We start from the raw sequence: 69,975 nt of genomic DNA on the forward strand, positions 1-69,975 counted from the left end.
GGTGCATACTACATAGCACCAGCACCCACGCAAGCCCTTTCTCCAGAATCTAACATAATGTTCAATATATTATCAATCGATTTGATGTTCGGCTTAGGGTTATGTTCTGAGCTAGAATATATTCAATATGCGGATATGCCTAATGTGTTTTTATCAGTATCCCTGTAAAGTTTTATTGTTGTAATCTGTTGTGTGCAAACTACATCAGCAGGTGGACAAAACTACACATTCTCTCATCATTCTGCCCCTTTGCTTTTTCAGATTTCACTGAAGGAGAATATTCATTAATGCCAAATTCAGATTATTTAAGGTCTTCAAGGCAGGTACTGGACTGATTTCCATTCGCAGCCAATTTGTTGAGTTGAAGCTTTTTCCCTTTTCCATAATGAGAAGATGAGTAACAAGAGTAGGTTATTGTCTCAAGAGATTACAAGCCTCTGTATGACTGCAGGGACACCCTGTGGCTAAAACACAGCATTGCCATGTCTTATCTCAGCTCTTTCTGAGAATGTGGCAGATCTCTTTGAACTCAAGCGCTTGAAAACAGTCCTCTGGAACTTATCGCTCTTAACTACTTAATTGATTCAATTACTTGTTTTCAGTCAATTAGCTGTTGTCCTCACTCTTAAAAAGCACAAAGGGTCCACAAAGATTTGTTCGGATTAGAAGGTCCAGCTGAATGCTAGCCACTTGCTGTTTTGTTTTTATTCTTATTTAGCCAATGTTGTGCAGTTGTCCAGCGATTTGTAAATAATAACTGGTGGTTACAGGGCACATGGGCAAAGCATGAAAGGAAGAGGATCCTTTTCACATGATCAGCTGTGTCAGCCTCAGCACATTTGACTATTTTCTCAAGATCCACTGAGGCAGCGCAACTCAGTCGCAGCAAGAGGATGACTGAAATCCCAATGTGCAATTTTTTTTTTCTGATAATGGGCTTCGGTTTGCTTGGTTCTGAATTCAGTCTGCTGATGCATGTACTTCATTTCCAGGCTACCCTGGCCTAGGCACTCCAGCTAGCTAATCAAAGCAAAGACTGTTAAGGCAGGCATGACAGTCTCCAACGGTGAGGTCTGGTGAAGGACCACTAGAGGACAGCATATACCTACATGATGTGAATAACCACGCACTAAACAGTCCCACATTTATCCAATAAGGTGTCCTGTTCCTTCCTTCAGCACACTCTCAGGGGGTGGATGTAGTTTTCAAGAAAGTGGTTTTGAAGGTTTCTTTTCATAGTGGAACGTTTTGATAAATGTGGTTTTGAAGACCATAGTCTTGCAGGGTGTAGGTTTGGGGGAAGCAGGAGGGCGTTTTAAAGGGAGGGAATTTTGAAGAACATGTTTTTTTTTTTTTTTGCAGGATTTAGTACACAACAGGGAGTTTTTTTAAGAGATTGTTTTGCAGTGTGTAGCTCTGAAGCTGGGAGAGCTGAGGATAAACATTCTGAAATAGGCAGCGTAATCTGGAACCAAAGTGGGTGTGTCTGCTTCAGTCTGTAAAGACTGAAACATCACAAAGATACATAAGAATTAGTTAACCATGATTAATGGGCAATTCATGAGGCTGTTAAATAAAAATAATGAATAGACCTAATTAGGATCCTTTAATGACTGAGTGTGTTTTCTTATTTAAATTTGCCAAGTACTGTAAATCGTTGCAAACTCTTAGCAGTTTAATAGCGATTCATGTAGACAATACATACAGAAGCTGTTCATTTTTGTGATTAATAGCAAGTATATGAATTGTGATTTATTTTTATCAGCAACAAGGTCTGTCAGGATGATGGACTGAGGATAAAGGGAAGGGAAGGACCAGAGGAGGAGTCAGGTAGTCTGGCAGGGGAGGCGGCAGAGCAGGGTGGTGCTGCCACTATGCATCTGAGAGACATTAAGCATGAAACACTAGATGCTGTAAACATACAAACTTTTCTGTATGGGAATTAAAGTCTTTATTTAAAAAAATACAATGGTGTGAAGGGTAAAAGTCGTTGAATAAAACAACTCGTACCTATTCTAGTGCTGTAGTGCTGTCACCTATCCCTTTGTGTTGGTACGTGCTTGTATAACAACCTGTCAACACCAGGAGCCAAGCAAGCCACCATCATGAATCAGCGAAAGGAACAGGAGCCGTACTAAAATCACATTCCCTCACATATCCTGACTTCATAGCCCCCAGTACACCCACCTGCTCACAGGATACCCAAGATACATGATTCTATTCATGTTTAAAGGAACCCCCCACCACCACCACCTGCCTGCCCCTCCTCACAGCAAAGGAACAAAGTCCCTCTTGATGCAACATTTTGATTGGTTGATGATGACATCACTTTCCAGAGCTATTGCTGCTGGTCGCATTACATCATTAAGAAAGAAAGCCTTGAGACTTCAGACAGGGGTTATGAGAGGCTCTTGGCAGGGGTGCAGGGGCTGGAGGCTGTGGGCGGGACGACATCTTACATTGGTACGCAGATAGCATTCCTAGAACACAGTTCTGCGGCTGTGATGCTTTCTTATTCACTGATTGATCTGTTTTTTACCATTAGCACAACAAAGTCCACAGATTAGCTCTGCACTTAATCCCCTGTTGAATAGGCAAGCACAGTGGGGATACATGGGTGCTCAAAAATGCTAATCAGACAGTAACTCTGAGCAGGAGAGCCCAACATTACATCTCAGAGTTGTGTGTTTTTTATTTTATTTCTGTTTTATTATTTTTTCAAAGCATGTATCTTGTTGGCAATATTCATGGGTCTTAAAATAATGTACTTCAAAATTTAACTGAAAAACAACAGAGATATCCCTTATCGAGGCAGTATCCTGACTAGCAGCAACAAGTTTCAGCCTAAAATTTAGATGCTGGAGCTTTGCTAAATTTGGAAGGATATTAATACATATAAATATTAAAAGTCATGGGTTATTGAGTTGATTATTGAATCGTCATATTGAAGTGTACGTAGAATAAAAGTCAAAAGTAAATACCAAATTGATTGAAAATGTATTATGTGTTATAAATAGCCCGATGTAAGCTTGTATGGGTGCTGGTGGTTGTGGTATCCACCTGTCTTTTCATCTTCCCAGGCCTAACGTGATGTCTAAAGCCATTCCTCACCTGAGACGCCACATGTTGTGTCCCCTATCCCCACTGGAGGCAATGGGAACGGAACGTACATGGTGGCATTGGAGTGTCGTGGGGAGGTGGGGGGGAGGTGGGGCGGAGCTGAAGCAGAGGTGAGGTCATGTGAACTCCGCAGCCCATAAGACTGAATGGGGTGGGGAGACACAGTGGACAAAAAGAGCCATTCATCCCCTGCTCATTCCCCATACTTCTGCTCTCAAAGCCACTTGTGCGCTGACTCTGCCTGTGTGTGGGTGAGTGTGTGCGTGTGTGTGTGGGGTCCTCATCCAGTACACAAGTCAAGTCAGCGGTATCAGTGGTCTGCAGAGACCGTTCATGCGTTACACAGCAAGCCATGATGTCACTCGCTTGATTCTCCTCTCATTGACCAGTGGCACCTGTATGATATGAGCTGAACTGACATTACCTGGTAGTAGCTCTGAAAGAACCACCTCTTTTCCCCTTTGATTTCTGATGTCTCCTGTCACCTTGTGCTCACTTTGAACACAAGAGATCATCACATCTGCTTTGAGAATATTATACACATGCATGAAACACATAGCGTAATTAACACTAGGAAATCTGACTCAATTTTGACCATTAGGATACACACGAAGGATGCACCCTCCTTGAGGGAGAGACATGAGATGACTGAAGTATCCAAGGCTGCATCCGAATACTCAGTATGCACTAACATCGCTTAAGAATGTACTACCCAACCGTTACTGTCGTACATTTTATAAGTATGCAAGCAAGTAGTAAGGACACAATTCGGACGTACTCAGCCGCCATCTTACCAGTCCTTTGGACTCTGACAAAAATCAGTCTGCTCTACTTAGCTGACTGTCAACCTGAGGTAAAACGAAAAGCTAACGTTACGTAACAAGCCAATTGATTTGTTAGCTTAACCAAGCTGACTACACTACAATTCTTCTTCTTCGGTTATTCGGGCTCCAACTGATTTATGGGATAGCGTAGTGTGGTACGTTTGCATACTTCAAAATTTCAACGGATGTCATCCGGGTACTGTTCAACTACTATTAAATGCCTACTGAGTATTCAGACACTTTTTGTGTACTATATAGTATGGCAATATGAGTATTCGGATGCAGCCCAAGTCTGTGCGCTTCAGATGGAAATCTGTCACCTGCCCTTCCTGTACAGTGCATCTGTCTCCCACCTCCTCTGCAACCCACACACATCGCTGAGATGAGCCTTGAGACACTTGAGATTCAGCCTCCCTGCTTGAGCCATAAATTACCTTCAGACTCCCCTAAGCACTGTCAGAGGGGAGCAAAGACATCCATTCCTCAAGGAGGTTTGAAAAGGGTGGCTGGGTTTGAGAAAAGGGGCCATTCTTTTAGGAATGCAGAATTGTCAGCGCAGTCGTCTTTTTCTCTTATTATTTGTTCCCTTAGCAGGCATCCATATGTCCTTCAGAGTGACTCATACAGCATACATTTATACGGCAGGATATTTACTGAACCAAGCTTGAATGAGTATCTTGCTTATAGGCACAACAGGTTTCCCACCTGGGAATGAAACTGACAACCTCTGGGGGGTTACCCTTACCACTATGCCACACAGCTTCCCACTGCCCTCTGCTCTTTACTGGTTATCACGGATTCTCAAAAGGAGCCTGTCTCTTCGTTTATGGGACAACACTCAATATCTTAATAGTCCAGCTTGCATCAATTTAAACATGTAAAGAATTACCGCCTTTTAATGTTTCCTGTTATTGACACCTGGTCATGTTCATTAGACCCCACTGGGTCAGCCCTGCAAACATTTGGTCAAACAAGATGGTGACAGTGTTGACACAACACGCTGTTCATTTTTTTTTTATAGCTGTACCCATGAGGTATCCACAGCAGATAATCATTATAATGATGATCATTAATAATTCATAACAGACAGATGTCTATTCCTGAGTGCAACATGGTCAGTATCAGAACTGTTATTTTACAAAAAAAGCTGCAACCGCCAAAAAATTACATTGTAGATGCTGAACAAGCAACAGGGACCAACAGACTCCACAATATTGCTTACTGAGACAGATAGCACTTTATTTTCATCTGGAGGCAGAAAAGAAACAGATGCCCTCTAAATTTGATCAAAAATTAAAACAAATATAGAACTAGAAAGAGCCAGATATAGAAGATAGCAGGATTTCTAAATCTATATCTATTCTACATGCAGTGCTAGTCAAAAGCTTGGACACATCTGATTAAGATAATGGGAAACATACATTTAAAGACATTTTGATCTAAAGACTTATGCTTAAACGCTTGAAATTTGTTTCTTAGACAAATATAAACAGTGAAATTGATACCTATGTAATTTCTTTCCAAATACATGTTTCCCATTATCTTAATAAGGTGTGTCCAAACTTTTGACTGGCACTGTACTCCTGTTGATGTTTCTTCATTGTGCCAAAGAATTCAACCTCTACCCAATCATAGGAGCATCCATTCTATCATTAGGACTCTAGCCTCATTTTGACCAGGAGTTGGATTTTTTGATAATAATTATGTTTGCATATTTCTCTTCTAGCAAGCTCATAATTATATGTCACTATACATACACTACACTACTTGTCTTCAATGTGCTTTGTCCTTAACTCTGAATAACAAGCATGAAAATGTGTTTGTCTTGTGTTATTATGAGGAATGCAAGGTGTGCTTTTTCCACATACATATTTTGCAAGCGAGCTAAATATGGAAGCTAGCCAGTTAATTGATCTGCGCTTCTTTCTTTTCAGATGTTCTCTGTGCACACGCCATGACAGATCTGACTCAGACTCCTCCCCTGCTGTGACTAAGTCTTCAAGGACTACTGATTACCGGTAATTTGTATGGCATACGGAAACAGGCCCTGGAAGAGTTTTAAATTGCCAGTTGTACATTACCACCTGAATACTAACACGTACACACACACACACACACACACACACAAAAAAGTCTAAAAAGTGTCATGCTTCCAGAGATATGCTCACAAGCAGATAATTCTTACTGACAGTTGTTTTTTAACATGGTATTGCTACAAAGGTATCAATGCACTTAAAGGCTTGTTTAGTTCACATTTCCAGCAATCAGCACTGCTCAGGGGCAGTAAGTTGTTATATGGGCATGTCACATCAAGAGCACTGAAACTCTTGAAAGGATATTTCTACACTTAATATATTTCTTGTCTGGGATATAAAGGGTCACAAATTTTGTGGTCAGGTGCCAAACACAAATGACTATGCATGAATAACGTACAAGAAAATATATTCATATAATTATGAATAAGACTAACAGTAGCACTTACAATAAAACAAATTATTATATGCGCTCTCTGAGGAGGCCCTCTCTGCATGTCAGGCTGGAGAGAGCCTCACTCGAGAGTTCACCTCAAAGACAATAGGGAGGCCTCTTTCATCTTTTCAGCTCACTTTTATTCTCTCCATTTTTCCCAAGCGGTCACTCTCTGCAGTTCAGCCGGCCGTTGCCCTGACAACTCGGTCAGTCTCCTGGCAACGGACATCCTGCGTACATGCGTACAAAGGGGTCAGTGTGAAGAGGAGGGGATGGCATTAGGTTGTTTTTTTTGGGGGGGGGTGGCATTGGAGGGGTAGCATGTGTCATATTTTTGAACCATGAATGAAACATCAACTAATGATAGGATCTGTCTGTGGGGACAAATATAACGCATCAGTGAAATCTTAATTATTTAACTGGTCATAATTAACCATAATCATCATAATCATAATCATAAATAATTTGGCAAAGGAACATATTATATTCCCCCAAATCAGAAATTCACCCATATGTCTGTAGCTGAGTTCCATCCACCACTCCATGTTAATCAATTAGATCAATCAGAAGTTCATCTCCTATGCAGGAACTGTCTTATGTGGTGGTGAGCCAAACAATATCGCTCAGAAATGATGAATGTACTGGAAATACAGGCAGGCAGATCTACTGCATAATCATGAATGATGCTTCACATCCATGCACTTTTCATTACAAAGCGGTAGGACCTGTAATCAGTTTGCCACTTTGGTTCCTGGCCTTCCCAGACAGCTGGAGAAAGATGATGGAGAAGAGGGATAGTCAGAGAGAGAAAACCAGGACCTGCTTTGCAGGGCTGAACCAGACTGATATTAGAAACCTGAGCACTTGCCATCTGGGAGGCGCCTTTTACAGGAAATGGGCATGGAGCAGTGTCTGCTCCAGAGGGCTATATTGCATTAGGGCAAAGGGAAGGAGAGAGAGGGAGACAGAGAGAGGCAGAGGGAGAGGGAGTAAGGGTGGGTAAGATGATTCACAATAAGAATTTATTGATTTGATAATGCCATGAGGCTAATGCGCAGAAAATTCATTACCAGGACAACCGGGCGCAGGGTAGCTAGCTGGGGCGGCGGAGCGTTCTTCTGCACGGGCTGATCAAATTTGTGAAGCAAAGAAGGAGAGAACAATATGAGCCAGAGACTGTGTGCTGTATGGTACCTTTCAAAATATAACAGCGTGTCAATTTTCCTGTTCTCCTTGAGTGGTCCACCGATTTAGAAAGGTTATGCAGATTCGGTGCAGACAGAATGCTGGTATGGTAGAAATGGATAGTGCCAGCCTGCAGTGTAACCATCTTTATGACTTAGGGAGTGTCTTTGGTCTGGGATCACAGCATGGCTCAGCTATCGGTGACGGTAGATATGACAGTAGTCACGATAGAGCTGTGATACAGTATGACTACAAGAGTAATTTTTCAACCAAATTAATAATAGATTAGTGTATTTCTCAGCTTGGATAGTTGTGTTTCGAATCAGAGCGTTCACCCAACTGTAGCATACACTCCTCAGCTGCAGCAGTAGATACATGATAAAAAATAAGGTCCTTGTGCTGAGGGCTATCTGTTTCTTAACATCAAATGTTCGCAGCTGATTGGCCTGGTTTGTCTTTCTAGGCCCTGACCTCCACTGTTGCCTTTTGTTCTTGTTCTCTGTAAAAGACACAGCAGCACACAATGGAAAACAAGAGGTTTTACTGAGGGCTTCTGGGCAGCATCCTCTGGTGCTATGGCTGGTTCATTTCAGTATGCTTAACTTTACTATTCAATATAAATGCAGCCTTTTGCACTTCCTCATTCATTCTCTAAAGCTAAACCAGGTGCATGGAGCTGCAGGACTGCAGTGTCATGCACGATCACTTTGGTGCATATCTGATTCTGTATTCATCACTCTCCTCCAGCACTGTGAGTTCAGTGGGTTCACAGCTCGGTTCGGCGCCAAGCCGCACGACTGTCGGATTTCCGGAATGATAGATCATTTGTCCTGTCACAGACCTCACAGAATCTGACCGAGCCTTTCAAAATATCAGTACCAGATCCCATGGGTTGCAAAAACTAAATAGAAAAATTTTGCAGGCCACTATTATGCCTGAAAGAAATGTACAATACAGACAATTGATTTGATTTGCTTACCACTTAACTTTAGAGATTGCTGGGGAATGCTTCTTATTCCATAGGTATTCCTTCAAATGATACATTTTCCATAAATCACTTTATAAAAAGAATTCACCTATGTCCAAAAGTTTTTTAAATTAATGGCACCGAAAATATTATCAGCACAGATTAACTATTACTTGGAAGAAAGTTTGGGGTCAATAACCTAGTAAACAATCACTTAAGTAAACTAGTGTTATGCAGGGAAGAGCAATTTGGAACAGCAGCTGGCCAACTCACTCTCATCTGCTTGAGTTTCATCAAGGACAAAAGGGAGAGAGAAGAGGAAGGAAATGGAATAGAAACAGGGGGCAGAGGGTGAAAGAGGGAGAGGCAATCTCGGGGTTTGGTTCTGTGGACAGAGAGAGAGAGAGAGAGAGAGAGAGAGATCTTGGGCGACGATGCATTGATCTGGGAGGTGGCTTGGACTGTTTCCCAGAGCCGGGGAGCAGAGGGAGGGGGAGGGGTGTGGAGGTGGGTGGGGAAAGGCGGTGTGGTCTGGACTTTTGGCTGAACAGTGATTAATGGGGCAGGAGGCTGGGCATCTCTGGGTAGGCAGCAGGGGAGGAGATGGGACGTCCTGCCCCCGCATATAAAAGCGCAGTGCGACTCTGCCGGCCGTCCTGTTGCTTTATTTCCTGCACCCAGCTCCAAGACCCTTGTGAACCCCAGGAGGAGAGAGACCAAGAAAGAGAGCAGAAGGCATAAGACGAGCAGCCATGAGCCACTCCACAGTCCGCACCTCTACTTCTTACCGCCGCACCTTTGGGGGTGCCACCCCCATGACCTCCTTCTCCCCCATCTCATCCCGGCTGTCCCTTTCAGGGGGGCGCTACCTGAGCTCGGCATCCCCCGTGTCCGTGTCCCGCTCAGTGGGCTACCGGGTCCGCTCCAGCACGCCCGCCCCGCGCCTCTCCTACGACAAGGTGGACTTCTCCCTGGCTGAGGCCGTCAACCAAGAGTTCCTGACCACCCGGAGCAACGAGAAGGCGGAGCTGCAGGAGCTGAACGACCGCTTCGCCAACTTCATCGAGAAGGTGCGCTACCTGGAGCAGCAGAACGCCACGCTGCAGGCCGAGCTGGCCCGCTACAGGGGCCAGCAGCAGGAGCCCAGCCGGGCTGGCGAGCTCTTCCAGAAGGAGCTTCGCGAGCTGCGCAACCAGCTGGAGGTCCTGGGCAAGGAGAGGGACCAGTTCCAGGTGGAGAGGGACAACCTGGCCGAGGACCTCGCCCTCCTCAACCAGAGGTCAGTGCCAGGAGGGCGTGGTGCTTGGAGGGAGGGCTTGGAAGGGGGGGGGGGGGGGGGGGGGGGGGGTGGGGGGGTGGGGTGGGGACATGTGAGAGATCAGGAAGATATTTTTTCAGGAGGGTAGTGTACTGACACCCACAACGCAAATCTGCAAAGCAGCTGATTTTTGTTGGACCCTATTTGTTTGCTTGTGTATGTTTTTGACAAAGGTGCTAAAATGGTAGGTGGAAAGGGTATGTGTGCAGAGAGCTGTGTGGTTTTCCTCTGCTGTGTCAGGGCTGGCTTTCCCCAGAGTAGGGATGCAGAAGGCTATACACAGCTGCAAACACGTCTCACAATGGTGATGGCAGGGGCGGTGCCGGCAGACCTGCAGCATTCTCCCGATTACAGCTCTGTGAAGTACAGCATCTCATGTGGAAGGAAAGGGTCCCATTTAGAACAGGCAAAAACCACACACAAAGGGCATGCTTAATGTAATGATTCATGATTGATAACCACTCTAAAAACATAAAAATAGAATTTCTGTATGGAATATTTTCAATTAAATTTGAGTTAAATTGATTTGGAATCAGATATTGAAGATGGCATGTGTAGGGGAAACTATATTCATTCATGTGCAGGTAAAAACATTTTTTGTTGTTGACTGTTCCCGATTGCAGGCATCTGTTGTTCTTTCACGCATACCTTAGAAACCACGCTTCAGAAGTGACTGTCTGTGAGGCATACTATCCTCTGTGAGAATTTCACCGCACATTTACTGATAATAAGAGCATAAGTATAAATAAAAAAGTTCTTTATAAGTTATACATCAGTTTCATAACCACACAGAGTTCTGTGTAAGCGTATGCTCAAATGCTACGCCTAGGATTGTAACTGATTGAGATAGTAATAATCAATATAACACCATTAGCAGACAATTCTAAGGATGTAGCTTGATATTTGGGTTATTGTTGTGGGAAAAGGGGAGCCACCACCAGCAGAAAAAGAGGGGCGTCATTCCTGCACTCCTTTTTTGAAGCCTGGAAGCAGGGATGAATGGGGGAGGAGAGGGGTGGAGTCCGGTTGGGGTGGGGGGGGGGGGGGGTTGGGGTGCGTGCTGAAAATGAAATGATGGGAAAATCAATGCGGCAGCATCGGAGACTGTCACTGGGTCCAGTCGCCTGAACCAGAGTGCCAAGAATGCCATTAGGAGAGGGGCCCCCATGCCGAGGCATGAATTAAAGATGAGCACCCTCTGCCTCTGCCTGTCTGGCTATTGTGAGGGACTGCGTCCCAGGCAAGGCTGTGGTCACCCCCTTTCTGGCCCCCTGCACCCACGTTTCCACTGGCTCCACAGATAGTGAATGCACATCCAAGTCTCAGTCGTTAGCGTCGTAACAATTGAGGGACTGAAACTTGGAAATGCACATCTCCATCATCTAAACAAGGGAAGCCACCTCCTTGTGATGTCAAGTCAGAGAGTGATGACAGAATAAGGCTGTGGGTTATTGAATGTAGCTGATGAAATTAAAGCAGCCCATGATGAAGCTGACTTTAATGATGGGAGCTAGGATGGGACAAGCCTATTGAGTTACTGCAGAACTTCATCACACACATGATCCTTTAATTCCTGCCTTTCCTTATGCATGGACGGCCTTTCAGGATAGCTCTTGTATCCATTGTATTTGCATTTAATGATTTTCCAGCGCCAGTTTATCTATATGTTAAAAAACCTCCCCCAGCTTTTAGCTTTTACTCCCAAGGGAGTCAGGGGAGAATCCTTTAAGAACCTTAAATCAATAAGCAGATGACATTTAACAGATGATTTTTTTGTTGTTGTTCTTGAGAACATGACTATCCAACCCAGTGATGCTCAGCTCAGACTGACCATATTAGCAGTGTTTTCAAAAAATCCAAATTTTATGGAATTTGGGGTAAATGTGGCCATCCCCCAAAATGCTTTGGAGAGACGTCAGGGCAGCATTGTATTGAGTGTAGAGAAGAGCAGGGAGGGGGCAGGGAGTATTGTGACTGAAGACAATCAGCAACAGCACTGAACATGTGCAAGACTCACGTGCGGGGGGGGGGGGGGTCTGGGGGGGTTGGCAAGTTTTGTTCACATCTGGTGTGGAACAACAGAACTGCCTGTGACCCCTGTTGACCTCTGCTCCTGAGTCTGTTAAAAGCTAGAAGACAGACTGGTCTGTTGGGTTTTCACCAGCTGCTGTTCCAAAGGGTTTGCTACCTAATGAATGTAGAAGCATTTATACAGAATAAAACAAAATCAGACCTCAGGTGCACTTATTTCTATGCAAAAAATCCACAGCAACTGAAGTTTACACCAGCTTTGGATCAATGCATCATCCAGGTGTGTCAGTGTTCGAGCAATTACATTACATACTGTTTAAAGTGAGTTGTAAGACAATTTTTGTGTTGTTGCTACCTAAAACAAATGTGAATGTACTATCTGAGTGTCAAACTTCTTACATGTTCATCTCCTTCTGCAGGCTGGAGGATGAGGCTCAGAAAAGAGCAGATGCTGAAAATAACCTTGTTCTCTTCCGCAAGGTAAACACCGTCATCATGACAGAGCCTTCTGTAAAAGCCACAGAAAGGCCAGGAGAGAGCATTGGGCCTGAATTACTGTACTTAAGTTTCAAAATATGAAAAAAGACACTTTTCTTTAAAAGCCTTTTACCTGTGAGGTGGGTCTATGATGACAAAGTTCAGGGAAAGTGTTTGATTGGATTTACAAAGTGTTTGCAAGTCACATAAGGGCCAATGACATGTCATGTTCTTGTTAGGTTCAGCTAAACATACGGTAGGCCACTGTCCTCGAGTGAACAAGATGTGTCTGGTTTTTGCCCCATCTGAGCTCTTAACTACATGATTACATGGGCTAAAGTAAGGCAGGATGCCACAAGGTGTTCAGCTTTTCTCAGAATGCACAAAGTCACCTGCATTAACTTAGCATAATGATTGATTAAATTATGCAATTAAGAGCTTGGATGGAACATTACATCATCATTTAGCAGACATTTTTATCCAGAGCAACTTACATAGGTTACAGCTTTTACATGACATCCATTTATACAACTGGGTATTTACTTAGGCAATTGTGGATGAAGTACCTTGTTCAATGCTGCAGCAGCAGCACCTTAGCAGAGAATTGGACCAGCAACCTTTCACTTACAAGCCCTGCTCCTTGCAACAATGCTACACTACCACCCCTGAAGCTTAACCCTGAACTTAACCCTGAAACACCTCCAGCACTCCAGGAATAAAGCTGACTACCCCTGAGCTAAATACTTTTATTGATGCCTTTTCCAGTTCTGATTGGCATTTTCCAGAAAACACCAAATTCATTTCAAGCTCCATAATATCACATGTTCACTGATAACTATGAGGTACATGATCATTTTTTTCAGGGAACAACTAAAGGTTCCCTTTAAATAGTCATTTCTTTCATTTCTGTCCCATTCCCCCAACATTGGGGTGGCGGCCTCGGTTATGAGAGCACAAATATGCTGTATCCTCCAGGATGTGGATGATGCCACCCTGTCCCGCCTGGAGCTGGAGCGCAAGATCGAGTCTTTGATGGACGAGATTGAGTTCCTGAAAAAGGTGCACGATGAGGTGAGCGCTGCTGGCCTGCCCATGGTGTCTGCATCATCTACAGCTCCAAAACCTTCCAATCGGAACCCAGGACAGCATGCCTACTGCAGAATTTATCCAATCAGCTAATCAAAAGCATGTCCCTCACCAATGAACATTCTCTGCCCTCTGCCACACCCTGCTTCAGGAAATTCAAGAGGTCCAGGTGAGCGTGCAGACCCAGCAGCTGCAGGTGGAGATGGAGAGCCCTAAGCCTGACCTGACCGCTGCCCTGCGGGACATCCGTGCCCAGTACGAGACCATCGCCTCCAAGAACATGCAGGAGGCCGAGGAGTGGTACAAGGCCAAGGTGAGGAGTACGTCAGAATGTATGCAATCACACCTACACATCCATGCACGCATACATGTGCACACAAAGAGATACACACACAAACAGGCAGTAACAGCCTCCGTGAAAGTAAGCTATGAAGTCAATAAATTCATAGTTGGACTACGCCAAATAAGTGTGCTATGTTTGCCTCATATTAAAGGTGATGTTTGGCATACTTGGTATAATGCAATGTGGTATTTAGGTAGCTTTCCATTTAAGTCAACTTTGAGATGGAATGATTGTTCAGTGGGACAGGCACACAAATATGTGTGTGATGTGGAAGTGTGATGAGAAAGACAAAACATTTTTGTAATATTCAATATCATGATGACCTACATGTGTGATTGTCCAATTTCTGATGCATGTCTCTGTGTGTGCGTGTGTGTGCATGTGTGTGTGTGTGTGTGTGGGTGTGTGTGGGTGCGTGTTTGTGTATCTACTCTTCTGCAGTTTACCGACCTGACAGACTCCGCCAATCGCAACACGGAGGCGCTGCGACAGGCCAAACAGGACGCCAACGAGTCCAGGAGGCAAATCCAATCCCTCACCTGTGAGATCGAAGCTCTGAAGAGTACGGTAGGTTCCCATCACAGGAGGCAGGGGCATCAATACGGAGAGAGGGTCATATACAACTGCACTCCTTTTCATAACATATATACATGCATATTTTAAATATACTGCATAAATATTGACAGAATAAATATGAATTTATTTTTTTCTCCACCTGTCAGTACTATCAAACAGAGATTTTTGCATTTCCTTTCCCTCTCTTGGCACAACACCAAACTCCTCTCCCTGATAATGGACGCTGCCCTCTTGTGGTTGGCAGAATGAAGCCTTGCTCAGGCAGATGAGGGACATGGAGGACCAGTTTGCAGCCGAGGCGGCTGGATACCAGGACACGGTGGCCAGCCTGGAGCAGGAGATCCGCCACCTGAAGGAGGAGATGTCCCGCCACCTGCGTGAGTACCAGGACCTGCTCAATGTCAAGATGGCCCTGGACATTGAGATCGCCACCTACAGGAAACTGCTGGAGGGCGAGGAGAGCAGGTGAGCAAGGGGCTGGAGGAGACATGATTGATTATCCTTCATCCTCATCTTTACAATGATGCTGCCACAGACCTTCCCTGTATGTCCTGGGGATGAGGAATAAGAAGAGTAGCACTCCCTTACCTCCCTGTTAGTTACTGTCATGTGGTCATAGATGCTCCTGTCTCACATAAACGATTAATACACACACATAAAATACATTGCAGCTTGTTTTGACAGGAATAGACACACACTGATATGCACAGCTCTGATCTGTGTCCTGCCATTAACTGCATGCTAGGGCAGGGGTCGACAGTTCAGGTCTCAAAGAAGTTTTTTTTTAATTTCATCTCAGCTCTTTATCACTTAAATGGATCAATTTTTACACTACACTAACATAGCTGACAGTTGCTACAATTGCTACAGTTGCCAGCATTCATTTAGTGTACAAATTGATCCAATAATGAGATTAAAAGTCTGGATGGGACAAAAGCCAGAAGCCCTCCAGGACCAGGGATGCCCACCCCTGTGCTACAGTATGTGCTTCATGTGTTCAGATGTTCATGCATCTCATGCTGGTTTAAAACCATTTCAGTAGCCACATGCAAGCATGCTCTGGGGGCCTAGTAGCATGTTCTGACCTGGATCTTCTCTCTTTATCTGTCTGCCTCTCTCTGTCTCAGGATCGCTGTACCCATTCACAACTTTTCTTCAATGAGTATCCGAACTGCTGCCGGTGAGTCCAAGAATGCCGCAAACTCGATTTTGCTTACATACCCTCTGAGACATCAAATAGTCTCGGCAACTACACATTTGCAGACACTTGGGTCATCCCTATAATCACTAGCAGCATGTTAATACAGCATAATTTCCATCCCATTGCTTACTGAGGTCTCTGTCTCTTTAACATGGTTACCATCTCCCTCTCCTCTCCCAGACGTGGACCATACCCCTGATACACACAGTAAAAGGACGGTACTGATAAAGACTATAGAGACTCGTGATGGGGAGGTGAGTCACTTAAAAGACACCACAGGTAACAACCATAGAGGTCATTGTCATGGAGAGGTGTGTGATTTAAAGGAGGGGACCACAGATATTCAATGATGAACATACATTCAAATCATGCACTCTTTCTGTCCTATGTATAAGAGGTTCCCCTTGGCAACAGGAGATTCCTGTGCTTTTGCCATTTTTAAGATGTAGATATTCTGTTTTAGACCTCATCCTTTTCCAGAGTGCACATCATGAGCTAATTAGATTTATTTAGTTCTATCTAGGCTTCAATTGCAGAGGATCTGGTCAGTATATGGAAAATTTGTCATGGTACTGATAAAAACCACAGACACTGAACCATACACATTAAGAAGTGAAAGAATTAATGAATGGTACAGATAAAAACCACAGAGGAAAAAAACAGACCCATGACTGCTCTGTAACAAAGAAATTTATGTGTATGATACATGAGGATCTCTCAACAAGCAAATGTTGTAATTCATGCCATGGATTATTAAGGTTTCACGTCTGTCCGCTCTAATTACCATTGCTATACAGGTTCAGATATTTGAGATATTTGACTCATAGGAAGCAGCATTTTATGTCATCGCCTGATTAACACTAGCTCTCGCTGTTCCAAACCAGGTGGTGAAGGAGTCCAGGAAGGACAAAGAATTTGACAGAGACATTTAGAGGTGCAGCCTGATGCTTGTTCCAGTCCCAAGGGGGAAGAGCACGAAAGGGGAAAACAGAGAAAAGGAGAATCCCTGAGCCATAAACCGCACCCTCCATATCTGCCCCCACCTTGCCACTACATAGCCACTGTTCATCCTAGAACCGAATCCATAACAGGGACAGAGCTTCAGTATGATAAACCAAGGTAAACACTCCCTCATGTCAAGGCATACAGTGTGTCTGCTCACCGTGTGTCAGTCTGGGCTATGCATAAGCCCCCCAAGACCGACAGGCTGGGAGACAGATGCCCTTTTAATAATGGCACATGTAAGGTTCCTGGATCAGCTCTGCTCTGAGCTCAGAGGCTGTTGTCCCTTTATGCATTTCTGGTTCAGCGCTTCATACACAGTAACTGCAAGCCTCAGACCTCCAGCAGTCCACTTGTATTCACTTTAGTAGCTAATGCAAGCATTTATTCTTCATTCACATCTTCACAGCTTTCCGCAGCCCTGTCTCAGTTCTCATGTTGACATTGTGGAGAAGAGGAGAAGGGATGGCAATATGTTGCCCCTTTGCCCTGGTGCCTCCAGTCTTACACATTAGCTCAGCTCCTGCAGCAAAGAGGTCTGCACTCCTTCATTGTGCATTGGGGAAACCATGCCCATTCCAGCAATGTTGTAATGTGAGTGAAAAAAGCCTGCCAATACCACTGCGCACCCCATTGTCCTTGCAAAGCACTGAAATGTTTACAGGATAATATGTTGTTTCTTTGAAGCTGGAAGTAATAATAAAGCTAACTGGAACACAGCCTGGTAGTATGTCGTGGCTCATTCCTCAATGAGTGTCTTTGGGATGCAGTGCCCTCTGGTGGAAAAAAGGGTCCTCCATGGTTTTAAATTGGAAACATTAGCTATATTGTTCACGTAAATGATTGTTTTTCAGGAGCCTTGACTGGTCAATATTGCTTAGAGAAATGCAGACATGCAGTTATGTCATGGCTATCTGAGACCATTCATATTTTGTATTCGATCATAACTTGGAGATAGCTTTATGTCCATGTGTAGTTTAATCATGTAATTTTTTCGAATAGGATTTAAAAAGAAGTCAATATTAAATTGCAGGACGTTATCTTTGGTTTTGATACTTTGAATCTTGTGCCTCTGGTTTTTAAGATAACCATCACTGTGGTATATGCATCACATAATTGTTGTATGGTGAATATGTTTACTTATGTTTTTTTGACCTCTGTGAACACAGTCCTGTTCAAGGGTTGTAGTGGTGCATGCGCATTGATCTTTAATGAGAGATTTGGCCCAGTAAAGTGAATGCCAGGAAGGCTACCATTGCATCCGCCCCGTTAATATACAATAATTACTAAATTCTAAATTCTTTTTCTTTATGTGATCAGTCACCCTGTTAAAATCACCTCGTTAGGGTTCTGGTTTTACTGAAGACTGCTTTCCTGAAAACTCAGTTGTAAAGCACGTCATTGGGAGCTGGATTTTTTCCCACAGACACAATGTTATGAGTGAGTTATATTCCTGAAAATCAGCTAAAAATTAAAATTGAAAAGGCTAGATAAATATGAGGAAAAAATATTTAAAAGAAACTAGTAATACATAAATATTTGAATATTTAAATATAGTTACACAGGGCGTACAGTACAAATAGTCATTATTGTAGCATACACTGCGTAACAGTTTAGCGCTGACGACGTAAAGATCCGCAAGTGGGACCAGCACACACTCAAGGAACAGTAAATAAATACAGTGCTCTCAGTCAAAACAAACTACAATGAGACAGCACAACAAACTTAAAGAGAAGAATGCGCTGGCTTTCTGACTTATTTAACTTCATCAGGACTTTGTTTACTTCTCAGCCCCCCTCTCTCGTTGTAAATGTGGATTTTGCGTGAAATAATAGAGCCATTTTTGACAAATTTTGGAAACGTGGATCATTGTGAAACAAGGACTGTGTGTGACAAAATGCTGTACTTTAACAAGGTGCCCATTCCCTTTACTACCACTAGGGAATTCAATGAGCTGCATCCGAATACTCAGTATGCACTAACGTCGGTTGAGAACGTACTACCCGACTGTTACTGTAGTACGTTCTATGGGTATGCGAGCAAGTAGTAAGGACACAATTCGGACCAGTGACGTGTGGTGAGGTCAATGGCTGGGGAGGCCCTGGATAGTATCAGAGCCAGATTTATATGAACCCGATAGAGGTAGCTTAAATTCACCATTCAATTGGCAGATTGCACAATGAATGGTTAGGCAACCGTATGTTTCATATAAGTGGTCTTCAAAACGATTCTTTTTAGTGATTCGGTTCCTTTCGTTCAGTTCAATAAAATGATTTGAATCTTTGACTCACTGATTCCATCATTTCCATATCCGGGCGGCCTACACGAATCTGTAAATAGTTTTATTGTATTTTAAAAATTACTCTACATTGTTCCAAACATCATGTCCATTATTAGCCTGCTCTGGCAAAATAGCACGTGTGCAACCAAATGTCAATAAAATTAATCATAATTAAATCGTAGTAGCTATTCATTACTTGAAACTGCACCATGCTATTCAAACAATCATGCAGCCACAAAGTATTCTTCGTCTTTAGGAAGGTAATAGAAACCAACATTTTAACACGTATAATAGCCTAAGTGCATGTCATTTGCTAAAACTAAAAAAAAAGCACTGAGGAAAAAAGAGCCACGCTTATACCCGAAGCGAAATACTTTTACAAGTTTTAAACTAACCAAGCCCAAACATTTTAATATACTTGTAGGCCTAGTCAGTGATGTCGTATTTTTATTTGTTGTTAATGTAGACATAGTATGCTACAAATGTGATGCATAGGCTTTCTGTTTTGTTTTGTAGCCTACTATGTTGATTTGTCAGTATTTATTAATGAGGACTTTATACATATTAAAAGTAAATGTGATGTCAACATTAAATAAATCGTAGCCTACATAAAATTGCAGTTGTGATAAACGAGAACTGCGATACATAGTGCTCACCTAAAATATGCTACTGCTAAAAATGCAAATATAAAATAATATTCCAGGTAGATGAGCAAAATAATATTTAATAATATTTTTAATTCGTATAAAAATGTCACAAAAGCGCTCTGATTCCTTTTGCATTGTCACAGTCAATGGCGGATGTAGCCCAAGCCTGAGAACTAGCAATTCTGGCAACACGTAGTCACCAGGTCTTCATAGTCAGTGACTCTTTTGAGGGGAACGGAACCGGTGTACTGGGAACTTGTCAGCATAGTCAGTGAATCTTTGGAGTCCGAAGGAACTGTTGTACTGAGAACATGTCAACAGTTCATCAGGTCAGTAGGGGGAGTTTAGAGTCTTCGTGGTTACTGGATCCTTTGAGTCCGAAGGAACTGTTGTACTGAGGAACTTGTCAGGTCGCCCAGATGGCAAACAAATATCTTTCCATCCAGAACCGTCACATGGGCTGTGCGAAGTATGCGACCGCATAGGGCCTCATGCCTCTATGGGCCTCGCACCTGGCCTGCAATCCTGCAGTTTTTTTTAAATATATAATTTTATGATTATGATTGTTCTTGACCCAACATGCTTCTAAAATGAAATTCCTGTGTGTCAACTGCTACACTTCAAACACTTTGTTTCCTCAAAAAGATTGAAGGAACCTTCCCCAACTGTGAGGTTGCTCTCAGGATCCTGTTGACTATCCAAGTAACAGTGGCATTGGGCGAGCGAAGCTTTTCAAAGTTGAAATTAATTAAAAACTATTTGCACACCTCCATGTCACATCCATACAATGCCACGTTACTCAAGAACCGAGGAACACCTAACCACTTTCTAATATATGCACTAGCCATGAGGATTCCCCCCCCTGCTGTATGCCAAGCCATTGGTATTATCTGCTTCTCCAACACTATCCTAAAGAGTCTCTCTACTGTTCTTTCTACATGTTTAACTGTCTCTAGTGTTGAACACAGATAAACTCTATTGACAACTCAGGAAGTGAGCCTCCTTGCTCCTTCAATGAGGTTTCCAAAACACATTGGAAGCAGATGAACATGCATAAGAGAACTGTATAAGAAAAAAGAAATGACTACAATTAGACTTAAAACTAATCTAATCAGGTAAGTATGAATGAACTTTAAATTTTGTTCCTTCTCTTAACATCAATATGCTAAGTAAATAGCCTACTGATAGCAAATCACACAGTAGCTAGCATATTCCTCGTAGAAAACAATACGAATCAGCAACATCCTAACGATAATAATAACGATAATCCTAACAGTAAAAAACACCACTCTAGTAACAATCAATTACATCAAAATAGAATGTTAAACATACGAACAAAAATTAACTGGCAACCATTGCTTTCTGAGGGCTACAGCAGGAGAATTAATTGCGATGAAAGAGTGGCAATTCACTACCAATTCACTACCATTTCACCTTCGTTTGCCACTTAAAAAAAAGAGATAATTCTAGTGCACACGTTTCTATATGTTATCACCTAGCGGTCGGCTGTGGTATTACATTTTCTACATACGATTAAACAACAAATGCAACATGCAAGGCAGAACAGCCTCCACAAAAATCTAAGGTGCACTTTTACATACCTGGTAGGGGACATTGTTCGGTTCTGGGGCTGAAGAAGCCTTTGCACACTTTACTAATGCTTCCACTTCCCTCCACTTTGGTGGCCTACTGTCTGTCTTGTGCTCTAGCTCTCCTAGAGTTGGTATATCTTTCCTGTATCTGAGTATGTGTTTCTCAGATTTTCCTCCAACTCTTCCTTTGATGCTTTAAGCTGTCCACTCCTTTCCTGGCTAAACATTCTTTTAACAAATCTAAACGGGTCTCTATAAAATGTTACCCTAGGTCACTCCTTCCTCTTTCTCTTCCTCCCAAGGTGTTCTGACCTCCTTAATATTACTAATGCACTTCCAAGCTCTTCCTGCAACATACTAATTCTTCCTCCACTGCTTTCTCAACTGTCTTCTCTCCTTCACTAATTTTATTTATTTCATTTAGATTTCATTGGCTGTTGAACCTGCACCTTCTTTCTCTCCATAACACCAAATCTGTCTGCACCATATTGATAAATGATATCATCCGTCTTCTCTAACTTGGTCTCCACTGTCCCTTTCAACCTCTCTAACACCCCACATCTATATGGGCGGGGCTAATTGCCCAAACTAGATCATGAGATCATGAGAACAAGCACACTATCAGTATCACCAACGGTTGAACAAAACAGTCCTACTCAGAGACGTTTGGTGACATTGAAAAGTTATTTTCAATACAGTATGGGACAAGCAGCAAAAGGTATTTGTCTTAGCATGATACAGATCCCTCACACAAAGCAGCTGTTCGGGCTCTTTGTTATACGTCAACGTTGCCGGGAGCTGTGGCCACTGTAGCTGCTGCCGCTTCATCCATCCAAGACCGCGTGTGCAATCATATCATAGAGTCTGCATTTATATCGGACCATGACCTGTCTTTCAGGATAGCGCCAGCGCTAGCTGACCTGTGCAAAACATCACAGGACAGAACTGCACTCTCCAAACTGTGTCAAATACACAGGCCAGCTACCTATCCACTCACGACATTACTTGTCACATTAGGCCATGTTTAGCGCACAAGTGGTAAAAACAGATGCTTTCACAAAACGTCGATGAGTCCACAAACCCCAACATGGGGTTTGTGGACATATTTTCGACATATTCTTCCGATTCTATTATGATGACTTGGACAAAGTTGTAACACAGCATCTTGCTACTTGACCAACTTTTACTGAAGTTGCACTTTTCATTTTTAATAGCATTTAAGGAAAAGGGAAGCATTTTTAATAAGAGCACAGTAATACAAAATTGTATAAATGTATTTATTTATTTATTTTACAATTTTGAATTAAAGCTGTTGTGGTAACGCTAAATGTACGTGCGTCTCATTTTGCTCCCACCCCCCCACCCCCCCCCCAAAAAAAACATTTCAGGCATTTTTAGAAAAAATTGTTTGCTTTAAGCCCTGTTATAAGCAACAGGCCGTAGTTATGTACACATGTAAGGCACATCTGTGTCTCCCTGAGAGACAGTAACTTGAATAAAGCCACACTCCAGTGATGCCTGATCTGTACTGACATCGGAAATGACATTGGACTGTCATGACACATAGAGGTTGTACACATATAAATATGGTACAGAATAAGAGATTGTAATGCTGTGTAATAGAGTAACTAACTGGAATTGATTGACTAGATATAAAGGTATTGCAAACAGCATAATGTTTTCGCATGGAAACTAAAGTTACTGACAAATGTTATACATGAAGTCTTGCTTTTTTAAGATTTTTTTGTTTTTAACCCATTTTCCTTATGTTAAGCTCATATGCTGGTATATTTAATGCTCCAGGCCTACTGATATGATATGTTTCTTTCTTCATTTTACTTTGTATTATTTTTACTTTGTATTAGCCTACCTCCATAATAAAGTGCAGATCCCTGCAAACAGTTACTCCTTAAAGGTGACTAATCAATTTTCACCACATTACTTTCTCTCTGAATAACACTGTCTTACCTGTGAAGAGTTAAGCAATGCTGACCAGCAGCCACGCCACAGTATATTTGACATGAACCATTTTCTCTGTTTCTCTTCTTTAATCTGGGCCTGGGTTTCTCTGCACAGTGTCTCACAATGTGTGACTGAGGTTTAATTCAGCAGTGACACTAAGGTGTCTCTGTGTTTATCATATATGTTTCTCATTTATGAAGTCAATTTTCCTTTTCCTGCATCAGTCTGAAGTCCGGAACTGTGAAGGGTGGTTTAGTGGTATGGAGCACAAATAAATAATTCAGTGTAGACAAATAGCATGCATGTTCTATATCTTATGCTTTAGTTGAATAATGTGGTGACTGAATAGATTGATGCTCTTTTATATGTTTACTGTGTGACAGTGTCTAATGATACAAACATATTTTCCCCTAATGATCAGGAGGGAAGTAGCCAAACATTTCTAATTGAAATAAATGTAATGAATATGACCAAGAACTAGTACAAAATGCTATGACATGAACAGTACCAATTCAGAGTGAGATACATTAAATATATGTGGCGGGGGTCACGTTCACTTTAAATCTCCGGTAGTCTCACGGTGGTCATGTGACATGACGCGACACCGGTAGTTCGCAGCACACGGCTCTCTTTTGTTTTAAATTTCATTCAGGCGGTAAACGCCGAATGAATAGCATCTGCACAAGTTCGCTGTGCTGGCGGTGAGAAAAACGGATAACTGAGACCGGGTTGTGGGCCCGTTGAGTTTTAAGACCTAGCGATTTGAAATTTCACTTGAGGAAACTTGGAGCGGAGGACATCACTTTAGAGCAACGTTTGTTTGAAACTGAAGTTTACAGAGGTTACCAACGATTCCCGTGTGCCTGCCTGATCAGGAAACGAAGGCAAACTACAAACATTAAGAATGTTTATGTAGCCACTGTTTTCCCTATCATTATTTTGTAGTCAGTGCTCAACTTAGGAGGCTACACAGGCCTACTACTAACTTTTACTGTGCCTGCTAGCTGGGCCTGTAGCCTCAAGGAAATCTCATTGTGAAACCACCTCCAATCTTTCATTTTGTTGGTTTTGTTTTCTTATTTTCTTTTCTTTTCTTTGGTTGTAGCTGTGGCTGGGAACTTTTCCATGGGGAAGTAGATTGGGTTTCTGTACCTTCTTGGTGTGCGGTGCTGTGTAAAGCCTAGATTAATTAAGTAGCCTATGGCTCCTGCTTGGTGTGTAGCGAACCAGCCTTCATGATTAGGCTCCTGTTTGGTGTGTAGTGAACAGCCTTGGGCTTTGGCTCCTTCTTGGTGTGTAGTGAACAGCCTTTGTGATTTGGCTCCTACTTAGTGTGTAGTGAATTCCCATCAAGGTTGCCTTATTGTAGGGTGTACTTCTGGTGCAGCCCTTAGTCTCTCCACCGGGTTAGTATAGCCACAGCTGACCTGTTTATGACTTTTATTTACGTTTATTATTTTTTTTTGTATACTTCATTACAGTTTTGATTCATAAGCTCTGCATTTTTTAATGATAAAAATAAATAAATATTACATGAATGTACACCCCTTAACCTGAAATATCAGACATTAAAGTGATTTATTTTTTTTATACACAAGCCTCCTCCCTTTCTTTATTCAATTAAATTGAATGTTTACACCTGCTATACTCTTAGTGACCTTGTGGGGGTTACATATACAATATTTAAATGAATTTAAAGACAAGGCAGTATTTGTATGGGTTTCAAAGGAACTTGTTTGAATGTGTGACAAAGAAGAGTCTGGTTTTACATGGGGTGCCAGAGAAATGCATTAGCATATACATACTGAATATTGAAGCTGTTCTGATTAAACCACAGAATCTCCTCTCAGAGAACACATCAGATGATCCCAAAATGGAAGGACACAGTAGACGAATCTGCATTGAAACAGATCAATCAGAAGCACAGGCCAGAACACCATGAAATGCTGCACCATCACACCATTTATCACTACATATAAAGCAATATCTGCTACATATACTAAATCTGATTGGTCAATACCACCTGTATTGTGTATGCACAGGCTTTAAAAGGACAACTGCTGAAAAGCTTGACCAAGGGCAATTTTTGAATGTACAAAATGTTGTACTGAATCAGGCTGACAGCTGATCCAAAGGAGCCACTCAAATACTTCATGCAAGTATAAAAAGCATGCTGCTTTTGTCATAGAAACCTAATGCAGTGCAGGAAGAGGATTGTGGTTGCCATATTTGGCACTGATTAAGCCTGCAGATTAAGGTGAGAACTTATGTACTTGACCAATGTCCATGTTAAGACATCTGACTCTGTATTCCTCACTTCTCTACCCTAGACCTATTCCCTCCTTCTACCCTTTTCTGCCCACCCCTCCATATTTCTCATAGTGACTAACAAGATGTTAGCCACAGAAGCTACCTAGCTCAACAGGTTACTTTTCATCTCTCACACAATGCTCCCTGTAATAGCATATTGCTGGCTTTGATGGGGATTATTGCATATGAATTCAATTCAGCACCAGCTTTGAAAACATTGATTTACTTGTCTGTTTCGGGAATAATCATGATCATCACAACGAACAAATAAGACTGCATCTGAATGCATATCTAAATACTAGCCTGAGACAAAAGAATGCATTTGCTCATCCTGTGAGTTTAGAGTCCAGATCTACTCATATGTGACCACAGGACAGCATTCAGGTTGAAGTGAAATGGTGTCGATTTGATATTAAAAAGAGCAAGGTGAGAAGCCTGCAGAGATAGCTGGGAGGAGGGGATGGTCAGGGTGGAGACATATGAACACTGTGTGAAAACTCAGATACACAGTGTCACAGTGAGTCTCACCCCCAATAGGCAGTTCACACCCACAGGCTTCCTCATTCCCACACAAGCACAGACATTTCTATATCATTTTGCTGATAATGTTTTATCAGACTCCAACATGCGTGGTCCTGGAATACATATTCAGATAAAACAGTTTGAAGTTGGTGAGTGAGACAGGCTCAGGCGTCTGACTGTGACACTTCAGAGGACAGACAACCACAGGATGTGGAGAAAAAGAATCTGACTGAGAAGGGGGACGTGAAGCCTTCTCATGGCTAAGCCACCATATTATCTAGTAGGAACATCTCTTTCTCTCCTCCAAAAAAGATTCCTGGAAAGATACAAGTTATATGAGCACACATGTCCATGTTTCAGTGTTTCAGTTACATGTTTCTGAACTGCAGCTGTGGTGAGTTGTAATGTTTTGACATTGAATATCTTACCCACAGACCATTCATTAATTTTAAATTAATCCAACTAAGACTAAAGGAGTGCTGAATATATTGGACAGCATGTCAAGAAACAATTCACATAACCCGTTTCGAGTTTGTTGAGTCTTGCCTTACAGCTAATCAGAAATGAAATGTAATATAATTCAGGTTTCAGTTTATTGCTTGCACCTCTCTTAGTAGGCTGCTGCCTGAAGTGGTCTTGTGGTTCCAATGTTGTTGGTTGTGTTCCTCTAAGAAGCAGTGGTCATAGCTAGCCTGACATTTCAAACTCTCCACTGGGTTGTCGAAGTGATGAACAAAACAAAGAACAGCCATTTAGTGGTTCTTACGCTGCCATTTATTATTGACTGAAGTCCGCACACAGTATATAGTACTCACAGTAAATTAGCTTTTTTACACAAGGGTCTTGGACTTAAATAAAGAATTGTATGAGCATGTACACTGAGCTAACTAAACACAACAGCTAGCTAAATTACAGGATCAAGCAGGAACCCTACTGGCATTGTACAGCAAGAGGATAAGACCAAGCGTGAACTAGAGTGCCACCTCACTTATTACAGAAAGCAAAGAAATACGTCTTTATGCAATCATGTGCATTCATCATATGCAAACATCACTGCCAAAACCAGACATGTATGTTCAATCATTTCTAAGTGTATTTAATCTTGTGTTCAGTTCGCAGTTTTGATGGTGGCATAAGTGCAATGTTCAGCAGTGTCTCTGTCCTTCTCTCTTGGCCTGGCAGTGGAGTGGGTGACCACAGCATAGGTCACAGTGTCTGTATTCTGCTCCTACACACAAATCATTCTGATAAGTACAGTTACCACACATATTGCAAAAAGGATATCATTGAAATGGAAAATGACTGTACTCACTGTGTGCTGATTAGTCATGTTGTGATTCTCAGCGTGACCCTTGCCTAGAGTCAAAAACAATAATGAGGTTTCGGTGCTTTTAATACTTAGTTTACAGGGAAGTTCTGATTGGATAATTAGGCATAAGTAAAAGGGCATTGAATAAACTACTGAGTAACCAATTGCCTCAGTAAGCATCCAGCTGTAGAAATGGATAACATTGTCAAAAAAACTATAACCAAGTTAAGTTACTGTGGATAAGAGCATCTGCTAAATGCCAATAATGTAAAGTAAACTGAATAAATAACTGAACTAAGCTGGAAGTTTTATTGGGTACATTAGTGCACATAGTGTTGTGGACATTGCACGCAGCTCTGCAGAATGAAGTAAAGCCACTTCAGATGGGCTATTTAACTCACCCTGGTGAATCACCCATCCACAACTCATTCGTGTTTTTACTGAAATGAAACCTTTACTTCTAACAGGGACCCAGCAGTGGAGCTGAAACTGGCAGTGTGTAGTATACTGGTTTCATGCTTCTCAGTGAGTCTGCAGTTTCTGAGCTGTCTAATGCTGACAGGCTCCAGTGAGACAGTTTTCTTACAAATATGAATTCCATATCTTACCTGCTCGTCTTCTTTTATATGTCACTATCACAGCTACTACCACACACACAGCCACACACACAGATACTCCAGAGACCAATATGGCTACAGAACCTGCAGGAGAGACAGGAAATACAGCTATGCATTCTGAGAGATATCGGATAGGAATACTGAGAGAGTAGAACAGGTGACGGAGGCCTCAATCACAAGAGCATACAGTATATAGTACGGTGACCGTATGTCCTCTTTTTCCCGGACATGTCCTCGTTTTGGGACCTAAAACATGTGTCCCAAAAAGAGGACGTGTCCAGGAAAAAGAGGACGTATGGTCACCCTAGTATATAGTATCTTATGAGTATTAATCATCAGGTGGATGAGCAAGCAGATAGAATGACTGACATTGCATAAGCACATAAGTAAAAGTCAAAAGTGGATCTGTAACATTAGCCTCTATCAGCAAACCATAATGCATATATTCACAAGTCATTTGGGTCAAATATTTTAACTGAAAAAAGTAAAATCTGCTCCTCTCTAAATTTTCTGCTTCATGTTGCTCTTATCTGGAGGAAAGGGTAGATGGAAACAATCTGAAATACTATATCATTTGTATTTTGAGAGGATGTAGAATTGGTAGAAGGTGACTTTGTAGCATGCATGTTTCTGATCAGATTTGTCTGTGTCAGGAGTTTCTCCTGACAGCGGTAATTGGGCATGCTGTACTCCCTGGGAGAAATGAGGGGACTCAGGCGTAATTATTGAATTATCGGGTTTTTGTCGGGATTCGCTGCCTGGTGCGAGCTCCACACCTGCTGCCTGTCTGGTTAAGGGGACACCAGGACTGCTTAGGCAGGTGGGAGCAGCATGGAGAGAAGCTGGGAAGCCGAGTGCACAGGGTTTTACTGTGGGGATCTTTGTTGCTTATTTTCAGTTTGTTTGTTCGGTTGCTTTTGGTTTGAGCTCCGGGAGTCGCGATGCGGGGCAGATTTTGGAGTTTGGTTTTCGTTTAAGTTCATTTTCTTTTTCTTTTGGAGTGAGCGGATGTGAGTTTGTCTTTGTGTGTGTTTTTAGGCGGCTCCAGGAAGAAGCGGCAACCAGAAGAGAGTACTGCGGCAAGTCCCTTAGGGAGAAGGGAAAGAACGAACACTTCCAGGACGCAGCCGGGACTGAGGAGAGCCCCCACCCTGCGAAAGTGCGTGCCCGGGAGGTGGATCCCCCGGTTGAGAAGGAGGTGACACCGTGAACCGGTAACTGTGCGTGTGAGTCCCCAGTGGAGAGGGAAGAGGGCGGACCAGCTGCGGAACTGTGTTAACCTCAGAGAGACCCCACGGAGCTTTTTTTATTTTGGGACGTAGGCGAGGCCCAGCACGGTGGCGCGGGCCGAGCTACATCCCCCCCTTATATTTCCTTTTTCGTTCTTACTTCTATCTGGGTCCAGGAAGGGGAGGACAGGAGTTGGTAGCAGGGCGGGGGAAGGGGAACAGCTGCAGGTGGGAATCATGAGCGTCTCTGTGTTTTTATGAATTTGCCTGTAAATTTTTTTTTACCCTTTTTTTGTAAAATAAAGACCGTTGTTATCCTACTCACCTTGTCCTCGTGTCCTTGTGGACCCGGTTGGGGTGGGGCTGGGCATTCGTCCACTCCCAAAATCTGCAAACATAGAAGACAGGGGTACAGTCTTAAGCATATTTGTGTTTATAAATGACAGTATTGTACAGTACATTGTACTCTGACCATAAGATATTTCATTTCACACAAGTGAAATCAGGTTGGCTGGAATATTTGCCAAGAGTCTAAACTCCAAATTCTTGAGGGCTCCAGAGTGGCTTTGACAGTAAGATTTTTTTTCATGTGCAGTGAATCGTGGAAGAGAACAAAATGGGGATAAAGCTGAAATTCATTAATCTCTTCCAGACCATTGATTACATCTCTTGTAATGGTATCCAGACTAAAAAATGAATGTTTAAAAGACAAGACGCCCATGGCTTTTTTGTAATATCTGTTCAGGGATGAGAAAGAAAGTGACATTCTTCAACCAGGATAACCCCAAGTCAATGTGCCCCTCACAATGTACCTGTTGCTATGAAGGCAGCCATTAAACCACAGCAGGGCAATATGAGGCTTATAATCACATAGCACCAGTGAGCAAACCAAGAAGCTGGATCAGCAGCATCAGCAAGCCAGAGAAAGTGAGGGTATGCATTGATCCCAAGTTTTTAAACCAAACATGAAAGAGCTACACTGGAACACTGGAAGACACCCTGTAAAAATGGCAGAAGGCAAACATTTTCACATTGGTGGGTGCACAAGATACTGTCCTTCAATGCAATCTGGGTGATGAAAGCAACCAGAGTATGTGTCAACATTTTGAACACTGAATCTGGCTGAAGATCCTGCAACTGAAGTTTATCAGCACATGCAATATGAGTTGCTAGCAGGGATTAGTTGCATTGAACCAATGCTGGAGACAACCTCAGTTGTTGATGGCCAAGATCATAAAGTTGAGCAGGACCATGACAGAAGGCTGCTGGCCCTGATTGATCATTTCAAAGCAGTCTACCTGAGACTGAGCTCAAGAAGTTGTTACATGTGTGTGAGTGTCTGTGGAGCCTGCTGGATGCGGTGTTTATTGACACATGACATATATGCAGATAAAAGTAATTTTATTGTCACCAGTCTTGAATCACCCAGAACACTCAGAGCACAAATACGCTTTCTGGGATGACTTTAGTTTAGTGCACAAGCGGGAATCTCCTCTCAAGAATGCAGGGTTTATGGTCCCGCGTCATCTGGTAAAGGAAGATGCTCTGCATGACCCTTCACCCTGACAAGGCTATAAAATAACAGTATGCCACCTCAAAAGGAACTTTCTTTGTACTGACCTTAATTCAAGAAAACACAGACATCCTTGTGCAGCCATCCATGCCCAGCACTTCATGCCTCTGATGTGCCTGGTACTTAAGGGAAGTTCCAGCAATAGTCACTCAGAGGTTACTGGAGATTTTGGTCACACAGTGTCTACATGAGCTTCCATTTTCCAATCAGATGACATGACAATTAGAGGCACAAGTTTGCTACCAGTGACCCAGCCATGTCCCATATAAGTGCAACAATAGTGGAAGTTTGCTCTGATAGGATACACTCTAATTGTCTCTGAAAGGAGACCCTCCTTGTGTAGGCCTACAACACATGAGCTGCTTTGTCCACCCCTCCCCCATCATCCATGACCAATGTGCCATTTAAGGGAGTAGCCCTCCATAGAAGTATCAGAAAAGTATAATATTGTAATATAATACTAGCTGATATGACCATACACAAGATGTGTTTAGACACATCTGTGATTTGTACAGTGATTTTTGCAACCCTGTTATAATTATTTTTATGATACTGATTTGACAAACTGACCTAGGGATAAGCTTGCATTAAACAGGATAACTTAGGATGACCTAATTCATGTTTTTCAGCTACTGCCAGACTATGGGACCAGCTTTATCATCTCCTGTAGTTTGACTTACACCTGCTAAAAGCCAGTCCAACACTCACACTCACTTATTTCTATCTTTACACTCCTGTTTTTTTTTTCTTTTTTTTTCATGCTCCATACAGAGCTCTCACACCCACAGAAACACTGTTCAGGTAGAGAAAGAGAGTCCCAGAGTACTTTTTTCTCCTACCAGTGCTTCCACCATTACTCATATGGCTGTGACGTCATCATGACTGAGACAGATCATAAGCCACACATTGTCATATCCAGTGCGTCATTTTTCAGTCACTTCTCACTTCTCTCAATGGGGAGCAAACCACATCCTCTCTTCACCGTCAAAAATGAACAGTAAAGCTGAGAGAGCAGAAAGGATTGCAACAGCAGCCTCATTGTGAAAGCTCATCCTTATGGGGCAAATCCTTCTATGGGAAAGGGAGAAATATGCTGAAAGGATGGACAGCAGCCCAGCATAGCATCTTATGATAGCATGTCTGAAGACCTATTTTAGTCTGGCTGACGCGCTGCTTCGACCCTATGTTGTCACGGGAGTCAACGACACCCTGTGTAACAAAAAATAACTTACAAAGAGAATCTATGACAACCACTGGCAATCGCTGACAAACCTACCTGAGTGGGAGAAGCTATTTGTATGAAACCACACTGCTTTGCCCTACCATTACACCACACTGCTGATCCTTACCACTACGCCATACTGCTGTTCCTTACCTCCACACCACACTGCTGATCCTTCCCACTACACTATACTGCTGCTCCTTACCTCTACACCACACTGCTGATCCTTACCACTACACCATACTGCTGCTCCTTACCTCTACACCACACTGCTGTCCTGCTCCTTATCACTACACCACACTGCTGCCCTGCTCCTTATCACTACACCACACTGCTGCCCTGACCCTTATCACTACACCACACTGCTGCCCTGACCCTTATCACTACACCACACTGCTGCCCTGACCCTTCCCACTACAACACACTGCTGCCCTGCTTCTTACCAAAATACCACACTGCTGCCCAAAAATGACTTTGCTTTACTTTCACCTTCAGCAAGGTGAAAAAGAGCAAAATAACTTACCAGACCACTCGGTGGTGTAGCTGTCAGAGATCTTCACTTCCCCCTCCTCAGTCAGCTGGCATCTCCACTTCCTGTTGTTGTCTGTCCTCTGGAGTGTCACGGTCAGAGTGGAGTGACAGGAGGATGTATGTTTGACCTGGTACCTGGGATCTACCTGCAGTTCAGTACCTGTCTCATTCACCCAGCTCAGACTAACTCTGTTATATGCATATCTACTACAGTTTCCATGACCATAATAGGTATAGAGGAGACAGTCTAAAGTCACAGTGCTGCCAGGTCTTAGCTCTATCACTGGAGGGGATGGAGAGACTGAGTGAAAAAAAACAAGAGAAGGACACATTTAACACTATTACTGTGCTTTATTCATATCCCAAATAAAACATTCAAAATACAATGTAGTGGACAAGCTAGTGTTTTCACACAGAAGACACTGAAATTAATTCATGAATGAATCCCCCAAATTATTATTTTAATATTACCAATATTTTAGATACTGAGTGACAAAGGGGCCCATTTCAGGTTCCCATCAACATGACTCTTATCATTCTCATTGACAGCATTATAAGACTCAAAGATCATACAGAATCACTTACTGCTGAGAAGAGCCAGATAAACCATTGCATCTCCTCCATGCTGAGGAGCACCTTTATACAGAAACTGAAGACAGGTGTACAATCCAGCATCCTCAGTGTTAAGATTATTCATGTGTAGAGAGCAGTCAGACTCCACTCTCAGTCTTCCGGCTTTCTCTGTATCGCTGATCTTCCCAAGTTCGACCAGCTCAGTTGTCTCAGACCTATCGCTGCTATGGGTCCATGTAGTTGAGGAGCAGTTGGGATAAAACACATTGGCGCATGACAGAGTCGTATGACCTCCCACACTGGAGTATACAGACACAGAGGAGCCATATACACTGGCACCTGGGGAAATGAGATAGAAAGGACCAGCGAATGGAAATAGCAGATTTCATATTCAGATTTAAATATAGATTCACAGTCAAAAAATATTCAGCTTAATTGTTTTAGAGAGGCATGCATAACTTTCAAGCTTTAATGCATCAATGCATCTCTTTAAAATGAATCTTTCCTTTACCATGAGACCTGTGTGAGATCATAAATACATGACAGGAAATACATAATAGCTATTTCTATTATTTTTGTCACATTTCCTTATAAAAATGTTATAGTGTATGCTTTAAATGTAAAAGGAAATAACATTCATTTACCTTTCTATTCAATCCTACTACCACACATGTTTATCATTAACTTGAGCAACAAATTTACAACATGAGCAACAATGTGTAACAGTGTTTAACATCATTATCACTTAACGGCACATACCATGGACAAAGATGCCAAAGAAGCCATTATCTCTTAACAAATGGAAGTGAAATTATGATGAATGATAAGCAAACTAATGAATCACTTATTTCAACCTTCTGGATTAATATAGTTTGATACAATTTCTCCACCCTGTCATATACACTGATGAGCCAAAACATTATGACCACTCACAGGTGAACTGAATAACGTTGATCATCTCCAAACAAGGGCACATGTCAAGGTCTGGGTAGATTGGATGGTAAGCGAACAACCAGTTCTCGTAGTCAATGTCTTGGATGCACGTGAAAGACCTGAGCGACTTAGACAAGGGCCAAATTGTTGACCCAGATAACTGGGTCAGAGCATCTCTGAAACAGTAAGGTTTGTGAGGTGCTCCCAGTCAGCAGTGGTGAGTACCTACTGACAGTTCGAGGAGGGGTCTGGCCATTCACATGGACATCAATTTGACACGTGCCACCTACCTAAACATTGCTGAAGACCAGGTACACCCCTTCGTGGCAATGGTATTCCCTGATGGCAGTGGCCTCTTTCAACAGGATAATGTACCCTGCCACACTGCACACATTGTTCGGGAATGGTTTGAAAAACATGATGAAGTGTTCAACGTGTTGCCCTGGCCTCCAAATTGTCCAGATCTCAATCTGATTGAGCATCTGTGGGATGTACTGGACCGACAAGTCCAATCCATGGCGGCTCCACCTCGCAACTTACAGGACTTGAAGGATCTGCTGCTAATGTTTTGCTGCCAGATACCACAGGACACCTTCAGGGGTCTTGTAGAGTCCATTCCTCAGTGGGTCGGCGCTGTTTTGGTGGCACACGGAGGACTAACAGCATATTAGGCAGGTGGTCATAATGTTTTGGCTCATCAGTGTATATTTTTAGCATTACATTTCATGTGTAGAATATATTATATCCATACTAATTGCATCTATCACTATATTAGGTATGTGTAATGGCATCTGTGTACCCAGTCCTTCCCCTCCGGTTCTCAGGGTTCTATTTAAGCAACAGTAACACAATTATCAAATGCAAATGAAAAAAGCTGCAACTACTATCAAATGACCGCATCAGAATCAATTTTGCTAATTAAACACACGTAGCACAGAGTGCACATAGGCTGGGATTACCTGTTTAATGAGCGGGTGGAGTGGCAATGGTGTGTCTGTGCACTGACCAATTAGGCTGCATTTAATAGTGTTAGGTATGCAGCTGTGTAAGTACTGAATCATTGGTGCCATCATAGCACTATTTTGAGAAACATTGCCACAAGTGCTGCTATAAGGCACAGAAACATGCTGTAAACTGTTGTAGCCATTCACAGCCACCAAGAAGCTTCAATCACCAGAAAGTTTAAACCATTCTACATTTTGGATGTTCAAGCAAGCAAATGTCCACTGACCAAAAAGATTAATCTTTTTTGTGGCAGGTTTCACAGCATTATTAGGCAAATTAAGACTAGTATGCTTCAGGCTTATTTTTCTTGACAGGTCCTGGAGCCATTTTTAAGACATAAATTATGCATCACGAACTATGATACAAACCTACACATTTTCCAAAAGCATAGTTTCATCTGACAAAGGACCTCAAGTTTAGCTAAAAATGGACAAATATACAAATATGCAGTCAACCAAACAGAATTACCCAATTCAACACCAAACAAGTATGGCTAGAGATGTGGTTGAAATAGTCCCTCATAAGTGCCAGAACATCAAAAAAACAATAGAGAATGCATCTTGGCAGTGCAGTCTATGCCAGAGGAGGATTTACACAGTACTGACTATAGGGTTGTGAATAAATGTGAGTCTAATGCTTTCTGGAAAAAAAATCATTATTTGTAAACCATATCACTCCACTCTGTGCAATGCCATTACGATTACAGTATACATTTTTAATGCATATATCTTCTGTTTTATCATGTTTATGTTAAATCAGGAATATAAAAGAAGCACATTTTGATAGCACTGTATTTATGTGCATCTCTGTTTCTCTTGATGTTTCATTTTTAATAAAATGTACAATGAAATATAATGATGATAATGAAACGTGTTAATTAATTACATCCAAAGTACAGTCTGTGAAATACGTTACATTCACTTTATCATGACGATTTATGAAAACAGAATTGTATTTGGGCTATTACTTGCATGATTTCATTACAAAAAATATTGATTACAGGGGGAGTTTTATTGTTTTTGTTTTCACAACATAATATGTAATGTATAAAGAAGGCACATGAATAATAATCCTATTAAAATCAATTACACAAACTAAATTTCATTGTGTGTTATGCTACAGGCAGCTACATTACAGCCCTGACTAGAACATATCCTTCTGCTTAACAGAGACTGTGTATGTCTAACTTTTTCTCTCCTGTTCATCCTTTTGGACAAAAGCAGCTGAATCTGAAAAAGACTCCAGAGCCTCCCGCAGTCAGCCAAGAGCCTTGACTGAAATCAGCAGCATGTGTTACCTGTAAAGTAGAGTGTTGTGATCAGCTGGACCCGCAGAAGGATTCCGGCCTGTGTGTCCATTTCCTCCAGCTTTTGTATCTCTGGGGGTTTCAGACCTTCAAATAAGGTTTATTTCTGCTTTAAAAAGGTTGTGACTTCCTCATTAGTACATTTTACTCTCCAAAGAACAATTGCTCATTATGAAGAAGTTGTTCCAGCGCTCGGGAAGAAGCTGTTCAACCCATGAACCTAAATCTGATACAGGTCTGCCATGTTCCCATCTTCATTCATTCATTCAGTTCTTACATGAACTAATTCTGTATATCTTTTCCTGGGCTGAAGGCCACTGCAGCAGTGAACGTGACAAAAGTGAAGACATAAAACCAAGACAAGATCACACCTCCCAGAAGTGCTATAGAAGCAGTTTCAGAAGTTTCAGAAGGGGCACACACCCTGCTGCCTTACTTCCTCTTTCGTATTTTATTTTGCATGCATGGCTTGCGCAAGATTCTATAATACAGAAATGTACATATAGAAAGAGGCGAAGACATCAGTGGAGTAGCAACTGTCCTCCAATGAGGCTATTTTTCACACACACTGGGTGGCAAGTGGGTGCTGAAAAAAAGCAACTGGCTGTGTGCGATTGTATCATAGGATTGTTTTTGTCTTGCCTTAGTGGTCCTGACCACACGCAGTTGTTGTCACTGTGAGACAAGCATAAAATACAATTAGTGATGCCAAAACAGGCTTGTATTAAAAAAAAGAAAAAAAGCAGTGCTTACAAGGAACCAGCCTTGCAAAATTTTTGAAATACCGTTTGTTGACTCATTTTAACTCATTTTAAAAGACGACAGACAAGCTACAAGAGAGCAAGAATAATGTACTCACAATCTCACATTGTAGCTTTCGCAAGCACACAAACTACAGACAACCTGCGCTGTTTCGCGAGCATAATCATTTATTCTAATTACGCAATTGGTGTTGACTATTCTGTGAATTATTTGTTTTATTGTTAATCAAGGAGGATAAAGGGGAACAGGCTGAAAGTAATGATAGATTTAAAGGTAGTGTTCGGGCTTCCCCTGTTTCCAGCTCACCCGCCGCCATTGAAGAGAAGTGGAATGTCCTTCAGGTTCTTCCCTTCACAGAAGTTGGGAAACTTGGATCTGCTTATATCTCATCAAAAAACAAGATGAACACTATCAATCTGTCAACAGGGGCTTCTCGGAGGGACATCTCTTACAAAGGTTTTTCTCATTCAGATTATCCTCTTTAATTGAAGATGAGAGGGTGAATTTTCAAAGATGCTGCTATCTTAATTTGTTTCTAAAGAAACAGAGCATCTGCATGAAGACATTGCAGCTTCTAACAGGTGGTCCTCAATGTGTGTGTGTGCGTATGTGTATGTGTGTGGTACAGGGCTCTACTCCAGATGACACAGGGACATTGAGTCTAAAACCCCAAACCCAGGATAGAGGGGTTCAGTGAAGGTGGTGTGGATTCTGTACAGGAGGGTAAGTGTGTCAGAGGAGACGCTGTAGAAGGACAGAATGCCAGCTGGCCAATCCAGATACACTCCTATTCTGTGGGAGGGGGAGGGAGGGGCAGATGCATCTGTTCTTTTATCATTGTGATAGACTGAGTAACCGACATCAGAGCAGAACATAGTCCAAGAGTTTATATTCTCTCCAAACACACAGTCAGTGTCCTCTCCTTTTCTGCTGATTCCTTTATATGTCACTGCTATATCAACCTCCCCACTCTCACTCCACTCAGCCTCCCAGTAACAGCGAGTCCCAGACAGACCCTCTCTGCACAGCACCTGCTCCCAGTGGTCAAATCTCTCTGGGTGATCAGGATATGGCTGCTCTATCCCCCAGGTCACCTTTCTGTCTCCCTCAGACAGAGCCAGGTTTCTGTGCGCTGTGTTGGGGTCCAGAGTGAGCTGACATGCATCTGCAGACAACAGGCAGACGACAATAATTATTAATATTCATGTAATTATGTGTATGTGAGAGAAAGAAATAAGACCGTATGTTGTTGTTTACATGCCTCTGTGTTTATGCGTGTGTTTATGTGTGCTTGGGAATATTATCTGTGAACACTTGTCAGTGAACAGATGAATAATAAATAAAATGAAACACAAATCACACACATACACCCACGCACACACACACACACACACACACACACACATACAGAGAGAGAGAGTAGAATTTGATATATAGTATAGTACGTGCCTCTATGTAAATACAGAAATGTGTATATGTGACACTGTCAAAGTCTGTGTGTCTATCTCCATGTGTCTCTGTGTTTGTGTACATTAGAGACAGAGATAGAAGACAGAGTCTAAACATGAGATGAGAGGTAGTGAAAAAGTGGAAAGGTAGTGAAAAATGGGGAAAGGAAAGGAGCATCTTTTCTCATCTCCTCCCCCCTCACTCTGCCCTCTCTCAATCTCTGTCATGTCTTCTATCTGTGTAAGTGAAGCTTGCTCAGTGCAGGCACACTTACATTTCAGCAATCCTGGTTTGTCCCTGCTCTTCTCTCCATGGTCCACACTGTAGAAACGCAGAATGCATAGAGACTGAGTGACGCACAGCTTGTTCAGGAGAGGCAGTGTTGAAACTCAGAGCCCTCTAAAAATCGGAGAGCTACAAATACTGTCACTCCTTCGCTGTTCTCTGTACTTACAGTACTGTCTCCAGTTTGGAGCTGGGGTCCTCCAGTACAGCAGAGAATGCTCTCCCTCCTGAATCACCCAGGTGATTGTAGCTCATATCCAGCTCTCTCAGGTGTGAGGGGTTTGAACACAGAGCTGAGGCCAGAGAGGCACAGCCTCTCTCTGTAACTCGACAGCCTGACAGCCTGCAGGAAGACGGAGATGACAGCTCCTCACTCTCCAAACTCTAGATAAACCACAAGCTTCATACAGCATTTTGTTATAGGTATTGTGCCTCACCCCAATCTTTGCAGCTCACACTGTCGGTCCTCCAGTGCAGCAGAGAGCACTCTTACTCCTGAATCCAGCAGGTCATTGTCTCTGAGCTGTAGGTCTCTCAGCTCCGAGTGGGGTGAACACAGGACTGAGGCCAGATCATCACAGCAGTCCTCTGTGAGATTACACTCACACAGACTGTGGAGAGAAGGAGACGTGCATTAGTCATGCCATGAAGCAAGATCTCATGAAGCAAGATCAACTAAATTAAGATTTTCTCAAATTAGCCAGATTAAGTAGGCCTTCTCATTGAATTCAGGTTTTTGTGCTGCTAGCTGAATCCCCCAGCAGTAACAATGAGTTCCTATGACAGAGCCTGGTATTTTCGTCACAGGTGTGAATTTATACTCAGCTACAATGAATCTTCCAAACTGGATATCATCCCACCAGATGAAAAAATGGATTCTCAAACAAATTCTCGATGCAGGAGCCTGAAACATTCTTCCCCTCTGGCTTTTCCCCTCAATTTCAGCAATAAAACAGAAGAGGAGAAGCTTTGCTCCTGTCAGGAAACATGTGACAGGCAGAGGCTTCTTCCTCTTCATCATCTTCCCAGCTACACTGAAGGTCTCTAAGAATGGAGAGATTTACCAACTCATCAATGCAAAAAATGCCCTCGGGAGACTGCACTAACGCTGTCAGACGAGTAGCAGGAACAGTGTGTTTGGGGTGCTATGGGATTTGACTTTGTGGCACTTGATAATGATAGATTCCCCCCCTCACACAGACATTGAGTCTCCCACTGGAATTGAGGGTTTGCCAACTCGCACTAACTCCATTTAACAACCGGTATTATCATTTTACACACCATGAGCAGGAAAACGTTATGTCTTATTGTACAATTCCCTGTCATTTGCTGTACTGCATGGTCACTATACTGAGGTAGCCCCCCAAAAATTCCCAACAGAATTACAATCTATTGCTGATTGCTGTATTTCACTTGTACTGTAAGTAATTACACAATGAAGGCACCTATGACCGGACACTACAGTTTCCCCTGAAACTGGATATTATGGTTGAGAACTGGTCAACTGGCAACTCTAAGACTCATCTGAGAGGGAAGAAGGGAGGGATGGGACTAATGTTGACTAAAAAGGAAGGCTGGTGGAAAGAGGAGTAAACTGATACTTACACATAAGCTCCCGTACTTACAGCAGTGTTGCTAGTTTACAGCTGGGATCCTCCAGTCCAGTAGACAGTGCTCTCATTCCTGAGTCCCCAAGGTGATTGCTGCTCAGGTCCAGCTCCCTCATTTGTGAGGGGTTTGAACGCAGGGCTGAAGCCAGTGACACACAGCCTGTTTCTGTGATCCGACAGCCAGATAGCCTGCAGAGAGACAGAGACGAGAATTCTTCCAGCTCTGGACAAACTGCAAGGATTAGACACATAACATGATGTTATAGACCTTTTAGGAACCAACCACAGGCACCATTCAATAAATACATATAAAAGTTCACATGAAATTACTCTTGCTTAAAATAGTTTGTATAGATTCTCCTCACAGCTGTAACATGCAGTGTTGCCAGGAAGAAAAATTTTCACCTGTTAAAATGTCAGTGTGAAGGAGAGCACTGGCAACACTAAAATTCATCTTTCAAGGTGGGATGTTTTGCTTTAGTCTTGCTTATTAGATGTGTGTTGTCAACTGCACATCTGGTGACTTGCCAATAATACTGGAATATTCCATAACTCAAGAAAAACACCTATGGCACCTACTCTCTTAGCCCAATGAACAAATTGTGGGCATTTCTCCAGAATTTTTTTTTTCATTCAGTTAAGATCACCTGAAAACACTGCACCAAAACCGTTCTACTTGTCTTTGAAGTTTATTTATCTTCCAACCAGAGATTGTGACCCCAAAATGTAATACACCAGAGTGAACTAAAGCACAATAACATGCACTGCATTCAGATGTTGAAGCCCATATGAATCCTGTCTCTTAAACCACTAGTCACAAAGTAAGATGTATTTGCCAACAGTGCCTTTACTACTGATGAAACATGCAGCCTGAGTTTTAGTCAGACACTATGATATGCTCCTGAAATATTGTCATGGCATTCATAATGAAGGAACAAGTGCTAAGGCTACGAAAAAAGTGATGTCCTGACGTAGGTTATGCAAAGGAAAAACAAGAAAAAAAAAATCACCAATAAAGTACAGCAGGGTTTTACAATTGTTTCATGAACTGCAGATACTTTTGTGAGCAAAGACATATGTAGCTACCTAGGCTGGAAGGTGGCCAACTAAGGTAGACAGCTGTACATTAATAGCTTGCCAGCTACCAGGTAATGACCAACTGATCAATCACACCATTCTGTTTCACTATTACATTTGTAATTCACTAGCTAGGCAACCAACTACACAAGCAAATGCCTGAAGATGCTATCTAATGGTACTTTATTTAATGGGTCTTTATTTATGTGGAACACCACCTTAACTTTCCAGTGTGAATTACTGCTTTCTCTTGAAGCTGCATCATCATTCGATTCTAAGGACTGATAGAAAAGTAACTGAAAATTGGCAACTCTCCACCCACAGTCGGGGATCAAATCAGCCAAATGATGATGTATTGATCAGGCATGCCGCTGCACATATTCTCATTCATTTGTTTAGTAAGCAAAATTAAATCCTGCTTTGATGTGATAGCGGAGTAAGAAAAGAGGGATGGTTACTAATATGGACGCAGAAGGTTGGGGTAAAGACCAATAAACTGAGGGAAGGAACTATGTTTCACTGTACCTCTGTATAAAGGCATAATCACAGAACTGCATTCACTAAAGTGCTGTATTAGACAGTACTAGACAGTACTACTCACCCCAGTCTCCGTAGTTCACATTTTGGACTCTTTAGCCCAGCACAGAGCCGCTCCACTCCTGAATCTCCCAGGTTATTGCAACTGAGGTCCAATTCTATTAGGTGAGAGGAGCCTGACTGGAGAGCAAAGGCCATAGTGTCACATGATTCCTCTGTGAGTTCACAGCTGTCCAATCTGCAAAGAAGAGTTCAGAGACATTTTATATAAAAACAGGTAATATTTGAAATGTAATACTGGTGTTTAGGGATAAACTGATAATGATGATTACAAGGTCTACAGTGCTCTGAGGACAATATATGTGCTATTTCAATCCAGCCCATATGTCACATTTGCAACCCATTTATTCTTTTTATTTATTCTTTTGTAAATTCATTTATGATGTATACGTTAATAATTTTATTTATACATTTTTTTATAATTTATTCTTATAAATTCTTATTCTTACTCGTGTATTCTCTCAGCATATCTGAAAAAAATTAATTTAAAAATGGTGCCCGTGTAACACAACATTGTATTGACATAAAAAAACTCCTCGAGTAAGTCCTTATCATGCCAGCTAAGCCCATGGTCCTGCTTTGGGTTGGGTACGCATGGGAGACCCATACATGGAGCAGTCTGCGAGTGGATCTTAACCATGTTCGAGTAGCCCTAGCAAAACATAGCCCAAGTGGAAAGAAGCCTTCAGCTAGGGAACAAAATATTCTCTTTGGAGGCGGAGGGATGGTTAATTTTATTACGCTAGCGAAATCATTTCAAAATGGGGTGAAACTCAAACCACTCAACCCTCTTGAGACCAAATGTTTTATGATATTGTTTATAAAATAAACAAACGTTAACTAAATTAAAGAGGAGTTGAGTTTACTTCAAAACATGATTTGTCATTATTCCAATATCTTATATGCACTAACCTCCTAGTAAGTATCTTACAGACACCATGTACAAAATACCATCAACACAGATTTAAGGACGACCATGAGGAATACTTTCTTGGCTAGCTGATGCATATCTGATAATAGGGCTTGTCAGGAAATGTCAAAAAGAGACTGTCATATGCTCCTTGTTGGGGAAGATTTGGCACTATTTTCATATTTGGACAGAACGGTCGATTCATTATGGAAACTTAAAAAATATCAATATAGAATTAACAAATTCTCCTTCAGTTTAATGGCCTATGCTGGTCCATGTGGTTGTCTTTATTTCATATGGATCAAATTGAGAGTGAGAGCATTGTAATCTGCCTCCTGCACCTTCAGTGGCTAAAGCTCTGTTCCTCTCAACACTTCAGTGTGTAAGGGTGCCAGATGCACTATTTTGGAACATACTCAGTAATCAGTGCAATGTTATCCATAACTGCTGCACTCTGCAATCACATATGCTTTCACATTAATCTTCTGTTTGCTCAAAAGCATCACTTCATAAGCAGGAGCTGTAAAGATCCATTAATGTTCATGGTTGTGTTAATCTGATGTTTTGAGTCTGCTATGATCCCATCCAAATGGTATTACTATCAGTGGCTCCAGTGGATTTGCACAATGCCGGATCTGTGTTTATGCAGGAGCAAACAGGTCTCATTTCAAAGAGGGCAGCTACATTCCAATGAAGGTTACACACAAGAAAATAGTCTCTCAAAAGGCAAAAAGACTTTGTAAACAGGTTTACCTTATTGAATGAAACCAGCAATAATTGAAAGCATTCATAATATGTCAGTTCTTTTAAGAGGCATGTTTGTAAAAAGGTGTATGATTGAGAAATGAGGTGAAGCTTCATTACTTTGAAACTGCGTGAAGAATAGTTTTCATTGAGCATTAGTTGCTGTACATAAAACAATGCTTCAACTGTGCTGCAATGCAGCTGCAATTGATGTGATTTCAGTTCTAAAAAAGGAATAAATTTACAGTCAGGAGACCAGACTGTTCAGTGTGTGTCTGATGAAGGTCCTATTCAGAGTAAACACAGAGCTGACTGCTACTGTCTTTGTACAGCTGGGATAGCAGGTATGCCATGATCAGTGTGTGAAAGAGAGTGTAGAAATAATATGGATTACAGTACACTGTTCCTAGGAGGTAGTGAATCATGGAGATGAAAGAAGGGACATGTGAAGAACATCTTAGTATACACACTGACATGACTAAAATTGGTGGCCAGACACTGTAGACATTGTAGAGATCCACTAAAATCAGATTATGTCTAGAACTGGTCATCTTGCAATGCTAAGACCCATCTGAAAAGGATGTTATCCAGCAACATTTTGAGAGGTGTAAGAGGAGAGAGAGAGAGAGGAGCAAACAGAGACAACTCACTTTTTAACATTTCACTGTACTTCTCTACAGAGCCATCATCACTGAATTGTATAAAAGTAAAAGTGATGTATTACACAGCACTACTCACCTCAGTCCCTGCAGTTTACAGTTTGGACTCTTCAGTCCAGCACAGAGCCTCTCCACTCCTGAATCTCTCAGTTGATTGAAGCTGAGGTCCAGCTCTATCAGGTGAGAGGGGACTGACTGGAGAGCTGAAGCCACAGTCTCGCATGACTTCTCTGTGAGATTACAGCTGTCCAATCTGCAGAGAAGAGTTTAGAGACATTTTATATAAAAACGTAATATTTGAAATGTAACATTGATGTTGATCATTAAAAAAGTGATGGTGATGATTACAAGATCTGCAGTGCTCTAAGAAGGATGTCTGTGCCAAACTACTCAACTTCAGCACTATGGGCCTGAAAATGAGATGTACTGCTGATCTGTTGTCTGGTAGTTGTAGAGCTGTGGTTCTGACTCAAGTCATACTTCCCACCATAAAATAAAATTGCATCCTACAAACAGCTTTCTGCAGCACCACCTAATAATTTGCATCATTTTGGTCTCAAAATAAGAATCGCTTTACAGTTAGGAGACCAAACTGTTCGCTGCGAGTATGATGAAGATCTATTCAGAGGGAACACAGAGCTATTGCTACTGTCCTGCATGATTGGGAGGGCAGGTATGCCAAACATGGATTATAATACAGACTTCATAGCAATTCGTGAATAATGAAGATTACAATGTGGGACATATCTAAACATTTTACTCTACAAACCAGTATGACTAAAACAAGTCCACTCACATCAGTCTCTCTAGTTTACAGTTGGGGCTCTTCAGTCCAGCACAGAGCTGCTCCACTCCTGAATCTCCCAGGTTATTATAGCTGATGATCAGTTCTGTCAGGTGTGTGGGGACTGACTGGAGAGCAGATGCCACAGTGTCACATGACTTGTGTGTGAGATCATGACTGTCTAGCCTGCAGAGAAGAGATCAGAGACATTTAATATAAAGCATGTAAAATCTGAAATTGAAGTCTGAAGGTGTTTGGCTATAACCTGAGCTGGATGATAATAACATCTAAATATGAATAAAGCTACAGAGCAGTCTGACATTTTTGAAACTAAAAACATTACACTGTTGAATACAGCAGTTGTCATTCAGTTTAACTGTCTCTGCTGGTCCATGTTTCATTTTATATGGACAAAATCAAGACTGAGGAGGAAGGTGAGAAAGTCATACTTCCAAACATATACTTACTCCAAACCTTTGAATAAGAATAAAATAAGAGTTTATTGTTTGTCATTTGATTTTCCCTTCTGTAAAGAAAGGGAAAAAACATGCTGTTCCAAAAATACCTGCAAATTCTAGTGTTCAAAGATTGTTCTTCTGTTTTCAACTCTCACTGTTAATTGACGACAACCTAGTTTTGTCAGTCATATAGATGCATGTTGCTAAATGTTGGAATAACAATAGATAAAATTATTTATAGAAAATGCCCCCCAAGTAGCTCAGTGGTCAGGGCATTGGCATTTAATTCAAGGTGAGATCTCTGGATTTGATCCCGCCTGTGTTATCAGCCATCCATGACCGGGAGTCCACAGGGTTGGAATAGCTTGGCCTCCCCAGGGATAGTGGTGGGTTGGTCAGCCAAGTTTTTGTCTATGCGATTGCACTCTAGCAACCCCCTCTGGTCAAAAGGGCACCCTCAGTCTGCCTGCAAAAAGCTACATAGGAAGTGTCTTCCCCTGAATCAAATCTGTGAAAGCTTGGCATTGGGACTGCAGTGTGAAAAGAAGTGATGTTTGCCTACATCTTCCTGGCTTGTTAGCAGGGGCCAAACTGGACTTAAAATGGGAAATCATTGGCCATTTCATACTAAAAAATATGAAATGTTAGAACAATCAGAGAAATACATATCAACCTTAAGACTAAAACAGAAGGCACTCTCAGTTAATATAATTTTATGTACCATATTTATCCAGTTCAATGTACAGTTCCACGTGGATGTAGAATAGTAACATTGCTGAAATACATAAATAATACAAGGGCAGTAAAATCATTGCTCATTAATTTGTAAGTTTCTTGGCTTGAGAATAAATGATTGTCAAATAAAACAGTGATTTACTCATGATTGTCTATGCTTTGGTCAGCCTGACATGGGTGCCTGACTCTCGGTTAACTAAGTTGTCTGTATCCCTGCTCTCCAAACAAGAGACAGTTTTCACTCCCCTTCATGCTCCTCGATAGAGCATGGGTTGGCTTACATTTCTAACTATCAGACTATACCAACTCTACTATGAAAATTGTCCAGAATTGTCCCAATATTTCCATTTTCCACCTAGTCAGTACAGTCCTGATTATTAATTACATAACAATACTTACATGGCCTTCCTGCAGTTCTTTACTACTGGTAACAGTCTCTGATGTCCTGCTGCTGATGTGTCATACATTTTCAAGTCAAACACATCCAGGACCTCCTCTGACATCAGCAACACAAAGGCCAGAGCTGAACATTGGTCTGGTTCCAGCTCTTTATGAGATAGTGATCCTGATCTCACGGATTTCTGGATTTCCTCCACGAGAGAGTTGGCATTCAGTTCACTAATACATTGAAATAGATTTATAGCCCTCTCTGCTGAGGATTCTTCTCTGAGCTTCTCCTTAATATATTCTACTGTTTCCTCTATGCTTTGTGATCTGCCTCCTATCTGTTTCAGAAGGCCTTGCAGAAGGATATGATTAGTGTCTAGTGAGAGGCCAAGAAGGAATCTGAGGAAAAGATCCAGCTGTCCCTCCTTGCTCTGTAAGGCGTCATCCACTGCACTCCTGTGTATTTCGGACAGCTGTATTTTGTCACCTTCAGGTCTTGATTCATCTGGTCTGAGTACATTTCTGTTCTCAATTACAAATGAATGAAATACATAAAAGGCAGCCAGATACTCATGGATGCTCAGATGCACAAAGCTGAAGACATTCTTCTGATACAACCCAGACTCCTTTTTAAAGATTGCTGGGCACACCTCAGAGTACACTAAAGCTTCACTGACAGCGATGCCACACTCTCTCAAGTCTTTTTTACAGAATATTAGATTGCTCTTTTCCAGCTGTTGAAAAGCAAGCTTCCCCAGTTTCAGGATAATTTCTGTATCTGACACTGACATCTCCTCTGGGTTTGTCTTATTTGTGCCACTATACTTGTCATTCTTCACATTAGTCTGAAGGAGCAGGAAGTATGTGTACATTTCAGTCACAGTTTTGGGGAGTTCTCCACTGTATCCTTCACCTAATACTGTCTCCAGAACAGCAGCAGAAATCCAACAGAAGACTGGTATGTGACACATGATGTTGAGATTCTTGGTTGAATTAATGTGTGAGATAATTCTGTTGGCCAGGTTCTGATCACCAACTCTCGTATTGAAGTACTCCTCCTTTTGTGGGTCATTAAACCCTCGTACCTCTGTCACCCGGTGGACACACTCAGCAGGGATCTGATTGGCCACTACTGGTGGGGAGGTGATCCAAATGAGAGCAGAGGGAAGCAGATTCCCCTTAATGATGTTAATCAGTAGTAAATCAATTGATGTTGACTCTGTTACATCACACAAGATCTCACTGTTCTGGAAATCTAGAGGCATTCGACACTCATCCAGACCATCGAAGATGAACAAAACTTTGACTTCATCGTGTTCAACACGTTTAATCTCCCTCAGTTCTGGAAAGCAGATCTGTAGAAGTTGCATCAAACTGAATTTTCTCTCTTTCTTCAAACTGAGATCTCGAAAAGGAAGAGGGAATATAAAATGAATGTCCTGATTAGCTTTTCCTTCTGCCCAATCAAGAATAAACTTCTGCACAGAGACAGTTTTTCCAATCCCAGAGATCCCCTTCATCAGCACAGTTCTGATATCCTTGTTTTCACCGGGTAAAGGATTAAAGATGTCATTGCAGAGGACTGCAGTCTCCTGTGGGGTTTGTCTCTTGGATGCTGATCCCCCACTTCCCCCCTCTATGATGTATATCTCTGTATCAATCTCATGGAGGAGGGTTGAGAGACTATGCTTTGCTAATCCTAAACCTTTTTGTATGCATTCAAACTTCTTTTTCAGGTCAGTTTTCAGTTTCTGTTGGGCTTTTATTATGGATTCATCTGAGGAGAGAAAATATTAGAAATGACGATGAAGATATGGATTTTTGTTCACTCACAATTCAGACATGTTCTGAATTTTGTAAACTTGGAAGGGATATAAAATCTATCAATCTTGGGGACAGACAAGAAAATTCATTATGGGTTGCAATTTATTATTACAAAGAGCACTTTTACACACTTAGGGACTTCAGTGACTTCCATTATAATCATCAGAATGAAGCAAATTACACAGAACTCTCTGCACCACCTGGAAAACACAAAATCTTTCGGTGGAAACTGAATGCTGGATGTAATGCATTTTCAACAAGAGAAACAGTAGCACTAAAGTAACTGTAAAATGTTTACTCCTATCTGGTCATAACAAAGTAAATATTATGGTGTCCACTCTAAAAAAATCTCTGAATTCAAAAACATTCTTACCATGGCTAATGTAAATGAGTTGTATACTGTAGTGAATTTCAGATTTCTGTTTACAGATTCACTGAAAACCTAATGTTCTGCGAGAATGTGACCCAGTCAGGGATTAACTTTTACTCATGATATTTAATATTATATACTTTATATACATTATGTAATATACACTCTACAGCATAGGAGATCATAATAGCCCTGTCATTTTGTAGTTACAGCTATAGCAGTTACAAATATTGCTGGAAAAAAATAGAGTATACAATGATAAATGCAAATGAACAGTGATAAAAAAGGGCTATACACACAGTACTTACTCGTTAGTGGGGACAGCTCATCTGTAGACGAAAGAAAACAGAAATAACCCACAAAATGAATTACTGCAGTGCAGTAGTGATAGTGATAAAAACTTCAGATTTCTGCAGCAGGTTTTATAAAACTTATTTTAAATGTTATTGAGGGAAAATTTATTTTCTAAGTCACACACATAGATTCACTACTCACCTTGGTTTTGGGTAACCCTCTCTGTAGAAGAAAGAACACAGAGTTAAGAATAACTGAAAAAAGTGTTTAATAAATTCTGCAGCAGGATTGAGACTCATTCAGAGTCTCATTCAGTGAGACTCTCCTCTGCTGCTGCTCTGATCCTGACATTCTTAAATGGTCATTTGGACATGTTGATAGCTAAGTGTTATAGCCTGCCAGTTATATGCTCCATATAACTTTGGTGTAAAGCAATCCAGTGAAACAGAAATAAGAAGACCTGAGCTACAGTTGATTATGTCACAGGTAACCAGGGCATCTCTTACAGTTGATTATGTCACAGGTAACCAGAGCATCTCTTAAGGACAATTTTCTATCTTTTGCCTTAAAACACTGGCGAAGTGGTGGGCTTTTTCTACCTCTACAAACCTGAGCCACAATCAGGCCTGCATCACATTAGCCACTTAGCCAGCTAGCCAGTCTCAGCATATTCAATACTGTTAGAGTGTAGAGTGTATATAGATTTATTTCAGAGCTCTGAGTTTTGTCATTTTGAGGTACCCCTTCTGGAAAGCATCTGATATTTGGTAGGAAATCTTGGTATTTGTCTTAGTGAGATTAAAGGTGTTTCTGTTCCTTATTCAAAAACCAGCCATGGCTTATGGTAGGTTGCACACACACACACACACACACACACACACACACACACACACACACACAATACTTACACATTAGCTGGCCCAGCTGATCTGCAAATGAAAAAAGCAGAATTAACTCACTGAGAACAGAAATTGATGTTTAAAGTGATGTTTAAAGTGTAGATAATGTTTAAGGAAATATCTACAGTAGTCTTGATCAAAATATGTGTCATTTATCACGGAAAACAAAATTTTAGAGAAATGAAAACTATTACAAAACACAATGTTGCAACAAATGATTTTTATATCTTCTGGATATCTGCTGAAAATTTGTGTTAATATATAAATAAATCTGCATGTATCATAGTGCCTAAAATTTACAGTGTAGCATATACTTGTCAGATGTGAACGATGAGTAGCTGTAGGGTTTGTGGAAATACACCAGGACTGAGGGTCTGTAACTGTCTTGTATGCAATAATACTCCTGCATGTAGCGGCCTGCTCCCTGCTGACATAGCAGTGAGTCACTGGGCTACAGCAGGGTCAGTATACATTAGTAAGGTCATTGTGACTGCTCGCATTTTTTTCATGTGGTTTGTCAACCATGAAGACTTCAACTTTTAACCTAGATCATGATTTCCCAAAATGACTCATATACTCATATTACTCACTAGTTATGTAAGGTTTTTTTGGTATAAAGTTTAGTTCATCATAATGACAAGAAAAGATGAAAATTTTCCTTCATTATGATATTTTCTGTCATTCATACATCTGCACATCATTGTTTTGTTAGTATCAATAAATTATTACCAGATAAATTATCACCAGAAAGAAAGCATGACAGAAATATATTTTACAAACCCTTGGCAATATTTCAGATTTTCAGACTATGGCCATACCATTTACTGAATTTTGCAATGAGCTCTGAAATTTACAAAATAGTAATTCAGCTACAATAAATGATAATTTATTGGGGGAGGTTGGTTAAAATATTCGTGTTGGGACACCCCCTGTCCTTACATAATATCTAGCAACAATGGCATTCTGTCACATAATTTCTTGAGTGGAAAACTGCTATTCAGATAAGTTTGGCTGCTAAACAAACACCTTGCTAACACTGATTAGCCTACTATCTATGATATCCACACTCTAATAGGATGGCTACTTAACTAGCTACCTAGCTAACTAGCAAGATATTTATTCAAAACATTATGCTTGGTTGATAAATTTATGCATCTCACACATTATCTTGTATATTTAGTTTATAACAGTGCCAGGAAACATTAATAGCACCAGTGCAACAGTTCACATTCTGCAAACAAGTGTATGCCATTTCTTTGTTTGGATTTTTTCTGCATGTTTAAGCCCTTGACTGCAGGTCAGTGGTTTGAGCTGTCTCACTCTGTAATGCAAACTGCCATGAGTCATTACACCCCTTTCATAGACTTGCTCATAGGGGGCAGCTGAGGAGGCAATAAGCCCCCTTTTTCAGATTTACTGGGACACACTCAACATGGAAGATGGTGCGAGACGTGTGTGGGGAGTGACTTGGGATACAGCCTTATTGTCACTGAGGCGAAGTGTCACGTAGAGCAACAGTTAGTTAAGCATTTATCATTCAAGTGTATCACCCTCTGCTGGATGGTGGAATGAAACACAGCCCCTAATAACCCCCAATCCTCAGCCTGTTCCCTGTTGAAAATAATTCCAATTACATGAGAAATTGCAGGGATAAATAGCTTTGCGATGAGGTGTTTCATAAATGATTGAATTACCTTCCTTACTGCGTCGTTTTCTGTAGCGGAAAAAAATAACAGCTCCAATGATGGCAAGAGCAACCAGAGGGGAAAGCACAGCTAAGGCCACCTTCCAGGGGGCAAGAGGGAACATCTCAGCTAGAACACAGAGAACCACAAATTACTATGGTGATCATTAAAACAGTTTAATCATTAACATGTCAAATGTTCATTTTTTAACACTGACCATGAAATGACTTAAGCATTGTCTATTCATTAATATTTTCAATATTGTTATTCAGGACAACTGTTCATTATTATTGTTCATTCATTTTCGGTCTGAAAGCAGGTAACTAAGGATCAGTGAGATTGAGCATATCCCAGCGATCCAGGGTCACAGGGTGGGGAAGTGTTCACGTACACAAAGGACAGAACCAGTTTGAGTAAATGAAAACTGAAAGCAAAATTTTACCGGTAGAATAAATACAGAAAGAAAATAAAGCTAATCTACAAAATTCCAGAACAAATACAAGTTTTGTTTTTTTTTTAATTAAAAAATTTAAATGAAAAAATAAACCATTATTAGAATGTGCAATCTCAGGTGTAACATAAGTTAAAGAGTGAGATTGTTTATACTCTGTGATACACTGTATGAGTGTGAGATTATTTTTACTGTGCTGACACACTCATATGTAGTATTAATGACATAGTGTTACTTACCTGTGATGTCAAACTCTGCCTCCTTCTCCACGCTTCGTTGTTGCAGTTGAACTCGACAAGTGATACTTTTAGTGTCTCTGTCCTGTATGATCACACGGCGTCTCACAATTAACAGGTCCATACTATCTCTGTGTGTCTCTGTAGGTCCGGCTGGGAGACTCTGTCCCTCACTGTCCAGCCAAATAAGTTCAGGTTGAAGATCCCAGCCTTTGGATTCACACAGCAGGCTGATGCCCCCATCTCTGTGTCCCTCCGTGGAGATCACTGGCTCAGTTCCTACAGACACACAGACTCAAAAGTTGCACCACCTAATCTATTATCATTTAATAATTATGTGAATGCTTTTAGAAAACCCAGTTTTAGTGAATCTGCATTCGGCTTTAAATTTTTTGTTGTGCAGGAAGAGCACTGACCTCTTACTTCCACTTTAATAGAAGCATCGTCATCCCACTGTTGAGACTGAATGAAACATTGATATCTTCCCTCATCAGAGCCCCGTACCCTTGTCAGTCTTAGTGAAGTGTTGCCTTTATTCAGTTCGTCTAGGAACAGTGCTGTCCTTCCTCTGTAAGATAGGATCTGATCCTCATTTCTATTCTTTTTCTCACGGTAAAGATGCACCAGCCTGTCCTTTAGCTGAAGTCTGATCCACTCCACACGCATGTCCTCAGCACTGATGTTGGGTTTGAGGTGACAGGGGAGAACAAGATCTTCACCAACATGAGCAACAACAGGATCAGCTGGACCAAGAACCTGAAACATCTCTGGAGAGAACAGCACAAACTGAGACTGCAGCTGGACCAACAGCACATACTGAGGCCCCTCATTCTATGAAAGACTTTAGATGTTAGTCCTGCAGTCAGTGATAGTGTGGTTGAATATGTGTTGTTGAATGACTCATACACACACTTCAGATGCACATGTTGCAGCGAGAATGTGCATACATATGTGCTGTACCTGGGCTGGAGAAAGAGGTCTGATCGAGGAGCAAGAGAATTAAACACAGACACCCTGACCCGTTCCCCTTCATCTCTGGAATAGACAATGGTATGGAAATTCTGCAAAAAAAAAGCATTTCAAACTTGTAAAGAACTGTTTGTTATCAATCCAGATATAACATCAGTCATAAATGAATTGATGACTGAATTTTACATAAACAAAATCACTGAATTGGTGAATTTGATTGGTGTATGAGTGGGGCCATGTAATAAGAATTTGGTAACGCAGCATATCAAACCGTTACAACTAAATAATTGTCAGGGTTTCACATATAGGTCTGTAATTTAGCAATTTGGTTTTGCTGTGTAATTTCTCAACAATTTAATATGTAAAAACCACTAATAAACATGTAGTCTGGCTGCTCTATGGCTTTGTCTTCACTGGACTGTCCACGGTCTATCTTATTCACACTTGACAGATGTGTTTGGTCAGACATGTTATGTAACCGTCTCCATTGTAAATAGTGCTGAGAAGCTGGTTCTGCACTTCTATTTTCTTTTGCCTGGTTATGATTTATTCATAACTACATGTTATGTTGCATTTTAATTCATTTATTGGATGATTTCAGGAGAGCATTTTAAGCCTACTGACTATAACTTCCATAACTTTGTTACTGAATTTAGACTATAAACTCAAAAGTTAGGATATGTGGCCAAGTTTGTGTTGCTATCTGACAAACACTAATGTTATAGTAATAATAATATCTTTATTTAATATGGAATATAAAAAAATAAGGGAGTGCAGAATGACTGACAGAACCAAAATAATAAAAAGTAATAATGATAATAAAAGTAGCATGACCAAACATATATCTAGACAGTAGTAAAAGTAATCCTACAAAAATACATCTTAAGACAGGATTTGAAAGAGAACACTGACCCAGCAGTTTTAATGTTGAATGGAAGACTGTTCCAGAGTCTAGAGGGCAAAACTAAGAAAGCATGATCTCCATTTGTCTTCAGTCTTAACTCTGGTACAGCTGCCAGGGCCTTTTCCATAGACCTAAAAGGCCTCAGAAGACTGTAGGCTGTTAAAGGTCTGTGATGTCCTCACATGTCAGACAACATAATGCCTTGTGAGTGATTTTTAAAATCTACTCTTAAATACTCACAGGCAGCCAGTGCAGAGAAGCTAAAATTGGGGTAATATGCGCCCTCAAATTTGTCCTAGTCTATAGCCTTGGTGCTGAATTTTGAACCACTTGAAGCCAGGTCAAGGTTTATATTACATTTCATTATTGTCATTTAGCAGACACTCTTATCCAGAGTGACTTACATAGGTTTCAGTTTTTTTTGTTTACATATTATCCATCTATACTACTGTATATTTATTGAGGCAATTCTGGGTTAAGTACCTTGCCCAAGCGTACAACAGTAGTGCCCGTGTGGGGAATCAAACCGGCAAGCCTTTGGTTACAAGCCCTGTTCCTTACTGCTGTGCTACACTGCCATTTGTAGGTTTGAGGATTAAGTATACAGGGCATTACAATAATCTAAATTTGAAGGAAAAAAACATGCATAATTTTCTCAGTGTCAGCAGAAGACAAGGGAGATATTATTTTGGCAATATTTTTAAGGTGATGATTGCATGACTGTACTAGCTGTTTTCTATGTTGCTCAAAATTGAGATTGAGATCAAAGATTACACCACGGTTTCTTGAAGAAGATTTACTATTTGAAGTAAGTGACCCAAGATGGGTTTAGGGCTAATAATACGAACTTTTGTTTAATCAGAATTTATATGAAGAAAGTTATGAGACATCCAATTTTGAACATTTATGAGGCAGTAATGCAAGACAGAAACCTATTGGGATCGTTAGGTTTGACTGCCAAGTACAACTGAGTATCATCAGTGTCAGTCATCAGCGATATTGTGCTGAGGAATAATCTGGCCCAAAGGTAACATATAAATATAAAACAACATCTGCCCAAGTATTGGACCTTGAATAACATCACTAGTAATCATTGCTGAAGAGGATGTAGAGTCATTTCTGTCAATAGTGACAGAAAAATTTCTGTTTGACAGAATACAAAGCAGTGCAGTGCAGTCCCTGAGATCCCAGCCAGTATCTTAGTCTATCAATGATAATTGCATGATCAACTATATAGAAAGCTGTGCTGAGATTTAGGCACACCAAAACAGAGAATTCACCAGAGTCAGCATTCAATCGCAGATTGTTTGTCAGTCTCTGTGGTTTTGCCAAAAACCTGAATGGAATTTTTCAAAGACATAACATAACAGTTTTCCATAACAGTTAAAAGTTGCTTTGCTACAGCTTTTTCTACATTATTTTTAAATAAATGGCAGCTTTTAGACAGGTCTACAGTTACTTAAGACTGATGCATCAAGATTAGGCTTCTTAATGAGGGGCAGGACAACAAGACGTGTATCATGATCAGGAGCACACCCAGTTAGAAGAGATCTATTTAAAATAAATCAGAAGTAATTGCCCCAAAAACCTCTTTAAAGGCAAAGGCATCTAGGGGACTGCAGGAGAACTTCATGTGAGACATAATGTCAAACAGATCCTGCATAGAAATAGGCATTAACAGATTAATATGATGGCAGGATACCTCCTTAAATACATACAGAAGGGGATATCTGAGATGTGATGGTTTCATCTCTTCAGCAATGAAAGAGAAAGATGATGCAGGGATATCAACTGGTGGAGAGTTAAAGAGACAAAAAATGTGCTAAATAAAAACCTAGAATTATGTAAATTAGCAGCTATCAAGCCTGATAAGTATTCTGTTCTTGCATCTTTAACAGCCTTGTTGAACGTAATTAATAAATCCTTCAACTGATGATGATGGACATGTAATTTTGTGGTTCTCCATTTGTGTTCTGCTTTTCTGTATTTACTTTTTAGCATTTTTTTACTGCAGACTTTGTCTGCATTTTAAATAGGGCTATGTGATCTAAATCTAACAATTTGTCCGTATGAGAATACTTTGCTAAAGATCTGTTATGACTACAAAAAGCAGAAGAAAACTGAAGTAGTTTGAGAGTTGATGATGTGAGAATGAAACAAGCAGCTTTTATTTTTAGAAAGTACAGGAAACTGGTATTATTTCCAACATGTTAACAACTTGCATGATGTTCAGTGAGCCACGTCCACTTTTAAGTAAGTCGTCACTGACACACCCCCCTGTTTTTTGTGGAAGTAAAATCTGTCTAGGCCAGCGTCATTGCAGACAGGTTCAGACAGGTCTGAGTGACAGTGAAGACGCTCACAATTTGTCAGATAGTCAGTCAGTTAGACTCCACTGCGCTGTTGTTTGTCATGCAGTTTAATAATGAAGCCTGCAGCGTGTTCATTCTATTTGTTGTTATAGAATGTTACTCCCCACTGAGGCACACACAGTATTCTTCCTGCCTGCTGTTCTGGAAAGTCCCCTGTCACTGAAGCCCATAGTGTACTACAGTACTTGCCTGCTATTAAGATAAGGTGATAGTTGTGCTTACCTGCTCTCAGTCTGTCACCCTGTTATGCTGGCGGCTCCCAATGTTCTCTCCTACACTGGACCAGTTGAGACTCCTGACACAGAATGGCCATTGTTCAACTTCAGCTGTTCTGCTGAGGGTGAGAATACACAGACAGACCTTCCATTTGACTGTCTGCACTCTGCCTGGGAGATTAAGATGGAATGCTGAAACACTTTCAGTTTTGTAGTGTACAGCTTGCCTGTTACACCAGATGCCAACATGTCTTTCTGTGTGCTTCCTGTTTGCACATGTAAGTGTGTTAATGCATTTATTCATATTGGTACAACTGGCCTGCCACACCACATGCCAATGTGTCTTAGCATGTCAGGGTTTATAGAGCAGTGGAATACACAATGTGTGAGAAAATGAATGTATGAATGAAAAACCCCCTCTTTTTTATTTTTTACTCTGTCCTCTGGCACTCATGTCCTTTCTCCATCTCATCCACAGTCAGAACAATTTAGACCACACTGACAGATCTCCTGACATGCAGGTACACACACACACACACACACACACACACACACATTGCAAACTGCAATGCAAACAAGCACTGCAATGTTGTATGTAAGACACAGATTTAATGAGTGACCAGTTAAAGGAATGCAGAGACCTGTCTTCCCTGTTATACCACATACCAACACACCAGTGGATCATGTGGCTCTGATGAAAGCAGCAGCACATGGATGCTCTCCTCAGCACGCTCATCTCCCCCACCCTGGAGGAGGCCTTGTTGCCATTGTTGCCATTACAGGGACAGGTCTTACCATAGAGCCCTGACTTTTCTTTATTTGAGTGGCACATTTTAAACCTGGATCTAAACCTCATCAATGACATCATCAGGTGGCTCTGTCTAAACTTGACCAATGGCATCATCAGGTAACTATGAGATATTAAATTACATTCAAGAGCACACCCTCATCAAATGTGTTTTCCAAACCGCTCCCTTCAGGCACATATGCCATCAATGTCCTTTTTTTGCACAGACGCAGCATTGTAGCGTTTTTACCATGTTTATACCATGCAAATGTCACTCCGTGGGATCCCTTCAGTTTAATTTTCAGGAGTATCTCTTTTAGTATGTTGTATTTGTACTTTACTGCCCTCTCTCTGTGGTAATAAAATATTACAAAATAATAAATAAAATATCATATATAATTAAATGCAATAAAATACAAAACCCAACATATGACAGAAAAATGTACCTGTTGGGTACTGCACTGTTGGGTAATTTTTTCATATTAAAAATGTAAAAAAATATTATGTCATGTTTTGATACTGTTTCTATAGCTACCGACTTAGACTAAGTCTAGGTTTTTCTCCCTGGTCTCTGCCTCAAGTAGAACAGATAAACTGAAACCAGCTGAAATGAGCTCTGAAATGTGAGTCTTGTGAATTATTGTTGCTGCTACATTAAGAATCTGGTTATTTTTGCAGTGTAGGAATCTGGTGATTTTTCAAGCACCATCTGAACACTAATATGAGTTGGTAGCACTGGAGGAGCGCATTTTGTTACTAACTAGCTTTCCCTGAAAACAAAATGATGATATCTGGCTCTTAAGGGAAATAGCTAGCCGACCCTAATTTATTGCTGTGTGTGACGGTAAGATAAATAAATAAACCCCAAAACCTTGCACAAGACAGATCTCCCAATCCAAGATAGCAAAGGTGAACTCACAAATTCTCAGGGCAGTTCTGTTTTCTAGGCTCCAACACCCACCGGAGCCACAGCAGTGGGGTGTTTGACAGTTTTTTTAAAAACAACAGCACAGAGCCAAGACCTCAGTTCTTCACGTGATGTTCACTGAGGGAAAAAGGGGAAAACAAAAGGGAGGACAACAAAATCCTACTCTGAGCCAAAGCTGCAATCAGACAGGATACAAAATGACCTGCTTCCAGGAACCAATGGGAATGTTTGACTCCAGAGGCATGTGAGTCCCAGTGACAACAAACAACACCAACAAATTGACCTAGCACTTAAGGTCATTGTAGGCCCACATAAGCACTGTCTACCAAAAACAAACAGCCTAAATAAATGATCTAAATCTCTGTGCTCCAACAACCTCTGAGCAGTCTAAACAAACGGCAACAAACAATAGTCACCAAAGTCTCATTCAAATTCAGGTTCGCCACCATGGTTTTTTTCATCCAGCTGTGTGTGTCTTCCCAATCCTAACAAATTGGACTACTGAAGGAAAAAAAAACTAATTATTGATAGGACATTAATCTTGACCTTAGTCCAGACACCCTTCCACACTAATAGTAATGATTGGCAGCTCAGTCATATGGCGCATTAGTATTGACCTTATTCACAGTTCTATCATCTGGATCTTTAAAACTGACCTCAATCCAGACCTCTTATGACACACATCAATAATAACTGTCTGATCCTATTGGGGGACTTCAGCATTCACCAAGACACCTCTCAAGCTTCTGGATTCCTCCCACTGCTCCACTTCTTTGACTTCACACTAATGCAGGCAGGCAAACAGCTGGATCTGGTCTTCCTGAGGGACTGCTCCACCTCAGATCTAAAAGTTACCCCCCTCCAGCTCTCTGACCACTACTTTGTCTCCCTTTCTCTTCCTATTCTCCCTTTCTATACCTATTCTCCCCACTTTCAGATATTGATGATGCTCATCTCCTTACATCACATCGACCTACCACCTATGCCCTGGATCCCATTCCTTCACCTCTCCTGCAGACCGTCACTCCCAGTCTTATTCTATTCGTCACCTGTCTGATCAATCTGTCACTCTCCACAGACAGTGTGCCTGCAGTGCTCAAGGAGGCATGAGTCACACCCCTGCTGAAAAAATGGACACTGGACCCATCTGAGGACCAGAAGTATTGACTGGTCTTTCCCCTTCCCTCTATGTCTAAAACACTTGAATGAGGTGTGGCTAACCAGCTATCCTTCTTTCTCTCCCAAAATAACTTTCTTGACTTTTTTTTAGTCTGGCTTCAGGGCAGGTCATTCCGCAGAGACTGCCCTACACAGTGGACCACACTCTTCTTCTATCTACCCTGGCTACATTGGGGATCGTTGACACGGATCTCCTTTGGGTTAAATCCTACCTCTCTGGACGCTCTTTGAGGGTGTCCTGGAATGGTTGCCAATAGTGATATTAACCCTTTTGCACATATGGTCAATAATTCAAACAAGCGACCACACATGGCATTTTTTCTTTAGGAAACGCACACAAATCTAGGGTTTAATCTGTAGCTGCATCCAGCAATTTGTGAGAGAGGACCTTTGTGAGTGGACTATATGTCCTTATCACTGAAATCTATTGGGCACTTGGTGTGATGAAAAAACATAGCTCTTTCTGCAGCTGCAAAGGAAAGGGTAAACTCTTTCATTTGGTTACTTTTTGACAGGAGTTTGAAGTTTGAGTCACTTCCAATCAAAGCAGTTAGATATACACATTCGCTTTTGGGACCCAGGTAAAAATAAAGTATATTTTAATGTACTAAAAATTTACTTTAATATCAGCAAGTACATTTCTAGCACACTGTTGTTTTGTGTGCTAAATATAAGTGCAAAAAATATATATCACAAATGTACTAATTACAAGTACATTTCTACCTCAGTAGTACTTTTGTCACACTTTCAAAATATGTTTTCAAGACATTGTTAGCGTAGCAGTTTTGAAGTGCACTTAAGTGTATTAATAATTAAAATGTGCATTTTAATAAAGAAGTTTATTAAAGTATACTGTAAGTATACTAAAAATTGGATAGTACACATTTAGTTTACTTTTGATATACTTTCAAGAAGTACACTTAGAAAATAGTTCACTTATTTATACTGGAGTAGGATGTACGTTTACTTCCATTATACAACCAAAACAGTTGAAATACTTGTACAGTAGAAGTTACTTTTTTGAGATTCATCTTGTATACTAAGTATTCATGTCAAGAAAATTCTATTATGCACCGCATACTGAGGCTTTTTTGTTACTGAAGCTGTAACCTTTATTACTGCCAAAACATTATGAAGCCATATACTCTTATACTATTAAAGAATTATCAGTTGGACTATTAATGTAAATGTCTATAAATCCGTTCAACTACAGCACTTACTGTGTGTATTGTGTGTATGGAGCATAGAGAAAAGTCAGTTAAACACCCCCTCTCTGGCCCCCTGCACCCACGTTTCCACTGGCTCCACAGATGGTGCATGCACGTCCAAGAATCAGTCGTTAGCGCCGTAACAATTGAGGGACTGAAACTTGGAAACGCACATCTCCATCATCTAAACAAGGGAAGCCACCTCCTTGTGATGTCAAGTCAGAGACTGATGACAGAATAAAGCTGTGGGTCATTGATTGTAGTTGATGAATTTTAAGCGGCCCATGATGAAGCTGACTTTAATGATGCGACCCATTAGCATTAATAGGGATCCAGAACGGGAGTTACTGAGTTACTGCAGATCCTTTAATTCCTGCCTTTCCCTATGCATGGATGGCCTTTCAGGGTAGTTCTTGTGTCCATTGTATTTGCATTTAATGATTTTCCAGCGCCATTTTTTATCTATATGTTAAAAAACCTCACCCAGCTGTTAGCTTTTACTCCCAAGGGAGTCAGGGGAGAATCCTTTAAGAGCCTTAAATCAATAAGCAGACTACATTTGAAAGATGATTTTTTTGGTGTTGTTCCAACTATCCAACCCAGTGATGATCAGCTCAGACTGACCGTATTAGCTGAACTGTAGGAGTTAAAAAAATCCAAACTGTTATGAAATTTGGGGTAAATGTGGCCAGTTGTACAGGCCATCCCCCAAAATGCTTTGGAGAGAAGTCAGGGCAGAATTGTATTGGGTGTAGAGAAGAGCAAGGAGGGGGCAGGGAGTATTGTGACTGAAGACAATCAGCAGCAGCACTGGACATGTGCAAGATTCACATGAGGGGCAGGGGGGGTTGGCAAATTTTGTTCACATCTGGTGTGGAACAACAGAACTGCCTGTGACCCCTGTTGACCTCTACTCCTGAGTCTGTTAAAAGCTAGTGGACAGACTAGTCTGTTGGGCTTTCACCAGCTGTTGCGCCAAAAAGCTTGCTACCGAATGAACGTAGAAGCATTTACACAAAATAAAACAAAATCAGAACTAAGGTGCACTTATCTCTGTGCCAGGTTCTACACCAGCTTTGGATCAATGCATTTTTCTCCAGGTGTGTCAGTGTTCGAGCAATTACATTACATACTGTTTGAAGTGAGTTGTAAGAGAATTTTTGTGTTGTTGCTACCTAAAACAAATGTGAATGTACTATCTGAGTGTCAAACATCTTACATGTTCATCTTCTCCTGCAGGCTGGAGGATGAGGCTCAGAAACGAGCAGATGCTGAGACTAACCTTGTTCTCTTCCGCAAGGTAAACAACGCTGTTATGACAGAGCCTTCTGTAACAGTCAGAACAAGGCCAGGATAGAGCATTGAGCCTGAATTACTGTTCTTCAATTCCAAAATATGGAAAACATGAAAACAGGCACTTGTTTTTAAAAGACATTTACATGTAAGGTGGTTCTATGAAGTGTCTGATTGGATGTACAAAATGTTCACAAGTCACATAAGGACCAATGACTTGTCGTGTACATATGTTCAGCTGAACAAACAGGAGGCCACTCTATTGGAGTTAAAAAGATGTATCTGGTTTTAGCCCAATCTGAGCTCTTAACTACATGATTACATGATTATTAGGCTAAAGTAAAGCGGGATACCACAAGGTGTTCAGTGTTCAGGTCATCCACATTAATTTAGCATAACAATTGATTGAATTATGTAATTAATCGGTGGAACATAACCCTGAAACATCTCCAGCATTCAAGGTACAAGGGTGACTGCCCCTGAACTAAACACTTTTACTGAGGCTTTTTTACAATTCTGACTGGCATTTTCCAGAAAACACCAAATTCATTTCAAGCTCCATAATATCACATGTTCAGTGGTAACTATGAGGTAAATGACTGACCATTTTTTCAGGGAACAACGAAAGGTTCCCTTTAAATGGTCATTTCTTTCATTTCTGTCCCATTCCCCCGACATTGGGGTGGCGGCCTTGGTTATGAGAGCACAAATCTGCTGTATCCTCCAGGATGTGGATGATGCCACCCTGTCCCGCCTGGAGCTGGAGCGCAAGATCGAGTCTTTGATGGATGAGATTGAGTTCCTGAAAAAGGTGCACGATGAGGTGAGCGCTGCCGGCCTGCCCGTGGTGTCCACACCATCTACAGCTCCTAAACCTTCTAATCGGAACCCAGGACAGCATGCCTACTGCAGAATTTATCCAATCAGCTAATCAAAAGCATGTCCCTCACCAATGAACATTCTCTGCCCTCTGCCACACCCTGCTTCAGGAAATTCAAGAGGTCCAGGTGAGCGTGCAGAGCCAGCAGCTGCATGTGGAGATGGAGAGCCCTAAGCCTGACCTGACCGCTGCCCTGCGGGACATCCGTGCCCAGTACGAGACCATCGCCTCCAAGAACATGCAGGAGGCCCAGGAGTGGTACAAGGCCAAGGTGAGGAGTACGTCAGCACGTTTGCAATCACACCTATATATCCATGCACATATACACGTGCACACAAAGAGATACACACACAAACAGGCAGTAACAGCCTCCGTGAAAGTGAGCTATGAAGTCAGTAAATTCATAGTTTATGGACTAAATAGGTGTGCTGGTCTGTCAAAGTCATAATAATTCAAAGCCTTTTAAAACTGCAAAATGTATCATCTGACATTCAGATTATCACATCAGTCGCTTTGCCTCATAGTAAAGGTGATGTTTGGCATACTTGGTATAATGCAATGTGATATTTAGGTATCTTTCCATTTAAGACAACTTTGAGATGGAATGATTGTTCAGTGGGACAGGCACACAAATATGTCTGAGTGTGATGAGAAAGACAAAACATTTTTGTAATATTCAATATCATAATGACCTACATGTGTGATCATATGTTTGTGTGTCTATGTCCAATTTCTGATGCACGTCTGTGTGTGTGTGTGTGTGTGTGTGTATCTACTCTTCTGCAGTTTACCGACCTGACAGACTCCGCCAATCGCAACACGGAGGTGCTGCGACAAGCCAAACGAGTCCAGGAGGCAAATCCAATCCCTCACCTGTGAGATCGAAGCTCTGAAGAGTACGGTAGGTTCCCATCACAGGAGGCAGGGGCATCAATACGGAGAGAGGGTCATATACAACAAACTTCTTTTTATAACATGTATATATAAACATATATTATAAATATACTGCATAAATATTGACAGTCAGAATGAATATGAATTTATTTTTTCTCCACCTGTCAGCACCATAAAACAGAACTTTTTGCATTTCGTTTTCTTCTCTTGGCACAACACCAAACAGCTCTCCCTGCTAATGGACGCTGCATTCATTTAGTGTACAAATTGATCCAATAATGAGATTAAAAGAATGGATGGGACAAAAGCCAGAAGCCCTCCAGGACCAGGGATGCCCACCCCTGTGCTACAGTATGTGCTTCATGTGTTCAGATGTTCATGCATCTCATGCTGGTTTAAAACCATTTCAGTAGCCACATGCAAACAAGCTCTGGGGGCCTAGTAGCATGTTCTGACCTGGATCTTCTCTCTTTATCTGTCTGCCTCTCTCTGTCTCAGGATCGCTGTACCCATTCACAACTTTTCTTCAATGAGTATCCGAACTGCTGCCGGTGAGTCCAAGAACTCCGCAAACTCGATTTTGCTTACATACCCTCTGGGCCATCAAATAGTCTCGGCAACTGCACATTTGCAGACGCTTGGGTCATCCCTATAATCACTACCAGCATGTTAATACAGCATAATTTCCATCCCATTGCTTACTGAGGTCTCTGTCTCTTTAACATGGTGACCATGTCCCTCTCCTCTCCCAGACGTGGACCATACCCCGGATACACACAGTAAAAGGACGGTACTGATAAAGACTATAGAGACTTGTGATGGGGAGGTGAGTCACTTAAAAGATACCACAGGTAACAACCATAGAGGTCATTGTCATGGGGAGGTGTGTGATTTAAAGGAAGGGACCACAGATATTCAATGATGAACATACATTCAAATCATGCACTCTTTCTGTCCTATGTATAAGAGGTTCCCCTTGGCAACAGGAGGTTCCTGTGCTTTTGCCATTTTTAAGATGTAGATGTTCTGTTTTAGACCTCATCCTTTTCCAGAGTGCACATCATGAGCTAATTAGATTTATTTAGTTCTATCTAGGCTTCAATTGCAGAGAATCTGGTCAGTATATGGAAAATTTGTCATGGTACTGATAAAAACCACAGACACTGAACCATACACATTAAGAAGTGAAAGAATTAATGAATGGTACAGATAAAAACCACAGAGGAAAAAAACAGACCCATGACTGCTCTGTAACAAAGAAATTTATGTGTATGATACATGAGGATCTCTCAATAAGCAAATTTTGTAATTCATGCCATGGATTATTAAGGTTCCACATCTGCCCGCTCTAATTACCATTCCTATACAGGTTCAGATATTTGAGATATTTGACTCATAGGAAGCAGCATTTTACATCATCACCTGATTATCACTAGCTCTCTCTGTTCCAAAGCAGGTGGTGAAGGAGTCCAGGAAGGACAAAGAATTTGACAGAGACATTTAGAGGTGCAGCCTGATGCTTGTTCCAGTCCCAAGGGGGAAGAGCACGAAAGGGGAAAACAGAGAAAAGGAGAATTCCTGAGCCAAAAACTGCACCCTCCATATCTGCCCCCACCTTGCCACTACATAGCCACTGTTCATCCTAGAACCGAATCCATAACAGGGACAGAGCTTCAGTATGATAAACCAAGGTAAACACTCCCTCATGTCAAGGCATACAGTGTGTCTGCTCACCGTGTGTCAGTCTGGGCTATGCATAAGCTCCCCAAGACCGACAGGCTGGGAGACAGACGCCCTTTTAATAATGGCACATGTAAGGTTCCTGGATCAGCTCTGCTCTGAGCTCAGAGGCTGTTGTCCCTTTATGCATTTCTGGTTCAGCGCTTCATACACAGTAACTGCAAGCCTCACACCTCCAGCAGTCCGCTTGTATTCACTTTTGTAGCTAATGCAAGCATTTATCATTTTAGCATTTATTCATCTTCTTTCATATCTTCACAGCCTTCCGCAGCCCTGTCTCAGTTCTCATGTTGACATTGTGGAGAAAAGGAGAAGGGATGGCAATATGTTGCCCCTTTGCCCTGGTGCCTCCAGTCTTACACATTAGCTCAGCTCCTGCAGCAAAGAGGTCTGCACTCCTTCATTGTGCATTGGGGAAACCATGCCCATTCCAGCAATGTTGTAATGTGAGTGAAAAAAGCCTGCCAATACCACTGCGCACCCCATTGTCCTTGCAAAGCACTGAAATGTTTACAGGATAATATGTTGTTTCTTTGAAGCTGGAAGTAATAATAAAGCTAACTGGAACACAGCCTGGTGGTATGTCGTGGCTCATTCCTCAATGAGTGTCTTTGGGATGCAGTGCCCTCTGGTGGAAAAAAAGGGTCCTCCATGGTTTTAAATTGGAAACGTTAGCTATATTGTTCATGTAAATGATTGTTTTTCAGGAGCCTTGACTGGTCAATATTGCTTAGAGAAATGCAGACGTGCAGTTATGTCATGGCTATCTGAGACCATTCATCTCCAAAACTTGGAGATAGCTCTATGTCTGTGTGTAGTTTAATTATGTAATTGTTTCATACAGGATTTAAAAAGGAAGCCAATATTAAATTGCAGGACGTGATCTCTGCTTTTGATACTTTGATTCTTGCACCTCTGGTTTTTAAGACAACCATACTAAATTCTAAATTCTTTGTCTTTACATGATCAGTCACCCTGTTAAAATCACCTCGTTAAGGTTCCTGTTTTACTGAAGAGTGCTTTCCTGAAAACTCATTTGTAAAGCACGTCTTTGGGAACTGGATTTTTTTTTCCCATAGACACAATGTTATGAGTGAGTTACATTCCTGAAAAAATGGGCTAAAAATGAAAATTGAAAAGGCTAGATAAATATGGGGAAATAAATATTTAAAAGAAACTTGTAATTCATAAATATTTGAATATTTAAATATAGTTACACAGGGCGTACAGTACAAATATTCATTATTGTAGCATACACTGCATAACAGTTCAACACTGACGACGTGAAGAACCGCAAGACACAAATTATGTTATGAAAGGTGTTTACAAAGCAAGAGGGACCAGCACACACTCAAGGGACAGTAAATAAATACTCTGCGCTCAGACAAAACAAACTACAATGAGACAGCACAACAAAAAGAGAAATTGCGCTGGCTTTCTGACTTATTGAACTTCGAGGCGCCCATTCCCTTTACTACCACTAGAGGGAAGACATGTTCTTCCCTGCAGACATTTTTGAGAACACCTGTCTCCAGGTAGAGAACTACGTTGTAAGGTGTAAACTATTTAATATTCAGTATAGAACAGATATGTGATAGTATATGTAGGATTACATGATGTTTACTTTTAGAAAAGTCCCATTGATGACTGGGAGTATTTGTTTTTTAAATCAGGTCAAACGGATGTCCGAGTCTAAGCCTTGGTTCCTGTGCAGGGAGAGGAAATCTGTCTCTCTTCTCTGTCTCCAGTGAAAAAAAAGGGGGTTTGTCTCTTCTCTCATTGTTTGTGTCCCTGGAAACCTCTGAGAAATAAGCAGCTGATAAAAGATTCAGACAAGCAGGCCCAGTTCTCTCCACACCTCTGCCCAGCTGTAGTGGTCCCTGATCCCCCACATCTGGACCGTGTTAACCACTTCCTGCCTGGGGCATTCAGTCAAGCCTGTTCATCCAAAGAGAGTGGAGAAAGAGAGAGAGAGGTGGAGGAGCTGGGGTCTTTAAAACACAAACAGAAGTATGTATCTTGGGTACCCTGCAAGCAGGCATGTGACTGGCCACCTCACATGTTGAAACACAGACACTCAGCAGTGTAGAACATAAATATTTTGGTTTTCATTTGTTATCTGAGACTTCCTCTGTACATTGAAGAGAAAGAGGACAATGTACGGACTCAGTGTAGTAACATATCAGCGGTTAACACTGTAATCCAACAGGGACAAAGGAAGAGGAGAGAATCTCTGACATCAATGAATTCTGGCAACAATCCAACAATTATTGGAGACTCTGTTGAAGACTAAATTGTTCACATCTGGACGAAGACTAGTCACAATCTTTGTAAAATGAATACAAAGCATTCCAAATATCTTGTCATTGTGAGAAAACATTGTACAGTGACTTTTGTGCAGTAAAGATAAATTTCGGTGATGTAGCAGTGTAGCATAGTGGTTAAGGAGCAGGACTCGTAACCTAAAGGTTGCCGGTTCGATCCCCGCTGGGACACTGCTGCTGTACCCTTGGGCAAGGTACTTAACCCACAGTTGCCTCAGTAAATATCCAGCTGTATAAATGGATAACATTGTAAAGAACTGTAACCTAGTCGCTTTGGATAAAAGCGTCTGCCAAATGAATAAATGTAAATGTATAGGCACAGGGTATGCTCGATCAGCTTGTAACTCAGTGGATGGAATACCTGTGATCCCAATACAGACCGCACCAAAAATAATAGCCAATGAAGTGGCAGGGCTGGCTGGCGGCACCACTGGTCAAGATTCTTGGCACTGCTGTTGCATCCACATCGACCGTCACCAAGGCAGAAAGAAGGCTGAAAAGCTTGTGAGTACAGGTCACAATTGGCTCCAGCCTAAAAGGAAACATTGCAAGCATCTAGAATGAAAGCATGCTTCATAAAAAATGGCTGGGTGGAAAATGTAAGGCATTATAATGTGCTGTTGTTTAGTTTGGGAAAGTTTACACAGTTAGAGCTTGTATCTGGTCACTGCACAGCCTAATTATAATTTAATAAATCTGGGGACAGCAACTAAAGACGTCACATATGAGAGATGTTCAAATCTGCCTCTAAGGAAATTATAAAAATCCAAATTTAGATTTTCTCATCATTAAATAAATAACTAAATGACTACGTCTTGTAGTTGTTGTTATTGCGTAGTGTCAAAACTGACTTTTTTTTTTTTTTTGATTGTTAATGTTCTGGAACACCTCAGCATTGCCAATATCCTTTCCTGTTCCCACTTTCTATCGGCGCTCATTAAGCCTGTTGCATTGTTTGTGTTCAAATCTCCCAATTAGAAAGCAGTTCAGTGAAAGTGCTTGAAGCAACTGAGGAACACGACTCTATTTAGAACAGCACCACACTCTGTCTTTGTCTCTCTCTGTCAAGCCCTTCTTCTTTATCTTTGCTATTCATGTGAGACAAGGTAGCTAACTAGCCACCTGTATGCTATCTGTAAGTTTGAATTGGCAAAGCATTGTTTTGCTAACAGATAGCTGAGTTTATCAGAAGTGAGAGGCTTGGAAAATAAATTGTCCTTTTTTATATAGACAATAGATGCATTTGTTTTCTTCAGCAGCAGCAAGGCCTTGCCACGGAATGAACCCTCAAGGGGCTGTTATAAATATGAATAATTTATGATATGGAAACCTCCTATTCTATTAGAGGTTCCCTCTCAAGGAGCCAAATGTAAATTCAAATGAAACAGAAGGATTCCTCCCCCCCTCCCCCTCCCACCCCAATAAAATAACGGCTCGTACAGGGGGGATCTTCCATAGCCAGACGCAGGGTTGCCACTTGGTAATTCCTCTTTTTGAAAGTAACGTCCGTGGGGGTTTGCGAATGCACGTGGGCATGAATGGCGGTGAATCATTTTGGATAGTTACGTTTAAATGGATAATTTGTATTTCTAGATGATATAGATGCTACACTCGATGCAGTTATGAACAAAGCTGGGTAATTTCAGAGGTCCAGTGCAATGTGCTTGCAGTAATCAATTAAACAGAAAATTAGCAAAATTAGTTCCCTAAACTACGAAATAGGCCTATATCGGACAATAAAGTTTAGTAATGTTATTGTAGCGTGGTCTCCGAGTGGAAGCAGCTACTTACCCGCACTACCCTTAATGGAATCATTTTGAGCTGATTTTATTTCAAATCAAAACATTAAACATTT

The 69,975-nt window shown here is 41.4% G+C and overlaps 3 protein-coding genes and 1 pseudogene across 3 annotated transcripts; 2 read left to right on the top strand and 2 right to left on the bottom strand.

Moving 5' to 3' along the window:
• The first annotated feature begins 9,102 nt into the window (after positions 1–9,102).
• LOC118780618 (peripherin-like) lies at positions 9,103–16,610 on the top strand. The gene is made up of 9 exons (XM_036533220.1): positions 9,103–9,844; positions 12,334–12,394; positions 13,367–13,462; positions 13,629–13,790; positions 14,262–14,387; positions 14,641–14,861; positions 15,524–15,576; positions 15,778–15,851; positions 16,482–16,610. The coding sequence occupies exons 1-9, from the start codon at positions 9,318–9,320 to the stop codon at positions 16,527–16,529; spliced, it is 1,368 nt and encodes a 455-aa protein (XP_036389113.1). The 5' UTR covers positions 9,103–9,317; the 3' UTR covers positions 16,530–16,610.
• A 10,064-nt stretch (positions 16,611–26,674) lies between these two features.
• LOC118780820 lies at positions 26,675–36,368 on the bottom strand. The gene is made up of 7 exons (XM_036533535.1): positions 36,203–36,368; positions 32,980–33,306; positions 32,387–32,695; positions 29,394–29,456; positions 27,831–27,923; positions 27,226–27,269; positions 26,675–27,141 (listed from the first exon to the last, which is right to left on the bottom strand). Exons 1-7 carry the CDS (start codon positions 36,261–36,263, stop codon positions 27,022–27,024), a joined length of 1,017 nt encoding a protein of 338 aa, XP_036389428.1. The 5' UTR covers positions 36,264–36,368; the 3' UTR covers positions 26,675–27,021.
• A 918-nt stretch (positions 36,369–37,286) lies between these two features.
• nlrp12l (NLR family pyrin domain containing 12-like) lies at positions 37,287–53,460 on the bottom strand. The gene is made up of 14 exons (XM_036532896.1): positions 53,394–53,460; positions 52,844–53,194; positions 52,431–52,721; positions 49,358–49,378; positions 49,171–49,191; positions 46,681–48,445; positions 45,101–45,274; positions 44,384–44,557; positions 41,996–42,169; positions 40,333–40,506; positions 39,145–39,318; positions 38,877–39,050; positions 38,697–38,743; positions 37,287–38,138 (listed from the first exon to the last, which is right to left on the bottom strand). The coding sequence occupies exons 1-14, from the start codon at positions 53,458–53,460 to the stop codon at positions 37,606–37,608; spliced, it is 4,140 nt and encodes a 1,379-aa protein (XP_036388789.1). The 3' UTR covers positions 37,287–37,605.
• An 8,748-nt stretch (positions 53,461–62,208) lies between these two features.
• On the top strand, positions 62,209–64,839 carry LOC118780433 (annotated as a pseudogene).
• The last annotated feature ends 5,136 nt before the right edge of the window (positions 64,840–69,975 follow it).

This window comes from Megalops cyprinoides, chromosome 7 (genome assembly GCF_013368585.1).
Source record: "Megalops cyprinoides isolate fMegCyp1 chromosome 7, fMegCyp1.pri, whole genome shotgun sequence".
In the NCBI taxonomy this organism is placed as follows: Eukaryota; Metazoa; Chordata; class Actinopteri; order Elopiformes; family Megalopidae; genus Megalops; species Megalops cyprinoides.

What these genes read in the sequence shown, in the direction of transcription:
- nlrp12l (XM_036532896.1), bottom strand. Translation starts at nt 53,460, where the DNA reads ATGAAGGGGAACGGGTCAGGGTGTCTGTGTTTAATTCTCTTGCTCCTC. An exon ending in TATTAAAGTGGAAGTAAGAG is followed by an intron (nt 52,722 to 52,843) that starts GTCAGTGCTCTT and finishes GCAACTTTTGAG; the next exon opens with TCTGTGTGTCTGTAGGAACT. An exon ending in TGTGAGCTGCAAAGATTGGG is followed by an intron (nt 39,051 to 39,144) that starts GTGAGGCACAAT and finishes GTCTTCCTGCAG; the next exon opens with GCTGTCAGGCTGTCGAGTTA.
- LOC118780618 (XM_036533220.1), top strand. Translation starts at nt 9,318, where the DNA reads ATGAGCCACTCCACAGTCCGCACCTCTACTTCTTACCGCCGCACCTTT. An exon ending in CTCGCCCTCCTCAACCAGAG is followed by an intron (nt 9,845 to 12,333) that starts GTCAGTGCCAGG and finishes CTCCTTCTGCAG; the next exon opens with GCTGGAGGATGAGGCTCAGA. An exon ending in GAGTATCCGAACTGCTGCCG is followed by an intron (nt 15,577 to 15,777) that starts GTGAGTCCAAGA and finishes CTCCTCTCCCAG; the next exon opens with ACGTGGACCATACCCCTGAT.
- LOC118780820 (XM_036533535.1), bottom strand. Translation starts at nt 36,263, where the DNA reads ATGGACACACAGGCCGGAATCCTTCTGCGGGTCCAGCTGATCACAACA. An exon ending in CACAAGGACACGAGGACAAG is followed by an intron (nt 27,924 to 29,393) that starts GTGAGTAGGATA and finishes TCTCTCCTGCAG; the next exon opens with GTTCTGTAGCCATATTGGTC. An exon ending in ATATAAAAGAAGACGAGCAG is followed by an intron (nt 27,270 to 27,830) that starts GTAAGATATGGA and finishes TTTTGACTCTAG; the next exon opens with GCAAGGGTCACGCTGAGAAT.